The sequence below is a fragment of the Nicotiana tabacum genome, chromosome 17 (assembly GCF_000715075.1).
Source record: "Nicotiana tabacum cultivar K326 chromosome 17, ASM71507v2, whole genome shotgun sequence".
In the NCBI taxonomy this organism is placed as follows: Eukaryota; Viridiplantae; Streptophyta; class Magnoliopsida; order Solanales; family Solanaceae; genus Nicotiana; species Nicotiana tabacum.
The window spans coordinates 48,673,887-48,745,975 of record NC_134096.1 but is presented as its reverse complement, the minus strand read 5'-3'; the positions used below and the strand labels follow the sequence as shown (position 1 = coordinate 48,745,975).

At 38.9% G+C, this 72,089-nt stretch overlaps 1 protein-coding gene across 1 annotated transcript; it reads left to right on the top strand.

Annotated features, from left to right (window-relative positions):
* The first annotated feature begins 48,690 nt into the window (after window positions 1–48,690).
* On the top strand, window positions 48,691–58,523 carry LOC107802388 (phospholipase D delta). Its single transcript, XM_016625871.2, has 10 exons — window positions 48,691–49,861; window positions 50,556–50,672; window positions 50,901–51,095; window positions 53,719–54,021; window positions 54,105–54,173; window positions 54,289–54,436; window positions 54,948–55,096; window positions 55,646–55,792; window positions 57,055–57,255; window positions 57,940–58,523. The coding sequence occupies exons 1-10, from the start codon at window positions 48,929–48,931 to the stop codon at window positions 58,234–58,236; spliced, it is 2,559 nt and encodes an 852-aa protein (XP_016481357.2). The 5' UTR covers window positions 48,691–48,928; the 3' UTR covers window positions 58,237–58,523.
* Window positions 58,524–72,089: the final 13,566 nt, after the last annotated feature.

The window sequence follows — 72,089 nt, the reverse complement described above, 5'->3', positions numbered from 1 at the left end:
ATACTTAGCCTTGAAATGATGATAAAAATAACGAAGAACAATGATTTGGGAGCAGAACTTCCGGGCACAACAATGATGAAATCAAGGAACAAGAAAGTAAAATTGTATAATGCTTTTTATTGATTATAGCGTATATTTGCCAGAAAATTCGTATCCTTTACAATGATAATAAAGTTCACTATTTATAGTTGCACCTAGAGAACAAGGTCCTAGGATCATGCTCTTCTTTAATATCAATTATGAGGGCCATTGAAAAAGGTGTAACGGTGAGCATCAATTCTTAACGGGCAACACACTAAATGATGTGGAATATTCTCCATTAAATGCTACCGGACGGAGAGTATGTATTGCATCTTTATGAGCGTTATTCTTTCGGGTGACAGACGGGACAATTGCCTTCGATTTTAGCCATCCCCCGTCTTAGGTTCCATGTGTCCCTCTTTTTGGACGACCACATAGTATAGCATATTTTACCCTATACAAATATTAAATCACTCAAAGAATATTTCCATATGAGTCTTTTTAAATTGTGAAACTTGTATTCTTGAAAATAAGTGCTTACTATATAGACAAATATAATCTAATGGTATAATTTTTTTTATATTGAATATAAGTGAAACTCATACTTGTTGAATAGTAATTATTTGTAGAGATTTTTACTTATCTATACTACTTTTGAAACTTATTCACCATCACTATTGAAGTTTTTAATTTAATTGCAAGTTGATATATACAATTTACCACTTATATATAAATTAATATTAAATGAGTATTCATTTATATTAGGAATTGAATGGGGAATTCATCTCTCCTATCTCTCTCTCTCTCTCTCTATATATATATATATATATATATATATATATATATATGTATTTTTATTTTATTCCTCAACCTCATTTTTCTTCATTTGAATTAAAATTGTCAATCAATAAACTTTGAAGGTGTTCGACGCTCCACCATTGACAGCCATTAAAAAGCTTAAAAGCTTTGAATTCGAATTTGAATTTAGGATTGTATGTACATATATCATACCCACAGAGACTTGTGATTAACTATTTACTAAATTAAACTATGACAATTAACCTATTCAAGCGATTTTCCAAATATTATTAACTACAACTAATCTAGAGTTGAAAACTAAGAAATTACAGAAAAAAAGTGGGCAATATTAGAGACGAATTCAATGAGAGACGATATTTTAGAGTTATGGGTTAGCTAACAATCCTATTGAGTTTTTCACTTAAATTATCTAATCAATTTATCTGGTTTATTGATTGACAAGGTTAATATTGCTCGTAGTCTTCTCCTAAAGTACTAATCGACTATTCAAGCTAACTTAACGCCTATATTCATATGAAATTAGTATTAACAAGAACGCATTAGAAATTCCTGTATAATAACCAAGCAAGACGATTATATATATTCCTATCCTAACTGCAAATCTGTTCCCGATGCTCGAGTTCAAGATCTTGCTATATTCAATCTTATATGCAATCTAAAATTCCCTCTCCCGAGTTCAATCCTAGATTCGTAGATAGTATTCAATTGGTGATTAAGCGCAAGATTGAATAAGTAAACCAATATGATAAAATAATAAGAACAATTCAAGTTTCAAACTACAACGTTCATGTAGAACTAATAAACTATGAAATTAAAGGAAGAGAAGAGAATAAAAACTAGTTAGAAGCCTCCTCCAAGCGTGGTCCTCCCCCACGTGAATGATCCTTCCAAGTATGTTCGATCCCCCCTCCCAAAATAGGTTTAGAATCCTGTTTGTACATGTTGGGGGCGTGTAGGTATGAGATCACCAAATCCCAACCGAATTAGGACAAAATACGCTCTTTGGCGTCGCGCTTTATGCCTGGCACGGAACTGGACAACAAACTTTTTGGTCTTCTGTAATTAGCGTTTTGGTTGGTGCCTAGCGCCAACCTGGACACCAAACTCGTATTTCCTCCAAATTCTTCCATTTTTACTTCAATTCGCATACAAACTTCCCAAATCACTTCCAATTGTCTCCTACACATATAAATAACAAAAATTTATCTCAACTCATTGAAATTACACATTAGAACAATAAAAAATAGAGCAAAATGTGAGGCGATTCATATACAAAAATGCATGTTTTTGGCCGAACATCAACACCCCACACTTAGACTCTTGCTCGTCCTCGAGCAACCTAAAATTTACTACCTAAACCACACAACTCGAAATACCACATCATGATGGAGAATATAACCATTAAGCACAATATACTTATGTCTATGGTTGATAGCAACAATTAAGGTAGAGCATATGTAATCACATACAGTTCCCCTTTACTTATAACATTCTTCAAAGGAATTATTCACCACTAAGACAACATGCTCGTAACAATCCTAACCTAAAAAACCGACTCAATATCACAATGAACTCATGGCTTGAACACCCAACATCATAGAGAAGTCTAATAACGTTACATATCCCTCGTAAAACAATGTGCCCTCACAACAAGAACAATAGAGTAAGTTGAATCCACACATTCAAATCTTAGGATCAAATATAACTTAAGGACTCACATCTATCAAAGAAAATCTCACTCTCACAAAGAAGTCACATGCATGCAAAAGGTGCCATAGGCTTGCCCATAATGTAAATCTCCACTAATGTATGCTCACTCGATCTAAAATCAATTAGGACTTTATATGGTTGTAATGTGGGCTAAGTGACAGGTATGATATTTTTAGGAATAATGGTTCACCCTCCTAAGCACTTTAACACATCACATAATTAACCTTAAGCACATGTTCTTCAATCCACTTTAATTTCACAAACAAGATCACCCCCTAAAATTATTCCCTCTTTCTTTAAGCATTACTTTAATTCATACCTCACTAGCAAGAACAAGACAACAATTCATTCATCTCTATTTTTCCTTCTCTTTTTCAGATTTTTCATTCTTTTTTTTCTTCTTTTTTCTCAATTTTCGTTAATGGTGTATTATTCTACAAAACAAGTGCACATTTCATTCTTTCATGGGTTCCACTTGAAATCCACCCCACACTTAGTCTTTGCTTCTCCTAGCGCTCATTGTACAATTAAAGTGCCTTAAGAGGTACACGATCAAACAAATGTCAATTAAGAATAAAAAGGGTATAGGCTCGTATTGTGGATGCCAAGTAAAAGGTCTATAGGCTCAATAGGGTTTACTAGGGATCAATTTTTATTTGTGATAAGCATTAAGCTCAAAAAGATCAAAGAAAGCCTAAAATCATTTTTCAAACCGAGCATCACCTAAAATTCCGCTCCAACTCACATACCGGGCAAGTTCGAGACTCAATCACAATAACATGGACTATACAAAAATCTCACGTCACACATGGCACATGACTCACTAAGGATGGTCTCATTCCGACTCTCAAACAATGCAAGTATTCACAGGGCCACAAGGTATTAAGCATTAAACACAAAGTGAACAACAAGTAAAAGAGATATAGGCGTCACCAAACATGCTATCCAATTTCATCAAGGCATCATAAACAATTTCAGAACATAGGGAAGATACTCCACATGCCAAAACTTAAATATGCTACTATCAAATAAGTCAAGGGAGCCTAAGTTCATCAATCTTCCACATTTTATTTCCTAAATTCTAATCTACTCAACAAAAAATACTACTACCCGGTTTAAACTACATCCCATGGAAAAGAACCGATGCACAAAGAAAAACCAAGGGAAATTATTATCTGACTAAACTAACTAGAAATAAAAAGAAAATAGTTTTGGATTTTTTTATCAGACCTTAATCCCTCAAGAAATCTGTCCACGAAATCCATCGTCGGAAAAAGTCCGAACTTTTTCTGATTTTTCTTCCTCAGTTTTCATTTTTTTATATGTTTTTTTATTTACAAATATCACTACACTAAGAAAGAATAATACAATTAAGCTAGGATAGCACATAAAATTACCTAGACAATCTCCTCACCTCATATTTAAAATTGTGCAATGTTCTCAATGCACACTGTAAATAACAAGAGGGTAAAAGAGACTCCCTAGGAGGCCAAAGGCCGAAGAATTAGCAGCTCACGGGATACTCAGACTTCTCCCAGGTATGATTCTTTGTGCGGGCACCCCATACTTAGTTTCAACCACCTGCTCTCTTTTGCATACTTCCTATTAGCTTTGACCCCGTGCTCATACTCCTACAAAATACAAAAATAACACTACACAGATAACACAATAAAAAAATAAACAAAAGTAAAAAGAAAAAAAATAGAATTGGGTTGCCTTCCAAAAAGCGCTTGATTTAACGTCGCGGTACGTTGCCATCACTTTTCCTTCCACTTTGAGGATATGAATTGCGCCCCTAATTTTGCATCAATCTTTCTGTTACGTTCCTGGGGCGGTGGTGTAAAAATAAAGGAACCAAGCAATAGATATCGCATCTTGCACTTCTTGTCCTTTAAGTGAGGGGTGTTATTTTGTCTCTTTGGTATCACAAATTTCAGAATGTATGCACTTTGTTCCTCATCCATTGACTCATCCATATACTCGAATGAATCAATTCTCGTGTCACCAACCAAGCACAATGTTAAAAAGTGCTTAGAATGAGGTCCAATACGCTCAAACTCTAAAAACGCTTTACTTTTAACATCCTCGCTTTTGCACATTTCCTTAACATTGGCATCATTAATAATATTTTTGTGTTGAAATTCCTCTTTCTGCTCCACAAGTTGGCCAGCATCCACAATGTTTGGTTGTAGGGCATCAGACGCCTCAACCTTTTTATTCAATTTAGTCTGCAGGTCATGGATATCTTAGCCAAATTGGCTCAGTTCTTCCTTCTATCAGTTGTTCTATCATATTTGAAAGACCTTCATGAAGAAACTCATGAGATTTTATCAGTTGAGCTTGTTCCTCTAGCCAAGATTGGCTCACTATATTTGCTTCTTCAAAATTATCTTCCGTGGGAACTTGCTCTCTTTAGCCACTTTGTCTGCCTCGGCCTTCATTCTCATGATTGTTGCACTAATTCTTTGTATAGCCTTTTGATTTTTCATCTTGTTGCTCGGCTACTTGCCTCATCATGTCCATAATATGGGCAACGCGCTCTACATCATCCACTTAATTGCTCATATCAAACTCATAAACATTATTAGAAATATCATAATAAAGGTTCAGAGAAGGGTAAAAAGAACTAGGACAACCATCCCAATAACCATCATGACAACCACACACATTACAAAAATTACACTCATAAGACTGAGATTCATAATTTTACACCAGTGTGGCCCTCCACAATATGGACAGGGATCACTAAAATAAGAATAACCAATATTCGATCAATTCTCATTCCAAGATGCCATGTAAAAAAATATAATACTAACTATACTAAACTAAAATTAAAAACACGAATAGAAAAAAAAGTAAAAGTCTAATCTAGCAAAACAATCAATTTTAAAGTCCCCGGCAACGGCCCCAAAAACTTGTTACTCCCAAAGGCACACGCACACACACGTATACATGGTTGTACAAGTAATATAGGATTGTAAGTCCAGATATCGTACCCACGGGGGCTTGTGATTAACTATTTACTAAATTAAACTATGACAATTAACCTATTCAAGCGATTTTTCAAATATTATTAGCTACAACTAATCTAGAGTTGAAAACTAAAATATTACAGAAAATTAGTGGGCAATATTAGAGACGAATTCAATGAGAGACGATATTCTAGAGCTATGGGTTAGATAACAATCCCGTTGAGTTTTCCATTTTAATTGTTTAATCAATTTATCAGGTTTATTGATTGACAAGATTAATATTGCTCGTAGACTTCTCCCGAAGTACTACTCGCCTATTCAAGCTAACCTAACGCCTATATTCCTATGGAATTAGGATTAACAAGAACGTATTAGAAATTCCTGTATAATAACCAAGCAAGGCGATTAGGTATATTCCTATCCTAACTGCAAATCCGTTCCCGATGCTCGAGTTCAAGATCTTGCCCTATTCAATCTTATATGCAATCTAAAATTCTCTCTCCCGAGTTCATTCCTACATTCGTAGATAATATTCAATTGGTGATGAAACAATCAAATAATTAAGCGCAAGATTGAATAAATAAACTAATATGATAAAATAATAAGAATAATTTAAGCTTCAAACTACAACGTTCATGTAGAACTAATAAACTATGAAATTAAAGGAAGAGAAAAGAAGAAAAACTAGTTAGAAGACTCCTCCAAGCGTGGTCCGTGTTCTCCCACGCGAATTCTCCTTCCAAGTATGTTCAGTCCCCCCCCCCCCCCAAAAAAAAATAGGTTTAGAACTCCTTTTATACATGTTGGGGGCGTGTAGGGTTGAAATCGCCAAGTCTCAACAGAATTAGGACAAAATCCGCCCTTTGGCGTCGCGCTTCACGCCTGCAGCGAAACTGGACAACAAACTTTTTGGTCTTCATTAATTGGCGTTTTGGTTAGGGCCTGGCGCCAACCTGGACACCAAACTCGTGCTTCCTCCAAATTCTTCCGTTTTTACTTCAATTCGCATGTAAACTTTCTAAATCACTTCCAATTGACCCATACACATATAGATAACAAAAACTTATGTTAACTCATTGAAATTACACATTAAAACAACAAAAAATAGAGCAAAATGTGAGGCGATTCATATACAAAAATACATACTTTTGGCCGAACATCAATAACCATTAAAAAGCTTTGAAGCTTTGAATTCGAATTCAAATTTTCAAAAAATATTATTTGTGTGGATTGGATGTTGTTGCAAACAATTGAGAATATTTTTTGGAGTTTATATCTCAATTTTGAGGGTGTTTGGTGAAGATAAGAGTTGATTTTGGCTGGATTTCAAATTAGAAGAAGAAGAAGAAGAAGACATGACATACAATATACATGCAAAATTGTATTAAAGTTATATTATAGTTATTTAAGTTGTATTCTATTGTAGTTATATTTTTTTATTTGAATGTTGTATGAAAGTTGGAAATTAGTAGTATACTGTATGACTCATTGTGTGTGAAATTTGTATTTAAGTTATAAATATAATTTTTTCACATAAAGTTGCTGATATGTATCAAAATTGTATTAAGAGAGAAAGTTTTGATTGAAAATTCAGATAGGAAGAAGAACACATCACATACAAAATATATACAAACCATATACATACAAAAGATATTGTATAAAATTTATATGAAAATTGCCTTTTAAGTTGTATGTTGTTGTAGTTGTATTTAATTGGGTAAAAATAATTTATAAAAGTTGTAGATAAATTATAAATAAGTTGTATACTGTATAATTAGTTGTATAAAATTTATTTTTAGTTTGTATGTTGTTGTAAATGTATTAAATTTGTATCAAATTTATACGAAATTTATTTTTAATTTGTATTCTGTTGTACCATACATTATTCTTTTCTTACTTGATTTGTTAAAGAAAGAAAAGTAGATAATGAATTCTAAATCGACTCATGTGTACTGATTCACGTTTGTTTGAACTGAAAAACTTTAATATTGTTGGGAACTGAAAGATTTGAATGGATAAATTTTGAATTTCACATTAAAAACGCCATCGTCGAGTTTCTACTGTTCTTGTTGCTGCTATATCGATGGAGGTGGAGAAGAGAGAGTGGTACATTGTGAGTTATGCATTGACGAGTGTTTTCAATTGCGTATCTTAAGCTACATAGTGTGAGCTTATCGCCGAGAGCTTATTTCATTCCAAATAGATATATGTGACATCTAAAGTCCTCTATATCTCCATTGATCCATATGTATGCACTCAAATTAAGGGAGTTTTAGGAGAGAGGCGACATAAAATAGAAAAAGAGGGAAGGAGAGACAAGAAAAGGGTGTAACTGAATTTTCTAATTTAAGGTACTAATAATGAATTGTCTATAAATTATAAATAAAATACAATTATAGCGGGTAATTTGAAACTTTAGAGAATTTTAGATAAGTTTGAAATTTGAATTATGGTAAATGAACGAAAAATCCCTTATTTGTAACTTTAACTTCCAAATATTATGTATGCATCACTTTAATCTAATGGGATAAGAAATATTATATGCTATTAAAGCTTAACCCCCCCCCCTCCCCCCCAAAAAAAATAATACTACATTGTTTTAATTTGTGTGTCTTACCCTTTTTTTAGTATATGTTAAAAAATATCCTCTTTTCATATTTGGTAACTTTTTAGTTTTACTATTTTCGTATTGGAATGACATGACATGTAATATCATAAGATTCAATGGCTATTTATAATATACTAGATGGTTATGGCCCGTAAGCACGGGCCCAATATTGTCAGTATTAAAATTAACAGCTTAAAATAATTTATATTCATATCCGAACAAAATATGCACTCGTGCCTATTGTGTGGCTGCCAAATAATACATTCTTCACATCCACGAACCTTCATATCATCGATGCATTTAGAATCAAAATCAAGTTGTACACAAGTTACGAAATATTATAAGTAGCACATTGTTTACTGCCGGAAGGCTGGAATGCCAACATGCGTCTATTATATTAAATTTACCCGATAGTCTCCATTTTGGGAACATCCGGTGCCAAAGTCACTGAATGGGTAAGTCGCCAATCCCTGGACTATGTAATGTGCTTTATCTGCTAGGTTACAGGCGGACATTTTACCAGAGATTTCTAATCTACCCTTGTGTGATTCCTATTGAAGCATATACTCGGGGGTGGGTGCAGGGCGGACAATTTTAAAGCGGACCCCCCATTCATTAGATAGAGAAGATCACCAAGATTTCGCGATCCGCTGCCGAATTTATTCCAATTCCAAGAGCTCGGATCGAATCGGTAAATATCAATAGCGATTCGATCCGAGCTCTCTTATTGAGAATGCTCATTCAATGAGAATTCTCAATATTATGCCTTGAAGAGGACTCAAACCTCCACGCTATTTAGCACGAGATTTTGAGTCTCGCGTGTCTACCATTTCACCACCAAGGCATCTTGAACGTGAATCGTATTGAACTTACTATTACATATACACTTTTTAGATATATATACACTATTTACATATTCAGAAAATTTGATGCTTGATGCATTGATGATGTTGTGGTTAGTCGTCCTTTTTTCATATTTCGCACCTGTAGAATTGTGAAGTGATGAGAATTGTCAGGTGTCAATGTCCATATAATATATGTGTGTAAAAGTTTATAGGAGGAAAGAAAGAACAAGAAAAGAATAGGACAATATTGATGCCCATGTTCTTTAAATTTCCTTAAGACATGTCAGTTCTAAATTCTTGAACACAGAAGTATACAATATGGGCAATCAAGGAGAAGAGGCTTATTCATTTGGATCACCATGACAACCTAATACTATATTTGAAACTTATAAACACAACTGACGCATAGATGGATATCAAAAATTGCTTTTCTTGAAAGAAGATGGAATACTGAAGCTACTTGCAATTGAGTTCTGGATAGGATGAGAAGTCCAAAACTATTAGCAAAGTATGCCTGGCTTCTAGGCTTTAACTTCAAATATAAATGCATTTATACTTCCTCAAGTAACGTTGGTTATCACCAATGCCATATATCTTTTATTGCCAATAGAACTTCAATGTACTGGTTGGACATATATGTATGCAAGTTTAATTCTATAACCATAATTTTCAAGAATTTCAAGAAAAATCATATTCATATATAATCATAATTTTCAAGAATTTCAAGAAACATCATACTCACAATGAAAAAAGAAAAGGGCTACAAATTCCGCTAATATGGATAGTTTAACAAAGGCATCACCCAATACAAAACCTTAATAAAAATTTATCTGGAGCATTTGATGTACATTATGCGTATACTCTTTCCTCTTTCTTATTAAAGGCCAGATAAAAAGGACAATTTTAAGTTACCAACTTCTTTCTCCAAATAGTTTCTTCCTCCTAATTGTACCATTCAAAGTATTTCTCAAATAAACTTTTCCATGGTTTACCGTGGATAAACAATATTCTTAGTTAATTTCTTCAACTTATGCTTCAAGTGGTGTACCATGACCATCCCATCATTTTTCCTTGAAAACATTAGTGGTAAGAAAAAGGATCTAGCTGATTAAGTTAATGTATCAACTCAAATGACACATAACTCATTCACATGTGCAGATAATATGTTTGCAAAAAGATCTAGCTGATTAAGTTAATACATCAACTCAACTGACACATAACTCATTCATATATGCAGCTAATATGTTTGCTCACAATTTAAAAAGAATCTAGGTGATTATGTTAAAGTATCAATTCATTTGGCGCATAAATCATTGGTATTTGCAGATACCGTGTTTATTTATAGTTTAAAAGATTATAGAGCATAAACAAAGCAGTCAATTACAGAGAAAAAGAATGATAGTTTGGCATACCTTTATATATATCCTCAAAAGAGTTCGAACCATCTTGGACCTGCAAAAGACGACCTTCGTGAGGAATTAAAATATACAATCCACCCTCTAATAATGAATCTTTTGGTAGATAAAGAAATGTATACATTATCCGAGATATTTCAATTTATAGAGTTCTCTAACATACTAACCTTATATTACCTTTTAAGAATTTTATTTATAGTATAATGATAAACATTTGAATATTAGTGGCCTTAATTCTCTTTTCATTTCCTCAAAAGAGAAATAGATAGAGAAATATCGAAGGTAAATTAGTGCACCTAGTAAGTTTGAAGAAATTAATGATAAAGTGAGAACATGCTTCAACAAGAAATAAGCAAATATACAATTTGGTGCACAAACATCAACATATTAAAAATATCGAAAAAGAAATTCCTAAAACAAACTCTAGTTTTCATCACCCTCCAACCGCGGACCCCCCTCTAGGGCTGGCAAGTGGGTCGGTCCCGGACCTAAACGAGTCAAGTGGGCCGGTCCAAGCGGTCTCGGGCCCGGTTTCGGGCTCGATCCCAAATTAAACGGGCCAAACAATCCCGGGCTAAACAGGTTTTTTGTAGGGATCGAGACCGTTTGGTCAAGGGCTAAACGGTCTCGGCCCGCTAGCTAAACGGGCTAAGTGAGCCCAACATATATATATATATTTTAAAACAATTAAATAGATATTAGAGACAAAAGGATGTTAAAAAAAATATTTAAGGCAATGCTTTATAAATTTTATTATAGAATTGTAACCTAAATTTTATTTAACATCCTAAATTTTAATATTCAATATTTAATATCGAATATATATAGTATATAAGATGTATATATAATATATCGATATAAGATGTATATATATATATATATATATATATATATATATATATAAAAGCTATATTCGATAAGCTATATATACATCTTATATACTATATATAAGATGTATATATAGTATAGTATAGTATATATATTAAATGTATAAAAAGTTTGGGATTAAAACAAAGTTGGGGAGGTTAAATGGCTATTTTATAAATAAAATAATAATAATAATTTGTTTTTTCTTTTTTATTTATAAAAATAGCCGTTGGGATCGTTTGGCCCGCTAAGGGACCGGTCCGGTCCCGGGTCGGTCCCTGGCGGGCTAAATGGTCCCGGGCCTAGCGGGCCCAAATCATAGGACCGGCCCACTAAAACCGGGTCAAACGATCCTGGCCCATTTAGTCCGTTTGGCCCACGGTACTGAGAAAATATATTGCAGCAACATATATTTACTGAATGTACTGAGAAAATATATTGCAACAACATATAGTAGTTTGACATATAGCAGAATTGGTGGATTGATCAAAATCTAGAATTCTAGATTAGTCCACTCTCTTAAAGGAGGTAAATCTAATTGGATTATATTCGTAAGTGCTTTATGCAGCTATCCATTAGGAGATGCTAATATATTAAGCATAATTTTTTCAACAATTAACATTAATTTTCCCCTGACTTCGTAATATCAAAATACAGGATATGTATTTTAGTGAGAATACCTACATTAGAAGAAATGAAGATGAGAAATAATCACAAAATTTATGTAATAGATAAACCTACTTCAAGTTACCATTAATCTCTATCGTGCAACCTTGAATTTCATAAAAATCCTCTTAAACGAAACAAACGCAACTACAAAATTTAAGCAAAAGACCAAAATAACAAAATCTTAAAATGAAAAAGTGACAGTGTAAGTCAGAACGTCAACCTTACCCTTTGTTAGGCTTCTATATTGTGCAGCGAGTGCTTAGAGCCATCGTGTCATGACCAAAATACCTAACCCGTCGTGATGGTGCCTATCGTAGAACTAGGCAAGCCGACATTCTTAATATGCTTTCAATATATGACAGAAATGAGCTAAAACAATTAAATTAACCGGAGGTTTACATTATAACGAGGTTAAACCCAAAACACAAGTGCGGAATAATAGCCCGACATCGGAGTGTCACTAAGTCATGAGCATCTAACAACCAATCAAGAAACAGAGTCTACTACAGTCTGTGCCAAATGCCAATACAAGAGAGAAAAGATAATAAGAAAGGAGAAACAAGGACTGCGGACGCCGGCAACTACCTCGTAAGTCTCCAATAATCAGCTCGCACACGAACTCAGTGACCTCCAGAGCCGTACACACAAGGATCAGCACATGAATTGCAGGGTGTGGCATGAGTACAACCAACTCAGCAAGTAACAAAATTAAATAAGGAAGTGAGAAGCAGTGGCGAGCTATAAAAATACAGATCATTTCAAAAGTTTTCAGTAAAGAGTGAGCATGCTTTCAAATTCGGTGATATAAGTCAAATCAATTCGAGCTCAAGTAAAACAGATATGAATCTTCCAGAAATTTCACAACAACAACAAATAACAACATAAGTGCAACAATAAATAAAAGCAAGTACAGCCTCTCAAGGCAGCAGTCACTCAACTCATCTCAACAACTCATACTCTCGGCTCTTAGCCCTCAATACACACTCTCAATAGGTATCTACGCTCACTGGGGGTGTACAAACTCCATAGGGGCTCATTTTAGCCCAAGCGTTATATCGGTGTGGTGTGCAGCCCGACCCAATCATATAAGTAGCCATAAGGCTCGTTGCAGCATATAACCCGATCCACGATCCATAAATAGCCATAAAGCTTGTTGCGGCGTGCAACCCGATCCATATACCCTCACATAACTCACAGCCCGGCACTCAGGCCCTATCTCAGTCACTAACCTCTCCAGCCCCTCGGGCTCATATAATATCATAATAATCAGCCGAAACAGAGAATACAACAAGTATCAACAAGAAATGAGAGGGAACAGAGATATATCACATAAGTAAGACTGTGATTGAGTACAAGACAATAATTAGCAGTCAATTTAATAAGTATACGACCGTTGCGGGTCCCAATAATGATATCATATGGCCTAAGCATGATTTCTAACATGAAAGGCAATCAATTGCTCAAAGACAAGGAAACATACGTAATAACAATGGCTATTCGACTTTACAGTCTCACGTGACGGACCAAGTCATAATACCTCATGGTGCACGCTCACACGCCCGTTATCTAGCATGCGTGTCACCTCCAAACACTCACATCATACCAATTCTCGGGGTTTTATACACTCAAAATAAGATTTAAGACTTCTACTTACCTCAACTGCGTAGAAATCCTACTCCGAAATGCCCCTGCCTATCGAGTCAATCCCCAAACGCTTTGAATCTAGCCATAAGCAGTATCATATAATTAATATAAGCTAAAAGAATCAATCCCATAAGAAAAACACGGAATTATAAGCCAAAATCCGAAATAGGTTCAACCGCCCCCCGGGCCCACATCTCGAAATCCGACAAAAGTCACAAACTATGAACACCCATCCACTCACGAGTCCAACCATACAAGAATTACTCGAATCCAACCTCAAATCACCTTCCAAAACTCGAAATTTTAGCCTATGAAGTTTCTACCATTTCCCCCCAAATTTACAACTCAAATCTCTAATAAGATGATGAAATATAGTCCAATCCTAGTTAGAATCACTCACCCCAACAATATTCTTGAAGTAACCTGAAAACATCGCCTCACACCGAGCTCTCAAAGTCCCAAAATCGAAATGGGAATCAAACCCTCGAAGTTCCATTTTCTGCCATGTTCTTCCGCACCTGCGGACCTTCTGTCGGATCTGCGATGCCGCACCTGCGAAATTACCCTCGCAGGTGCGGAAATGACTAAAAGGGTTTGGTCTGCATCTGCGAGTGAGTGGTCGCACCTGCGGACACAAGTCCGCTTCTGCGATCCTCCCCTCCATCTCACTTTCCGCATTTGCGAAGCTTCAGGCGCATCTGCGGGCTCGCAGATACGGAAATACCCTCGCACCTGCGATCCTTGACCATCTCCTCAACTCCCGCTTCTGCGCTCATTCCTACGCATGTGCGAGTACGCACATGCAGCTTCCTCACTGCAGGTGCAAAACTACCAGATATCAGAAGGCTTCAGCAATTTCATAAGTCCAAAACTCTATCCGTTAAGCATCCGAAACACACTCGAGGCCCCCGGGACCTCCACCAAATATACCAACAAGTCATATAACCCCATCCGAACTTAGTCGAACCTTTAAATCACTCAAAACAACAACAAAACACTAATTACACCCGGATTCAAGCCTAAAGAACTTCTAAACTTTCAAATTCCACAAACGACGCCAAAACCTATCAAACCACGTCCGATTAACCTCAAATTTTGTACACAAGTCATATTATATTACAGACCTACTCCAACTTCCTGAATCAGAATCCAACCCCGATATCAAAAAGTCACCCCCGGTCAAACTTCCAAAAAATTCGAGTTTCGCCATTTCAAGCCTAAATTAGCTACATGCCTCAAATTCACAGTTGGGATACGTTCCTAAGTCCGAAATTACCCAACGGAGATAACGAAACCGACGGAACTCCATTCCGGAGTCGTCTTCACACACTTTCGACTACGGTCAAAATCCTGAGACTTAAGCTTCTGTTTGAGGGACTAAGTGTCCCAAAATACTCTGAACCCAAAAACAAGACCTCTCGGCAAGTCACATAAACATAAACAGATACAGGGAAAATATTAAATAGAGGATCGGGGCTAATACACTGAAAAAGACCGGCCGGGTCGTTACATCCTCCCCCTCTTAAAATAATCGTTCATCCTCGAACAAGCATAGAGACATACCTGAAATGGTGAAAAGATGAGGATAACGGCTACACATATCCTGCTCGGTCTCCCAAGTCGCCTCCTCGACCGACTGACCCCTCCACTGAACATTCACAAAAGAAATATACTTCAACCTCAGCTTTTGAACTTGCCTATCTAAGATCGCCACCGGTCCTTAACATAAGATAAATCCCTGTCCAACTGGACTGAGCTAAAATCCAATACGTGAGACGGATCGCCGTGATACTTGAGCATAGAAACATGGAATAATGGATGAACTACTGCTATGCTGGGAGCCAAGGCAAGCTCATAAGCAACCTCCCCAACATGTCGCAATACCTCAAATAGACCAATAAACCTCGAGCTCAGCTTGCCCTTCTTTCCGAACCTCATAACACCCTTCATGGGTGACACCCGGAGCAAGACCCGCTCTCCAACTATGAATGCAACATCGCAAACCTTCCGATACACATAGCTCTTCTATCTGGATTGGGCTGTGCGTAGTCTATCCTGAATCACCCTAACCCTTTCCAGAGCATCCTGAACCAAGTCTGTACTCAATAATCTAGCCTCGCCCGGCTCGAACCAACCCACTAGAGACATACACCGCCTACCATACAGAGCTTTATATGGTGCCATCTAGATGCTCGACTGATAATTGTTGTTGTAAGCAAACTCCGCTAGTGGTAAGAACTGATCACACGAACCCCCAAACTCCATCACACACACACGGAGCATATACTCTAATATCTTAATATTACGTTCGGACTGTCCGTCCGTCTGAGGGTGAAATGTTGTGCTTAACTCCACTTGAGTACCCAAATCATGTTGTACGACCCTACAGAACCGTGATGTAAACCGAGTACCCCGTTCAGAAATGATAGATACCGGTACATCATGAAGCCTGACGATCTCGCGAATATACACTCGAGCAAGTTGCTCGGAAGAATAAGTAGTCATCATAGGAATGAAATGAGTTGACTTAGTTAGACGGTCCATAATCACCCAAACGGCATCAAACTTTCACTGAGTCCGTGGAAGCCCAACAACGAAATCCATAGTGATCTGCTCCCATTTCCACTCTGAAATCTCTAACTTTTGAAGCAACCCACCTGGTCGCTGATGCTCATACTTCACTTGCTGGGAGTTTAGGCACCGAGCTACATACTCTACTATGTACTTCTTCATTCTCCTCCACCAGTATTGCTGTCTCAAGTCTTGATATATCTTTGCGGCACTAAGATGAATAGAATATCGTGAATTGTGAGCCTCTTGGAGAATCAACTCACGCAAACCATCTACATTGGGCACACAAAGCTTTCCCTACATCCTCAATGCACCATCATCCCCAATAGTGACCTCCCTAGCATCACCGTGCTGGGCCATGTCCTTAAGGGGCAGATATGGGTCATCATGCTGACGCTCCCTGATACGATCATAAAGAGAAGACCGAGAGACCACACAAGCCAATACTTGACTCGACTCAGAAATATCCAATCTAACAAACTGGCTGGCTAAGGCCTGAACATCTTATGCTAATGGCCTCTATTCTGCTGGAAGATATGCTAAGTTCCCCAAACTCTCCACCCGGCGACTCAAGGCATAGGCCACCACATTAGCCTTCCCGAGATGGTACAACATGGTCATATCATAGTCTTTAAGAATCTCCAACCACCTCCGTTGATGCAAGTTAAGATACTTCTGTTTGAACAGATGTTGTAAACTTTGATGATCAGTGTAAATCTCACAATGGACACCGTACAAGTAGTACCGCCAAATTTTCAAGGTGTGAACGATAACTGCTAACTCAAGGTCGTGGACAGTATAGTTCTTCTCATGGTTTTCAACTAGCATGAAGTATAAGCAATCACTCTACCCTCCTGCATCAAAACACACTAAATACCGATCTGCGAGGCATCACAATACACTGTGTAGGAACTAGAAGCTGATGGCAGAACTAGAACTGGAGTCGTGGTCAAAGAAGTCTTGAGCTTATGAAAGCTCTTCTAGCACTCATCTGACCACCTGAAAAGAGCACCATTTTGGGTTAATTTGGTCAAGGGCGATGCAATAAATGAAAAACCCTTCACAAAACCACGGTAATAGCCCACCAAACCAAGAATGCTCCGAATATACGTGGCTAAGGATGGTCTGGACCAACTCTACATCGCCTCTATCTTCTTCGGATCCACCTGAATACCCTCGTTGGACACCACGTGCCCCAAGAACGCCATCGAACCGAGCCAAAACTCACACTTGGAGAACTTTTCATAAAGCTTCTCCTCCCTCAATCTCTGTAACACAATCCTCAGATGCTGGGCGTGCTCCTCCTGGCTACGAGAGTGCACCAGGATATCATCAATGAATATAATAACGAACGAGTCAAGATATGTCCGAAACACACTGTTCATCAAATGCATGAACGTTGTTGGGGCATTGGTCAGCCCAAAATACATCGCAAGGAACTCATAATGGCCATATCGGGTCTTAAAAGTAGTCTTAAGAATATTCGAGTCCCGAATCTTCAGCTGGTGATACCCTGACCTCAAATAAATCTTGGAGGACACCATCGCTCCCTAAAACTGGTTAAACAAATCATTAATACGCGGCAAAGGATACTTGTTCTCTATTGTGACCTTGTTCAACTGCCTGAAATCAACGCACATTATCATAGTACCATCCTTCTTCTTTACAAATAGAACTGGTGCACCCCAAGGTGACATGCTAGGCCGAATAAACCCCTTATCAAGGAGTTCCTGAAGCTGCTCCTTCAACTCCTTCAACTCAGTCGGTGCCATACTTTATGGTGGAATATAAATGGGCTGAGTGCCCGGCAGCAAATCAATATCCCTGTTGGGTGGCATGCCCGACAGGTCTGCAGGAAACACATCCGAGAAATCTCGCACCAACGGAACATAATCAATAGCAGGGGCTTCTGCACTAACATCCCTCACAAAGGCTAGATAAGATAGACAAATTTTCTCAACCATCCGATGAGCTTTCAAGTATGAAATCACTCTACTGGGAACATAGTCTATAGAGCCGCTACACGCAATCCTCGGCAACCCCGGCATCGCCAACGTCACATTCTTAGCGGGATAATCTAGAACAACATGACACCGAGACAACCAATCCATACCCAAAATCACATCAAAATCGACCATACTAAGCAACAAAAGATCTACCCTGGTCTCTAGACTCCCAATAGTCACCACACACGACCGATATACACGGTCCACAATGATAGTATCACCCACTGGAGTGGATACATGAACAGATGAAACTAGAGACTCACGGGGCATAACCAGATAATGAGCGAAAGACGAGGACACATATGAATAAGTGGAACCAGGGTCAAATAATACAGAGGCATCTCTATAGCGAACTGAGACAATACCTGTAATCACAGCATTCGAAGCAATGACATGTGGTATGGCAGGAAGAGCATAGAAACGGGCCTAACCGCCCCTGATCGGCCTCTCCCTCTCGGGCGACCCCTAGATGATTGGGCTCCTCCCCGAGCTGACTGAGCGGGTGGTGAAGAAACTAGTGCCGATGTCGTAGACTGGCTCCTCTGCTGAGCTGAACCTCCCGTAAGGCGAGGACAATGCCTCCTGATGTGGCCAAACTCTCCACACTCATAGTAACTCCCCAGTGATGGTGATGGAGACTGAAGGGAGCCCCGAGCACTAGGATAACTGGTAGAAGGACCTGTCATAGATGTGCCCTGACTCGATGAAGCATGGGAAGAACTCTGAGCTGAGAGGGCAGTGAGAGATAAATGGCCTTGCTGATAATTGTGTGAACTATGGCCAGATGATGCACCACGGTGAACTAGGCGAGTCGTGTTAGCATGTCTAAAAGGATGAACCCTACCATGGTAGAACTTCCCCCAGAAGGAACACCGCTAAATCCACCACGTCCACGAGGCCTCTTGGCTACCCTCTCAACCCTCTCCTAACTGCGAACTATCTCAATATTACACGCAATGTCGACAACCTTATCAAAAGTAGCAACATACACTCTCTCTCTGGTCATAAGCAATCGCAGCTGAAATGTGAGGCCATCTATAAACCTCCCGATCCTCTCCCTGTATGTGGGAACCAACCAGATAGTATGGCGGGCCAACTCTGAGAATCACATCTCATACTACATCACAGATATATCACCCTGATGAAGCTGCTCGAACTGCCTGCGCATCTCCTCTCTGCGGGACTGTGGCACGAACTTCTCCAGGAATAGACCGGAGAATTGCTGAAATATAAGGGGTGCTGCGCCGACCGGCCTACGCCTATCGTAAGCCTCCCACCAACTAAATGCAGCCCTAGAGAACTGAAACGTAGTGAACGAGATCCTGCTGGCCTTTAAAATACCTTTTGTACGGAGTATCCTCTCACACCTTTACAAGAAGCCCTGTGCATCCTCTCCCTCGGTACCACTGAAAGATGGAGGTTGGAGTCTCCCAAACCTCTCCAATCGACGTTGCTCATCATCATGCATGACAGGAACCATAGAGTCTTGAGAAGTTGCAACCGGCTGGGCTGGTGGTGCCCCCAGTGTTTGGAATACCTGTACCACCTACTCTGGTGTGTGGGCGGCGGGAGTCTGAGCACCTCCCCCAGCTTGAGAAGTGGCTGCTGCGGCCGGAACAGAGATCGCCTGAGCAAGACTGGTACACGCGGTAAGAATCTGAAAGGCTTCCTGAAGTCCCGGAACCATAATAGGCATAGGTGGTGCCTGAGCTGGTCCCGCTGGTACATCCACAACTAGGACCTGGTCCTGATCTGAGGGAACTGTTGGATCTACAGGTACTAACCTCGCTGTTGTGCGGGCTGCACCTTGGCCTTTACCGCAACCTCGGCCTCTTGCGGCTCTGACTGGTGGTACTATTTGTTGTCCATCATGCCCTATAGTTATGCATCCTCACTATCTGAGAGAATATTAGAACAACAAAAATTTAGTTACCAGAATCAAAAGATTTGCACGACAAGAATTCAAGAATGTGAAGTTTTCTAATGGTTCGGTAGCCTCTCGAAGATAAGTACAAACGTCTCCATACCGATCCGCAAGACTCTACTAAACCTGCTCATGACTCGTGAGACCTATGTAACCTAGGCTCTGATACTAACTTGTCACGACCCAAATACCTAACTCGTCGTGATGGCGCCTATCGTGGAACTAGGCAAGCCGACATTCTCAATATGCTTTCAATATATGATAGAAATGAGCTAAAGCAATTAAATTAACTACAGGTTTACATAATAATGGGGTTAAACTCAAAACACAAGTGCGGAATAATAGCCCGACATCGGGGTGTCACTAAGTCATCAGCATCTAACAACCAATCTAGAGACATAGTCTACTACAGTATGTGCCAAATACCAATACAAGAGAGAAAAGATAATAAGAAAGGAGAAACAAGGACTACAGACGCCGGCAGCTATCTCGTAAGTCTCCGATAATCAGCTCGCACACGAACTCAGCGACCGCCAGAACCGTACACACCCGGATTTACACATGAAGTGCAGAGTGTAGCATGAGTACAACCAACTAAGCAAGTAACAAAATTAAATAAGGAACTGAGAAGCAGTGACGAGCTATAAAAATATAGATCATTTCAAACGTTTTCAGTAAAGAGTGAACATGCTTTCAAATCCGGTGGTATAAGTCAAATCAGTTCGATCTCAAGTAAAACATATATGAATCTTCAAGAAATTTCACAACAAAAACATATAACAACATAAGTGTAACAATAAATCAAAGCAAGTATAGCCTCTCAAGGCAGCAGTCACTCAACGCATCTCAACAGCTCATACTCTCAGCTCTCAGCCCTCAATACACACTCTCAATAGGTACATGCGCTCACTGGGGGTGTACAAACTTCAGAGGGGCTCCTTTCAGCCCAAGCATTATATCAGTGTGGTGTGCAGACCGATCCAATCATATAAGTAGTCATAAGGCTCGTTTCGGCATACAACCTGATCCACGATCCATAAATAGCCATAAAGCTTGTTGCGGCGTGCAACCCGATCCATATACCCTCACATAACTCACAGCTCGGCACTTAGGCCCTATCTCAGTCACTAACCTCTCCATCTCCTCGGGCTCACAGAATATCATAATAATCAGCCGAAATAGAGAATATAACAAGTATCAACAAGAAATGAGAGGGAATAGAGATATATCACATAAGTAAGACTGTGATTGAGTACAAGACAACAATTATCAGTCAATTCAACAAGTATACGATCGCTGCGGTCCCAACATTGATATCATATGGCCTAAGCATGGTTTCTAACATGAAAGGCAGTCAATTGCTCAAAGACAAGAAAAAATAAGTAGTAACAATAGCTATTCGACTTTACAGTCTCACGTGACGGACCAAGTCATAATCCCTCACAGTGCACACTCACACGCCCATCACCTAGCATGTGCGTCACCTCCAAACACTCACATCTTACTCCGAAATGCCCTTACCTCTCGAGTCAATCCCCAAACGCTCTGAATCTAGTCACAAGCAGTAAGATATAATTAATATAAGCTAAAATAATCAATCCCACAAGAAAAACACATAATTATAAGCCAAAATCTGAAATAGGCTCAAACCGGCCCCTGTGCCCACATCTCGAAATCCGACAAAAGTCACAAAATATGAACACTCATCCACTCACGAGTCTAACCATACAAGAATTACTCGAATTCAACCTCAAATCACCTTCCAAAACTCAAAAATATAGCCTATGAAGTTTCTACCATTTCCCCCCAAATTTCAACTCAAATCCCTAATAATATGATGAAAATAGCAATATATTCATGAAATATAGTCCAATCCGAGTTAGAATCACTTACCCAAATAAATCTTCTTTATGAAACATCGAAAATTGCCTCACACCAAGCTATCAAAGTCCCGAAATCGAAATGGGAATCAAACCCTCGAAGTTCCATTTTCTTCCCAGTTCTTCCACACCTGCGGACCTTCTGTCGCATTTGTGATGCTGCACCTACAAAATTACCCTCGCAGGTGCGGAAATGACTAAAAGGGCTGGGTCTGCATCTGCGAGTAAGTGGTTGCACCTACGGACTAAAGTCTGCTTCTGCAATCCTCCCCTCCATTTCATTTTCCTCATCTACGGAGCTTCAAGCGCGTCTGTGGGCTCGTAGATGCGGAAACACCCTCGCACCTGTGACCCCTGACCATCTCCTCAACTCCCACTTTTGTGCTCCTTCCTCCGCACCTGCGGCCTCCCCACTGCAGGTGCGAAACTACCTGATATCAGAAGGCTTCAGCCATTTCATAAGTCCAAAACTCAATCCGTTAAGCATCTGAAACACACCCGAGGCCCTGGGGACTTCAAACAAACATACCAACAAGTCATATAACCCCATGCGAACTTAGTAGAACCATAGAATCACTCAAAACAAAAACAAAACAATAATTACTCCCGGAATCAAGCCTAAAGAACTTCTAAACTTTCAAATTCCACAAACAACATCGAAATCTACCAAACCTCGTCCGATTGACCTCAAACTTTGCACACAAGTCATATTCAACATTACGGACCTACTCCAACATCCAGAATCAGAATCCGACCCCGATATCAAAACGTCAACTCCCCGATCAAACTTCCTAAAAATTCAACTTTCGCCATTTTAAGCCTAAATTAGCTACAGACCTCAAATTCACAGTCCGTACACGCCCCTAAGACCAAAATCACCCATCGGAACTCCATTCCGGAGTCGTCTTCACACACTTCCGACTACGGTCAAAATCCTGAGACTTATGTTTCCATTTTAGGTACTAAGTTTCCCAAAACACTCCAAAACAAAAAACAAGACCTTTCGGCAAGTCACATAAGCAGAAATGGATACGGGAAAAACAGTAAATAGGGGATCAGGGCTAATACACTCAAAACGGCCAGCCGAGTTGTTACACATCGGAGGTGACTGTTCCATTGTAGAGATACAAATTATCCTTTAACATGTAAAAGTGCTAAAGTCAAAATGGCTACTCAATGAATAAAGAGAAACTGCATGATACATATGTTGAGGATTTATACATGGCAACTTCTTTATTGGTTGTTTTTTTAGTTCAGATTGAACCAGGAATTAGGATACTCTAACGAATCATACAATTTCCGCTAATTATACTCATCTATATAGAATGTTATAGCGACAGTGCAATAGTAGCATTGTCACAGAAAAGCCATCTTTTAATTCAACTCTGTTCGCTCATTGTTGCATTAAAAGGGATTTTTTTTGTCCAACGACATCAATCTATATAATTTACAGTGCCTAGCCCTTCTGTTAGCAGCTTTTTTCAATTTGATTATTTTTATGATTGCAAGAGAGAATTAGTAAATATGAAGGGGACTGGAAGAAATTGACGGGTGATGAAAATGGAGAATTACGTTTTCCATCTGTCACGATCCAATTTCACATATAGGTCGTGATGGAGACCAACACCACGGCTAGGCAAGCCAACTAGTGATTTAAACACATATTCAATTCTTTAAAAATTAACCGAGTAATTAAACTCTACTTACTTGCAAGAAATAAGACAATATGAAAAGCTCTGGTAAATGAAAAACCAAGAAAATAATTAAATCCAAAAATTCTACTAATATGTGCCAAGACCTGGTGTCAGAAGTGTATGAGCATCTAGTAGATTATACAAAATTTCTAAATATAGTCTGAAATAAATAGACAGAATACAAATACAAGGAGAGGCACTAGCTGTTGCAGGATAACTCAGATGCGCTCTGGTAGGTCCAACTATAGTACCGATCTCAGGTCCTGCACAAAAGGTGTAGCAAGTGTAACATGAGTACATACACAACGTGTACCCTGTAAGTATCAAGTCTAATCTCGAAGAAGTAGTGACGAGAGGTCGACTTTGACACTTACTATGTGTCAATAATATTATAAGAGAAATATTTAATAAGCATGATTTATGTGAACAACAATAATTCCCTTAACAACAGAAATAATTAATTCGTTAAATTTCAATAATTTTTAATTTATCAATTAGCTTCAAAAGCTGCAATTAAAATATCAAGGTATCGTGTAATTATTATTATTAGGCACGATTTCTGCCGAGGTCGTACGACCCGATCCAGAGTGTCGTGTACACTCCCGAGGGACGTGCGACTCAATTCATAGATGCATATATACTACCGAGGCATTCGGCCCGCTCCACAAGGTACCTGCCATAGATGCGCCCATAGATGCGCCCAAATGTTCTGCACCTGCGGTTGCTGGCCAGCCTCCTCTCCTTTGCACCTGTGACTTGTGGCTCGCACATGCGGCCCTTTTTCTAGCGTGAGACCTCAACCAAATATACCAACACGTCCCAAAACACATTACAAACTTAGTCGATCCTTTAAATCATATCAAACAATGTTAAACACACGAATCACCCTCCAATTCAAACTTAGTGAACTTTGAAGCTTCAATTTCTACAATTGATGCCGAAACCTATCAAATCACGTCCGATTGACCTCAGATTTCGCACACCAATCACATTTGACATTACAGACCTATTCCAACTTTCAGAATCGGAATCGGAATCCGACCCCGATATCACAAAGTCCACTCCTAGCCAAACTTCTCAGAAACTTTCGTATTTCTAACTTTCGCCAAATGACCTACTGACCTCCAAATCCACTTTCGGACACACTCCCAATACCAGAATTACCGTATAGAACTATTCCCAGACTCAGAATCTCAAACGGACATCGATAACATTAAAATACACCGCAACCTAAGTTTTATGAAACGCTCCCAGGTCATCCAAAATCCGATCCGAACTTACACCCAAGTCCAAAAATATCATACGAACTTGTTGGAACCTTCAAATCCCGATTCCGAAGTCGTTTACTCAAAAATCACAACTTAGTCAATTCCTCCAACTTAAGGCTTCCGAAATTAGAATTTTCTTTCCAAATCCACCCCGAACTTCCCGAAATTAAATTCCGACCACGTGTGCAAGTCATAGTACCTGAAGTGAAGCTTCTCAGGGCCTCAAACTTTTGAACGACGCTCTAGAGCTCAAAACGATCGGCCGGGTCGTTACATTCTCTCCCACTTAAACATACGTTCATCCTCAAACGTGCTAAGAACTGCTCTGGAGTTGCCCGAAATCACTGTTCAACAATTCATGCACCTATCTATGCTACCACAACCCAGCTGAGCACATTAGCTCGAGCCAATATGAATATTTTCCCTTTTATTTAGTCGATTAAGCCTTAGAGCCAAATTCCAACATCCGAAATTCTCTACTCGGACTGTTTCCAACATACGAACACCATTTCAATCACTACACGATGTACCAATACATGATTGCATACCCTTACTGAATGTTTTTTTACCATGCACCACGTAACGCATTTGCCCAAGGCAATCTTTCCAAAGCACAACAGCTAAAATTTCCATTGACCCGAAGCCCGTAGTGTACCTCATGGCCAATTAAGCCTTGCTTTAACTCTCGCAATACTTCCACGACAGAGAGGATGTGTAGAACTCATAACCATCTGCCGAATTAAAATTTATTGAGTCTCTCCTCCCGACAAGAACTATTACCTCATTCTGGACTGAATAATAATATTTAATCTTCAATATGCTTCATATAAATCTGATCGCACTGATCCCAGGTCCAATAATCTAGTCTCACCTAGTACAAGAAGCTCAGGCAATAAGCCACCTCAGACACTTCCAAAGGTCTCATATGATGCCACAATGTGCCCACAAGCTACAAAGTCGAATGTGATACATAAGGAAACGAACTCTGGAAAGAACTACTCAACCCACGTAACTAATTTAAACAAGCGAAAAGATGTTATGAACCTTCCTCGGAAAATGAGAAGCAAAACACACAATAATATATATGGGGAAACTATACTCAATATCACACTGTTGCGGCGTACAACCCGATCCACACATAATACCCGTGACGGCGTGCCACCCGATCCAAACAATATATCTATGGCGGCGTTCCACCCAATCTAACCATATACCCATGGCGACGTGCCACCCCATCCATACATAATAATCTAAGAAAAACACACATCGAGCCGTAACGCTTATACTCACGAAATGCCCGAATATCAACCATAAGCACGCCAAGTGCATAATACAAATCCTGGGGAGACGGGTAGCGTCATACGCTATAAAACTCAAGCACAACTAAGGTGCGATATATGATCTGTATCTCGAGAGCCATCCTGCTCACATAATACCACAAACTATACGGGATCTCAATACGAGTGTGAATAATCAAACCATCTCACAACCCACATGGCACAATAGAGTATTTCATGAAATAGCTAACGACAGAAATAACATCCAAGGCCCAAAGACCCCTCCGAAAATAACGCTATGCTGAGATGAACACTTCCGGCCTGATATAGAGCCCACATTCACATCTAGATCCATCCACGGACCTCAAACCGATTTTGATCATACCATGCTTGGCTAAATAGCCTCTCAAGGACCCACAATGATCTATTCACGACACATAAGAACAACCGTCAAATCCGAAACGAACTCACATGGTCCATAGCCCAAGGAATAGAATGCCTCTCAGGCATAAACTCTCGCACTTGCGATATTACACTGACCTCCATATTCGATCTCAATCTTTAACAATCAAGTGACTGACATGTTACACTTATACAAATCTCCCCGTGGGGAATGCTCCCACGACCATTCCGCTCAGGTAGCAAGGTATGCACATCCATACCACCAACCGTTCTAATTCTGTAGAGTGAGTCAAAAATCTTCAAGTCAATACACAAAGCCTCTCCCACATGACACCGATCTCAGATGACGCTAAAGATAATACTAGCTTACTCTAAACATCTGAATTCTTCCCTTCTCATCCGAGCTCTTGACATTCTTGTCGACACTGAACCGCAACCTTGATCCTCAACTTCCAATTCCCATATCGGTCACTGCACCTAACATGCCAATGCGCGAGAATACAGGAATTCTATCATAACTCCTGAACCACTAATAGAATAAACACTCTAGCATATAGAAACCTTTCACTTAACTCATTTCAATAGAACCATTGCAACACGTGAATGAATTCCCATATCCACAGAAAAATACAAACTTCAAGTTGTGGTCTAAACCACCAAAATCCTTCCGGGATCCATCTACGCATAACAAGCCATAATACTCGAATACCTCCAAATAAAATCAATTACGGCAGCCGTCAAGCCTCTCACGTACCGCCACAAATCACATGTATAACTCAACATGCTGAAGGAACTGATCATTGCCACCATCATGCTAGTTCAGACATTGCTAACCGATCCGACTTCCCCTAATTTACTACGGACTTACCTTAGGAATAATAATAATAACTCCTTTTAAAACATAACGACCCCAAATCTGCACTCATCCCGAGTGACCTTATTTCACGAGACCATGCTGTCTCAAAACCCACAGACCATCACATACTTTCCTTGTGCGCATATTCACATCTTCAACGGGTTCACCCATTCTGATAATTCTTCCATGACTCCGAAGTTATGTTCTCCCATTCCTTCGATGCTGCACCACAGACTGTAAATAACATAGAACACTCCAAGCCCCTTTTTCATAATCCACTGCCAAAGCTCGATACTTAACCATACCACAGACTCGAAATCCTTAGGCACCACACTTTAATTTTTGAACCTATTAGGACCATTGTTGAGAGTCACCCACTCTGACTTGTCCCCGAATTTAATCAAACTCCAAGGCCCTGCTAGCACATGAACACCCTCTCAAAGAAGTAACCGGCTGAATTTCTTTCCTTATATATCACATCCACATGAAGCATAGACTCTGAGTCTTCCCAAAACCTGAATATGAACCGATAAGGCCAAAGATAGCACGCATTCCTCAAATCCTTTGCTCAAATTACCACTGATGTTTTCTTTCCTTAGTCATAATAACCCACCAATACACCGATAACCAGAAACCGCACGAGTTGACAACTACACAATCCAATCATAGACGGTAGGGCTCTCCCACTTAGCTTGAAGCTACAATTACATAACTCTAGGACCCGTCGAGGTTCCTTATTCCCCATCGACACCAGCTAAAAGTCCAACAACGCATTCCAAAATTGAAGTCATGTTGCATCCAAATAAAATCCATGGTCCTAGTCACTGCCTATCACGATTCCCAAATTGCTCTAACCTTCCCTCAAGGCGTGTGGCTATCCTACCACAAAACCCATATGTTACTCTGCCACTCTCCCACTTTAGTCAAACCCTCCCCTTTAAGTAACTCCTTGACTTCTACTTTTCACACTTGACCTCCTAACAATTCAACCACCGCAAGATACCTCCCATATGTCCTTCCTCGTCCTTCGCTGCCCAATTGTTGCTCCAAACCCGAATCCATATTTGTAACATCTGAACACATGAGTCGCCACCAATTCTAAACCCCTAAGAAGACCATATTTCTCAAGCCATCAATACTAGAAGTACCAATTAGATTCCAAAATCGCTACACTCTGTTATCTCTGACAACCGTATCTCAGGCACCATTTCATAACACTCTGCCCCGAAGGGAAATTGAAGAAGACCATAACATCGGCGAACCTTAACGCGTTCAACAAGGACGATGACACCACATAACAATTGAGAACTCTACAGCTCTCGAAAATACCAAACCTCGTTATTCCAGCAACCCAAATCAAAACATTCCTAGTCCAATTTCCTTTCCTCCGCCTGAAATAAAATGTTGAACTTCTGAATCATGTACTGAGAAAAACCTCTTTTCAAGTCAGTCACTGCCTCGTCACATAAACAAGCACCCTACCATTATACCAACATGGAGCAACAATAATGCACGAATCGCCATAACAATCAATGCCCAAATCTCAAAACCATAGGAATTACTGATGCTGAGCTGAAATGACAGGATTGCCTTTCGCAAGGTGATAGTAATAGCCTAATCAAATACGCAGACAGAAATATCCTACACCACCTATGTAGTACCATGACAAATCCTCGATTCCCAATCTATAACAAACGCTTTACGTCGCATAAGATTGAATAGGAAAGAAATAATGGTACAAGCCTCAAAAGAATCAATTCGCATGATGAGGAATCAAGAAGGGAAGTGCTCCTAATAGCCTTATAGCCTCTCGAAGATAAGTACAGACGTCTCTGTACCGATCTGCAAGACTCTACTAGACTCGCTCATGACTCGTGAGACCTAAGTGAACCTAGTGCTCTGATACCATGTTGTCACGACCCTAAATCCATTTAAAGGTCGTGATGGCGCCGGACACCGTTGTCAGGCAAGCCAAAAATAAATACTTAATTTGGTTCTTATTTTAATATTTATGAAATCATAGTTTCCTTCCATTAAATAGTAAAATATGTAATTCACAGTGTAAATAATAATATTCTTACCAATTTTAATACAGAACAACCCATAAGCACCCCAAAATCCGGTGTCATAAGTGCATGAGCATCAACTAGGAATGTAAAATAAAATACAACATCTGTCCGGAATACAAATTTGGATAGGAGAAATATAAATACTCTGATCAATGGTCCTTTTCACACAGGTGCGATTGCACCAGATATCAGCTGCCTCGGTATTTGTTCCAAGTCCAAACTCGATCCGTTAACCATCTGAGATCCACCCGAGGCCCTCAGGACCTCAACCAAATATACCAACACGTCCCAAAACACATCACAAACTTAGTCGAGCCTTTAAATCACATCAAATAACGCTAAAAACACGAATCACCCTCCAATTCAAACTTAGTGAACTTTGAAACTTCAACTTCTACAATCGATGCCGAAACCTATCAAATCACGTCCGATTGACCTCAAATTGCGCACACCAATGACATTCGACATTACGGACCTATTCCAACTTTCGAAATCGTAATCCGGCCCCGATATCACAAAGTCCATTCCCGATCAAACTTCTCAGAAACTTTCAAATTTCTGACTTTTGCCAAATGACCCCGAAATGACCTACAAACCTCCAAATCCATTTTCGGACGCGCTCCCAATACCAGAATCACTGTACAGAGTTATTCTCAGACTTGGAATCCCAAACGGACAATGATAACATTGAAATACACCTCAACCTAATTTTTATGAAATTTTCCAAAAATGCCAACTTCCATAATAGGCACTAAAACGCTCCCGGGTCATCCAAAAACCGATCCGGACATACGTCCAAGTCCAAAATCATCATACGAACTCGTTGGAGCCTTCAAATCCCGATTACGAGGTCGTTTACTCAAAAATCACACTTTAGTCAATTCCTCCAACTTAAGGCTTCCGAAATTAGAATTTTCTTTCCAAATCCACTCTGAACTTTCCAAAATTAAATTTCGACCACGCGTACAAGTCATAATACATGAAGTGAAGCTTCTTAGGGCCTCAAACTACTAAACGACGTGCTAGAGCTCTAATGACCGGTCGGGTCGTTACACGATCCCACTTATCTCCAAAGTCAACCACACATGCCTTGAGCATATCCTCCAAAATCTGAACTGTCCACTCCGACTCCCCGTTGGTCTGCGGATGAAAGGTTGTTCTAAGCTCTACACGGGTCCCCAATTCACTCTGTACTGCTTTACCAAAATGTGAAGTAAACTAAGGGCTTCTATCTGATATGATAGAAATTGGCACACCGTGCAACCAAACTATCTTCTGAATATAAATCTAGGCCAACCTCTATCAAGTATATGTTGTCACAACTGGAATGAAGTGTGCCAACTTGGTCAACCTGTCGACAATGACCCAAACTGCATCAAACTTCCGCAAGGTCCGCGGTGACCCAACTACAAAGTCCATAGTAATGCGTTCCCATTTCCACTCCGGTATAGTCATCTGCTGAAGTAGGCCACCTGGCCTCTGGTGTTCATAATTAACTTGCTGGCAATTTAGACACCTAGCTACATACTCAACTATGTCATTTTTCATTTTCCGCCATCAACAATATTGCCTTAGGTCACGATACATCTTCGTAGCACCTGAATGAATAGAATACCGAGAACTGTGTGCCTTTTCTAGGATCTTCTCCCTCAGTCCATCCACATTAGGAACACATAGACGATCCTGGAGTCGCAGAACACCATCTCCGCCTATAGTAACCTCCTTGGCACCACCTCGCAGTATCATTTCTCGAAGAATCAATAAGTGGGGATGATTATACTAGCCAGCCTTGTCCTGCTCAAATAGTGAAGATTGGGCTACAACACACGCAAGAACTCGACTGCGCTCTGAAATATCTAATCTTACCAGTCTGTTAGCCAAGGACTGAATATCCAAAGCTAATGGCCTTTCTTCTACTGCAATAAAAGCCAAACTACCCATACTCTTCTCCTTTCGACTTAAGGCGTCTGCAAATACATTTGATTTGCCCGGATGATACAGGATAGTGATATCATAATCTTTCAGTAAATCCATCCATATGCGCTACCTCATATTTAGATCCCTCTGCTTGAACAAATGTTGTAAACTGTGATGATCGGTGTAAAATTCACAAGACACCCCATAAAGATAATGCCTCCAAATCTTAATAGCGTGAACAATCGTAGCTAACTTCAAATCATATACCGGGTAATTCTTCTCATCAGGTTTCAGCTGGCGTGAAGCATATGCAATAACTCGCCCCTCCTGCATTAATACAAAACCCAAACAAATGCGTGAAGCATCACAATACACTGTATACATTCCTGAACCGGAAGGCAACACTAACATCGGTGTTATAGTCAATGTTGTCTCGAGCTTTTGAAAGCTCCCCTCACAATCATCGGACCATTGGAACAGAGCACCCTTCTGGGTTAATTTGATCAAAGGTGTTGCAATAGATGAAAATCACTCCACGAACCGACGATAATAACCTGCTAACCCCAGGAAACTCCTGATCTCAGTCATCGAAGTGGGACGACGCCAATTCTGAACTGTCTCGATCTTTTTGGGATCAACTTTAATAGCCTCGCCCGATACAATATGCCCCAAAAATACTACATAATCTACCCAAAACTCATATTTAGAGAACTTAGCATATAGCGTTTGTTCCCGCAATGTCTGAAGCACCAATCTCATATGTTGCTCGTGCTTCTAAATACCCTTTTCATCATATCAAAATGTCATCAATGAAGACAATTACAAACAAATCAATGTATGGACTGAATACCTTGTTCATCAGATCCATAAACACCGCCAGGGCGTTAGTCAAACCGAAAGACATCACCAGAAACTCATAATGACCATATCTAGTCCGGAAAGCATTCTTCGGAACATCCGAATCCCGAATCTTAAACTGATGGTACCCCGACCTCAAGTCGATCTTAGAGAACACCTTAGTACCCTACAACTGGTCAAATAGATCATCAATATGCGGCAACAGGTACTTGTTCTTAATAGTGACTTTATTCAATTGGCGATAATCAATACACATTCTCATTGTTTCATCCTTCTTCTTCACAAATAATACCGGTGCACCCTAAGGCGATACACTCGGTCTGACGAACCCTTTGGCTAGTAACTCCTCAAGATGTTCTTTCAAATCCTTCAATTCTTTCGGAGCCATGCGATATACGGTGGGATAGATATAGGCTGGGTATCTAGAGCCAAGGCAATACAGAAATCAATATCACGATCTGGTGGAATGCTTGGAAGATCTGAAGGAAATACACCAGAAAACTCTCGGACTACAGGTACTGCATCAATCATTAGAGTCTCTGCAGTAGTATCCCGAACATAGGCTAGTTAAGCCAAACAACCCTTCTCCACCATGTATCGAGCCTTCAGAAAATAAATAACTCGATTAGATGCACTAACAGGCGAACCCTTCCACTCTAACCTAGGCAATGCTGAAATAGCCAAGGTAATAGTTTTGGCATGGCAATCTAGGATGGCATGATATGGAGATAACCAGTCCATGCCCAGGATGATTTCAAAGTCGGTCATCTCAAGCAGCAGAAGATCTGCTCTAGTTTCATAACCACAGAATGTAATAATGCAGGACCGGTAGATCTGATCCACAACAACAGAATCACCCTCATGAGTGGACACATAAACATGAGTACCCAAGGACTCACGAGAAACACCTAGGAAGTTAGAAAATAGATATGACACATATGAATATGTAGGCCCTAGATCAAATAATATAGAGGTATCTTTACCGTAAACATAAATGATACCTGTGATCACGACATCTGAGGCTTATGCATCTGGTCTGGCCGAAAAAGCATAGAACGAAGCTAGAGCGCCACCTGACTGGCCTCCAACTGGATGGACTCCACCTCTAAGACGGATGACTGGTGGAGCAACTGGTGCGGTAATCATAGGTTGCTGACCCTACTACACTGGTCTACCCCGAAGCCTGGGTAGAATCTCTACAAGTGACTAAAATCCCCGCACTCGTAATAACTTCTCGGTGCGATGGGCTACTGATTAGAAATCTGGCCCTGGAGACCTGAATACCCACTAGAAGAAACCTAAATAGCTGGTGGATAATAAGAACTCTCTGGCATAGTACTAAAATAAGGTCGCACAAGAGCACCTCGAGGAGGCGGTGGTGCTGGATATGGGGGCATATTGGATTGCCCTCTCACGAACTGACCTATACCCCCAGAAGGAGCACCTCTGAACTCTCCAAAATATATAAACCGATTGTCTGTCATAACCTGCTCTCGGATACGCTGACGCACACCCTCAATTCTTCGGGAGATCTCTACAACTAGCTCATAAGAAGTACCCATTTCAGCCGCTCGGGCCATAATGTCCTGAATGCTAGTATGCAAATCCGCAACAAACCTCTGTACTCTCCCTGCATCAGTAGGGATTATCATAAGTGCATGGCGAGATAACTCAAAGAACCTCGCCTCATAATCGGTCACTGACATTTGGCCCTGCTGGAGCTGCTCGAACTGAAATCGCAACTCTTCCCTCTGGAGGGTGGAATATACCTATCCAGGAAGATACGAGTGAACCTGTCCCAAGTCATGGGAGGAGAATCTGCCGGTATACTAAGAAGATAAGACTTCAACCACCTACGGGCCCTGCCCTCCAGCTGAAAAGTAGCAAAGTTTACCCCATAAGACTCCAATATCCTCATATTGTGCAGTCTATCCTTGGACCGATCAATGAAGTCCTGGGGATCCTCATGTCGCTCTCCCCCAAAGACAGGAGGATGTAGCCTAGTACATATGTCCAATAGCTTTTGCGGCACGACGGTTGCAGCTAGTCTGGGCTCAGGTATAGCTGCTGCCACTGGTTGGGCTCCACCCATGGGTAATGCACCCTGGGTCTGATATATAGCAGCTGCCTACCCATGAGCCTGTGTGGTAGGAGTTTGTTCTCCCCCTCCTGCCTGAGATGTGGTTGGGTCTGCCGGAAATAAACCGGTCTAAGTCATAGTGTCCAGAACCACAGCATACGGCCCATGACCTCATGGAATCTCGGTGCAGACGTGAAATCCACCGGAGTTGGCTCTGCTGCGGGCATCTAACCCTACTCCTCGATAATAGGAACCACTGGTGGTATAACTGGGATAACTCTGGGACATCCTCATCCCCTACCACGGGCTGGAGCCCTCCCTTGGCCTCTAGCAATAGGGGGAGTAGCTCTTCCCTAGTCTGGAACCTCATTAGAGCGCGTTCTCACCATCTGTGAGAGAATAAGAGAAAGATATTTAGTACAACATCAATTGCACGATGGAAGATGAAGAAAGGTAGTTTCCTAACACCCTATAGCCTCTGGCAGATAAGTGCAGGCGTCTCCATACCGATCCGCAAGACTCTATTAGACCTGCTCATAAATTGTGAGACCTACGCGAACCTATTGTTTTGATACCATGTTATCACGACCCAATTTTACCTATAGGTCGTGATGGCGCCCAACACCACGGCTAGGCAAGCCAACTAGTGATTTAAACACATATTCAATTCTTTAAAAATTAACCATGTAATTAAACTCTTCTTACTTGCAAGAATTAAGACAATATGAAAAGATCTGGTAAATTAAAAACCATGAAAATAATTAAATCCAAAAATTCTACTAGTGTGTGCCAAGACTTGGTGTCAGAAGTGTATGAGCATCTAGTAGATTATACAAAATTTCTAAATATTGTCTGAAATAAATAGACAAAATAAAAATACAAGGAGAGGCACTAGCTGCTGCAGGATGACTCAGTTGCCTAGTACAACTATAGCACTGGTCTCAGGTCCGGCACAAAAAGTGCAGCAAGTATAGCATGAGTACGTAAACAACGTGTACCCAGTAAGTATCAAGCCTAATCTCGAAGAAGTAGTGACGAGAGGTCGACTTTGACACTCACTATGGGTCAATAATATTACAATAGAAATATTTAATAAGCATGATTTATGTGAACAACAATAATTCTCTTAACAATAGAAATAATTAATTCCTTAAATTTCAATAATTTCCAATTTATCAATTAGCTTCACAAGTTGCAATTAAAATATCAAGGTATCGTGTAATTATTATTATTAGGCACGATTTCTGCCGAGGTCATACGACCCAATCCAGAGTATTGTGTACATTGCCGAGGGACGTGCGGCGCGATCCATAGATGCATCTATACTGCTGAGGCATTCGGCCCGCTCCACAAGAAAGTAGGACATTTTCTTATGAATCTCCGGAATGAGAAGTTATTATAATTATAACACATAAAGATGTATAATTTCTATTAACAATTAATTAATTTATACAAAAAATCAAGTATATGAAATTTCAATCTTTTACTACTTCCCTTAACAATTTACAATATAATCCCAATATTTCAATTAAATAGAGGATGCAATTATTACAAGTATTTCATGATTTGAGTCCTAAACTACCCAGACATAGCATAATTAGTAGCTACGCATGGACTCTCGTCACCTCGGACGTACGTAACTCCCACAATTAGAAATAATTATTATTTTAAAATCACATATGGGATAAATTCCCTCTTACAAGGTTAGACAAGAAACTTACCTTGTCTCAAAGTCTATTTCCCGACCAAAATGTCGCGTCAAAACCTCAATTCGATTTCGAAAAATCCGAAACTATCCAAAAGTTATATAAAATAATAAATACATGTTCAATAATTCAAAATTAGACTATTAAATAAATTGCCCTATCCAAAATGGTAATATTCCTAAAATTAACCCCTGGCCAACGTGCCCGAATTCCGAATATTTTCGGAGGAAATCGTTACCCATAATCTCAAGAACTAAAATATACAATTTCCATCCAATTCCATAACCATTTTCATGGCTAAAATCTCATTTTTATAAAAGAAATTAGGTTTTTCATCTAAACCCTTGATTTCCAAGATTTATCGGTTATAATCCACCCATAATCTATGTATTTAACTCAAAGTGTGTAGAACTAACTTACCTTCAAGTTGCTAGTTGGAATCCCCTCCCAAAAAGCTCCAAAATCGCCCAAAAATGGAGGAATTACGGGCTAAAATGGTTGAGACTCGTCCTTTTAAAACGTTCTGCCCAACAGTAATTTCGCACATGAGGAGGGCTAGCAGCACCTGCGGCTTCGCACCTGCGGAAAATTGCCTCGCAGGTGCGAGTTTCCCTCTCCTGGCCAAGCTTTGCATATGCGCCCTACGGATCGCACCTGCGCGACCGCATCTGCACCCCCAAACCCTCGCACCTGCGGAACTGTCTGCTTCTGCGCGCTCGCAGGTGCGCCCAAAAACCTCGCTTCTGCGGCATGTGGCATGCCCTCACCTTTCCTCTTATGCGAGCAAAAAAATGTCACACATGTGCGTCTCGCACTTGCGACTGCCCAAGTGCAGGTGCGATTGCAACAGAAGCTGGAAACTTCAGTTGTTGCTCCAAATTCAAAAATTGGTCTGAGCCTCGTCCGGTTGACACCCGAGGTCCCCGGGGCCCCGCCCGAACTTACCAACAAGTTTGAAATCATAACACGGAATCACTCGAACCCTCGGAATATGTAAAACAACATCAAAACTAAGAATCATACCCCCAAACCAAATTGATTCAACTTAGAAATTTTAAATTCTTCAAACTTACTCCGAACGCGCTGGAACATACTAAAATTACTCGGAATGACACGAAATTTTACGTGCAAGCCTTAAATCACCATATGGAACTATTCCCATGCTAGGAATTCCAAACGGACTTTAATTACTCCAAAACCAACTCTAAACCAAATTTAAAGAACCTTAAACCTTTAAATAGTAAATTTTCACTACTAAGCGTTGAAACGCTCCCGGTTGTCCAAAACCCGATTCAACTATACGCCCAATTCCAAAATCATCATACGAACCTATTGGAACCGTTAAATCCCAATTCCTGGGTCGTTTTCTAAAAATGTTGACCGAAGTCAAACTTGGCCTTTTAAAGCCAAACTAAAGAATTAAGTGTTCCGATTTCAACTCGAACACTTCCAAATTCCGAACCAACCGTCCCACAAGTCATAAATTAGTAAAAGCACATACGAAGAGTTTTATTTAGGGAAACGGGGTTCTAACAGTCAAATGACCGGTTGGGTCGTTACACCATCATACTATCATCAGTGTGTGATGAGAATGCAAATCGCAAGTATAAGAACATGTCCAATGAATGGAAGTAGAAATAAGTGAGAGAGGCATGAGTGGTTGAATCTGTCTTCCACTTAAACAACAATACAAGTAACAGTTGAGAAAAGTTTTGAATGTTGAATCTGATTTAGGATCACATGTCCATGGGATCATCTCTAAAAGATAGTATGATTTTTGTTGATAGGTATTCTGAAATGCATTTTGATTTTCTATTTTCCTTAAGTTTCTTCTGAATAAGAGAACTTACAATATGCTTTGGTACAACATTTTGGTTTGATTTTCTCTATTTTCAGCTTCTTAGGCGAAAATGAAAAGTTAGAAGTGAGCTTCGAATAAACCATGACTTAAAAAAAATAGAAAGAGAAATCGTATCAAAGCAACAAATGAAATTTTTCAACCCAAAATTTTTATTTTTCCCTCCCTATATAAACATAATAATGTCACCATAGAACAACAAAAACAACCAAAAATTCATCCATTATATTAAAAATTATTAAGAAATGTCGAAAAGGCAAAGAAAATGAAGAATAGAGAGAGGATTGAGAGACAATCATACATGAAATTGCAAGAGACGGAAGAAAAAATGGAGAGAGATAAAAGTATTCTTGAAAGTATGAATATCTGAAAAGGGTACTTCTCTACTCTCTTGGAATAGAAGAGATGGTTCTAGACCAACTTTAGTGTGTGGAAGGGAACACAACACATTATGGCAGAGCAAAATTACATTTATGCCCTTGGCCGACATCACTTGCCTCTTCTATATAATAGAAATTATACGAAACTTTTTAATTAAAATCATAAGATTCAAAAATCTATTAAATATTCTCAAATTTAATTAGGGTGCCCAATCAAACTAAGATATAAAAGGGAATGGGTTCCCGTCAAAGGATGCAAGATGAAGAAAGGACGCGCAAGATAGGCACTACCCCTATCACACTATACCTTCAACTGGACTCATGCGATAACTTTAAGCTCCAAGTCACTGCCATGGTGGAGATCAACCAAACAATTAACACTCATCATAATCTTGAAAGCTGACGAAATTATAACAGAAGATGTTGAGGACTGTGGGTCCCATGCATTTTAAGTGTATAGTTAGTTAGATAGTTAGTTATAACTACTTAGTGAATAGTTAGATAGTTAGTTAGTTGTTATAAGCGGTCACTACAAATATAATCCGGTCTAAAAGTCTGAATTCGAATCCCACATAGAACTAAGGTTTAGCTACAATTATTGACTATCACTAAGAAGGCAAGCTCGAACAATTACTAAGTTATAAATATTAATATTCTTATACCTAATTAACTAATAAATTAAACTAGTTGATTAACAACTAAAGATAATAAGAGTTGGAGAATAGATTAAGGAGGTCTAGAGTTATGATTTTCCCAATTGTCGGAATCCTTCCCGCTACGTCTTCTATAATTTCGCCTAAGTATTCTCTACCGATCGTGAGTACTTCGGGTGTCGTAATTCTCTCTCTCGTGCAACTACCATAATTTACTAGACATATTCTCTAGAACTACGCTAGCTGCCACTAACTCACCGCTCACTACGATCGCACCAAGGTTTCATTATATCTAATCCCACCTTTAAACCCTCCGTATTGATCTCTCACATATGTTCAGAGTGATGTTGTTCAACACTACCTAAATGTGTACTCTCTCTCGAGAAATATACACACTAAATAGGAACCGTCAATTTATGGCCATTCAAACAAAAGCAATAAACACGTAGTTGAACAAGTAGAGAAATCCAACGATTCAATTACATAAAAACGTAATAAGAAGTCATCATACAAAAGGTTCCATCAAAATCCTAGATAACAAATTAGCTATTCATACTAGTATGCAAAAGTACAATACTAGAATTCATAACCAATAATGGGAATAGGAAGAAGGAAGTTAAAAACTCGTAGAAGAATTCTTCGCCTTGCTCCTAGCGTGTTCTTGCCTCCTTAAGTCGAATCCTCTCTCCAAAAAAGTCTTCCTTAGGTCGAATTTGCTCTAAAACATCCTCACCTTCTTTTAGACATGTTTAGGGAGTATTTATAGGCTAGGGTTGAAGTCCTTAAGTCCAAATCCGGGTTGGAGACTTTTAACCCGCGACTTCTAATTACCGGGTTATTGACCTCGCAAAGCTAGGCTTATAGCGTGGTCAACCTGGTTATAGACCTCGTGAAGCCTGGTCTGTAGCGCGATCAACCTGGCTATAGACCTCGTGAAGCCTGGTCTGTAGTGCGATCAAGCTGGCTATAGACCTCACGAAGCCTGGTCTGTAGCACGGTTTGGGTACTTGGCATTTTATGCTCTTTTCTTGTATTTTTGTCCTCTTTTTGTGCAACCTTCACTCGGCTTTGGCTTCCGAAGCTCCTACACATAAAACAACATAATTTAGCTCAAACATCGCACAATTAACCACTAAACTAACAACATATAAGGCGAGTAATGTACTAAAAGTATAGCATTTTGGCCTAACATCAGTACCCCACACTTAAACGTTGATCGTCCTCGAGTCAGCCACCAATTCCTAGAGCATCTTATTTTCGTTTAGCACATCCGAAGCACACCATACCTATGACTATGGTTGATAGAAATAATTAAACTTTAGCATATGCCTTCAACAAACACTTCCCTTTACTCTATGTCATACTTCAGAAATTTATTCAACAACAAGACAACATGCTTATAACAATCATAGCCTCACAAACCGACTCAATATCACAATGCATTCATGGCTTGAACACTTAGCATCATAGAGATATCTAATAACATCACCTATCCCTTGCGAAATCATGTGCACTCACAACAAGAACAAAAGAGTAAGTTGACTCCACACATTCGAATCAAATGCTCAAATATATTTTAAGGACTCACATATATCAATGAAATTCCTCACTCTCACAAAGAAGTCACATGCTTGCACAAAGTACCATAGGCTTGCCCATTATGTAAACCTCTACTAATGTAGGTTTGCTCAATCTAAAATCAATTAGGACTTTTTCATAGTTGTAATGTAGACTATGGGATGGGTAGGATAAATTTAGGAATAGTGACTAACCCTCTTAAGCACTTTAACACATCACAAACTTAACTTTAAGCGCATTTTTCTTCAATACAACTTTACTTTCACAAACAATATCACCCCCGAAAATATTTTCTCTTTCTTTAAGCACTACTTTAATTCATATCCACTATCAAAGACAAGATATTCTTATTTTCTTTTGCTAAATATTTTTTTTTCTTTTCAACAATACTTTTTTTTCTTCCTGCTAGTGGTGTATTCCTTACAATACAAGTGCGCATTTCTTTCTTTCATTGGTTCCACTCAAAACCAACCAAGTTTCTTACTTCTTCTAGCGCTCATTTTACAATCAAAGTGTTTTAAGAGGTAAAAGGATAAAAACAATTACAATTAAGAACAAAGGGGTATAGACTTGTAATGTGGTTGCCAAATAAAAGTTTATAGGCTCAAAAGGGTTGACTAGGAATAATTTTTATTTGTGGTAAGCATTAAGCTCAAACAAATCAAAGAAAGCCTAAAATTATTTTTTAAACCGAGCAAAACCTAAAATTTTGCTTCAACTCACATGCCGGAAAAGTTCTAGACTCTAATGCAATGACACAGACTATACAATTTCTCACCACACATGGCACATGACTCAATAAGGACGGTATCATTCTGGTTCTCAAACAATTACAAGTATTCACTGAGCTATAAAATATTAAGCATTAAACACAAAGTGAACACGAGCCAAGAAAATGAGACATAGGCGTCAATAGACATGCTATCTAACTCAATAAGGCATCATAAGCAATTTCAAACTATAGAGAAGGTAATACACATGCTAGAGCCTAAATATGCTACTATCAAACAAGTAAAAGGCGCCTAGAAATCTCATCTTCCTTCTTTTTCCCCCTAAATCTTATTCTACTCTAAAAATAAAAAACTATGACCCAATTCAAACTACATACCATGGAAAAGAACCGAGACACAACGAAAAATTACGGAGGATTATTACTACCTACAAAAATAAAAGAAATATTTTTGGAATTTTCTATTTTTTAATTTCTTTTTGTGTTTTTTGTTTGACTTTAAACCCTCAAGAAAACTGTCTAATAGATCCATCGTCGGGAAAAGTCCAATCTTTTCTATTTTTCTAAAATAAAATAAAAAATTCAATTAAACTAACACAACTAAAATAGGATAGAAAGTCACCTAGACAATATCCTCACCCCACACTTAAAATTGTGCATTGTCCCCAATGCATACCTTTAAATACAAGATGGTAAAAGAAACTCCCTAGTAGGCCAAAGGCCGAAGCATTAGCAGTTCATGGGGTACTCACACTTCTCCCATACTTGGTTCTTTGTGTGGGCACCCACACTTAGTTCTAACCATCTCACTTGATTTTGCTTTCTTCCAATGTCCTTGCTTCCCATGCTCCTAGAGAAATAAAAAATAACACTACAAGAATAATACAATAATAAAAAAAAGAATAATTAAAAAAGTAAATCTAGGTTGCCTCCCAACAACGCTTGATTTAACGTCGCGGCACGATGCGAATCACTTTTTGCCTCCATTTTAAACTTATGAATTGGACCCCAGGTTTTGATTCTGCTCAATGATCATGATCTTGGGGCGATACAAATTGTTGAGAGTCAAAAATTAAGTGATTCTTTATGCACTTTTTGGCTTTCAACCGAGGAGTGTCACCTTGCCTAGAAGACCTTGAAAATCAGAATATATGGCTCATCCACCTCTTCCTTTGACTCTTGCATTGGTTCATACAGATTAATTTCCATACCTCATTCCGAACACAATGTCGAAAAATGATTGGAATGAGGACCAATGCGCTCAAAATGAAAATTCAACTTGTTATCGACCTCCTCTTCTTGCCACAAACTAGAATATATTAAATTTGTATCTGTAAGGTCTTCAATTGACTCAAGTACCACTTCTTCAACATCGACATCATCAAATTCTAGTTGGTTGGTTTGGTCATATTCTACTCTTAATTCCTTCATTATAATGACAATTTCTGCAGCCAATTCATGCTCTTCTTGGCTACTATTCAAAATGTAAGCTTGTTGCCCTTTATAAGGTTCAATTAGTTTATTTCCTTGAGCCTCCAAATTGTGAATAGTGCCTCTTGCCTTTGTATCTGCAGTGATTTTTCATCATATTGTTCCACAAGGCACTTCAACTTATCTTTAATCTCCTTCAGGTCAGCTTCCCTAGGTTCTTTGTTCCTATTAACTTTACATGAAAATGTAGAACCATCATAATAAGGGGTTGGGGGAGGATAAGAAATATAAGCACAATCATAAAAGTGACCATCTTGACTACCACAAACATCACATATATTTCACACATAAGATTGAGTTGGTGCACATAACTCGCTCTCAGGAATATTTTGATAATTTTGCCATGGGTGGTTTCCTCCACAATATGCATAAGGAGGATCAACGGGTGATTTTTTTCACAATATATATGAGGATAAATAGTAGAATTACCAACACCTAAACTCCCATAATTCCAAGATGTCATGTTTCTCAAATCAACAAGTAGAATAAAATAAAAATAAAAAAATAAAACAAAACAAAACAAAACAAAATAAAATAAAGTTCAAACTTGAAACCTAGCAATATGTATACATACAGCTACACCGTTAGTTCCCCGGCAACGGTGCCAAAATTTGATCACGCCCAACTCTAGTCCTAAAAAGGATAAGCGGTCGCTGCAAATATAGTCTGATCTAAAAGTCTGAAGTCGAAACCCACAGAGAACTAAGTTTTAGCTACAACTGTTGACTATCACTAAGAAGACAAGCTCGAACAATTCCTAAATTATAAATATTAAGATTCTTATATCTAATTAACTATTAAATTAAACTAGTAGATTAACAAATAAAGATAATAAGGGTTGAAGAATAGATTAAAGAGGCCTAGAGTTATGATTTTCCTAATTGTCGAAATTCTTCCCACTATGTCTTCTATAATTTAGCCTAAGTATTCTCTACCGATCGTGTGTACTTCGGGTGTCATAATTCTCTCTCGAGCAACTACCATAATTTACTAGACATATTCTCTAGAACTACACTAGCTGGCACTAACTCACCGCTCACTACGATCACACCAATATTTCGTTATATCTAATCCCGCCTTTAAACCCTCTGTATTGATCTTTCACATATGTTCGGAGTGATGTTGTTCAACACTACCTAAGTGTGTACTCTCTCTCGAGAAATATACACACTAAATAGGCACCGTCAATTGATGGCCATTCAAACAAAAGTAATAAACACGTAGTTGAACAAGTAGAGAAATCCAACGATTCAATTACATAAAAACGTAATAAGAATTCATCATACAAAAGGTTCCATCAAAATTCTAGATAACAAATTAGCTATTCATAATAGTATGCAAAAGTACAAAACTAGAATTTATAACCAATAATGGAAATAGGAAGAAGGAAGTGAAAAACTCGTAGAAGAATTCTTCGCCTTGCTCTAGCGTGTTCTTGCATCCTTAAGTCGAATCCTCTCTCCAAAAATGTCTTCCTTAGGTCGAATTTGCTCTAAAAACGTCCTCTCCTTCTCTTAGACATGTTTAGGGAGTATTTATAGGTTAGGGTTGAAGTCCTTGAGTCCAAATCCGGATTGGAGACTTTTAACCCGCGACTGTTAATTACCAAGCTATAGACCTTGCGAAGCCAGGCTTATAGCGCGGTTAATCTAGCTATAGACCTCGCGAAGCCTGGTCTGTAGCACGATTTGGGTACTTGGCATTTTTATGCTCTTTTCTTGCATTTTCGTCCTCTTTTTGTGCAACCTTCACTCGGCTTTGTCTTCCGATGCTCCTACACATAAAACAACATAATTTAGCTCAAACGTCATATAATTAACCACTAAACTAACAGCATGTAAGGCGAGTAATGTACTAAAAGTATAGCATTTTGGCCTAACATCAAGTACACAGTACATAAAAGTATGGATATATATAATCCTAATAAAATATAAATACTAGCAAAACGTCCTGTCCTCCAAGATTTTCTTACTCCGGGACACTACCCACTCCAAAGACGAATGTGCTGAAAGAACCGTGAAGTTTCTTGTCTCGTATAGTTTGGAAGATCACGTTGCCAAAAAGTAACAACTACCAAATAGGGTGACATACTAATAGATAAACGTAGAACATACGATCGGGTTAAGTGTAATTATAACTTTGATTTTAATGAATTCTAGTTGGTACTCCTTCCTTCTTAAGCAAAAATCTCGAGTTCAAGCACTGAATATTTATATAGTCATCTTTGTTAAGGAGCGATTTATCCGCAATGGGTGAAATTTTTTGACGAATTCGAATTTAGTCGAGCCTCAATGTATATACTAAACACCGATTAGAAAAATGAATTATCCTTAATCCCCACGATTCAAGCCGCGGATACTCTGGCTCTCGTATTGCATTTTAATTTGTGCACAAATTACTGATCAACTTGGACAAGGCGACCAAGCAATCAGTGCCTTCCCCTCGAATTAAGGTAGTTAAATGATTCCTTGCAAGACTTATTTTGAGTGTTGAAAAGAGCATATTCATGTGATCCCTACACCTTTTGCCTTCAAAGTTTTTCTCAAATAATTAAAGCACTTGATTCTTTCTTAGAATGAGTAATATTTCTACCCCTTGTATTTGACTAATCATCAAATTGTTCGCATAGCACCTAGTGCTTCGAAAATGTCATGTGGTTTTTGAGATATATATGGTTGCTTTTATTATTGTTTTTCTAAGCAAAGAGTGACATATATGCTTAAAGTTTAAATTTTCTTTTCCTTTTTTGAGTTTCACTATTCAATATTTGAAATTAACCTAATTAGAATTGGTGGAGAGAGTAAGCCCATTAAAGGAGTATAATGCTCCATAATTAAAGCACTTTTTACTTGATAATATGTATTTGGGACAAAAAAACTCACGCAGGACTTCCCGTATTATTTTTAGAATATACTACTATTGAAATGAAGCAAATAACCAATTTTTACATAATTCTTAGATCTTTGAATGTCGTTTCTAAAAGATAATTTCACTTTGAAGTTCGACCTTAGAAAAATTGAACAATTAATACGTAAAACTTTAATCGAATTAATGAGTACTGGATATATAATACCGTTTTGTAGTACGGCTGCAAAACTTAGAAAAGATGTCCATAGCTCAAAAATAATCTTCTATACTGTGTGGCTAACTTGCATTTATGTTTGGGTGCTTGGTATGAATTACACTTTGAGATAATTTGCTTAAAAGTAATTATTGAGTAAATGGTGTTTTATAACCCTTTGATTTCATGCTTTTTTTTCTTAGCAATCGCATGAAAATACTAATAGGAGTATCATTATGTCACCACTTTGATTATCACAACACATAATACTTTATAATTATCACAATCTATTTTGAACATTGGAATTCAATTAAACTTATCTAATGTGTATGCTTTGTACTTTTAAAATCCTTTTGGGATTTCAGAGAATAATCTTTAGTACGATCAAAACTCTCTAACACGTAAGTGAAGGATAGCTGCAACCTCGACCCAATTTTTATTTTTTCTCTGTAATAGTTTAGGTATCGAAATCGTTTTCATCATCTACATAGTAACATAGACGAGGCAAATTGTTGTTTTTCCCCCCTTCCTTTTTGGGCTATGAACATGGGCGGACCCATACGAGGTCAAGGGAGTTCATATGAACATGTACTTTCGTCGAAAAATAATATTATTTATATAGGTATATTTTATCTTTTTCCAAAAGATATTGTGTTATAAATAAAGTTTGAACTCGCTCAAACTTAAAATAAGTGTCCAGCGCCCACTTTATGGATTCAAATGTTCTAAAGGATCCTGAGATGGAAACCACGTGGCAATATATGTAGTACTATTTTTTTTCCCCATTGAGACGTAACAATGCGAATCCTTTTCTTTTTTTTAAGATTAGGAAAGTTTTTTTTTTAATTTTATTTACATATATACAGTTTGTGATTAGATTTTTATTATTGATTTAGAATTATTATATTTTACAATTGGTGACTTTCAGTAAATGAATTGACTGCTTTCTTAGTTAATTAGTTTATGTTGAGCCATTAGAATTATATTTCATTTACTTTTGTTCTCAACTTCCCATCAATTTGTATTTATATATTATTCTTAGTGACTTAATTTTTTTTTTGCTAATTAATCTAAGTTTCTGTTTAATTACACCGAAAGTTTCATGATGTTAGTTAAATTTGAGTGTATATTAATTTTTGTTTGCGATGCCAATTTAAATTTTAAGTTTAAACATATTTATTCAATTATTGTTTTAATTCGAATGTTAATTTGATAATTCAGTTTTAAAATTTAATAAAGAGATTTTACTCTCCAATCTTTCAAATTGTCTCAATCAAGTTTATCGTCTCAAATTGCTCCTCTTATGGAATTTTTTTTGAAATAATTCGAAGAATAACCTCTTTCCTCTAAAAGCAAAGGCAAGGAGTAAATTTGAATTTGTCGAAAGCGGGAATCAAAAATGACTTAGATTTCTCCATTGATGAAACTCTCTGAGCTTTAGAGAGAAGGTTCCAGAAGAGAGAGCAATTGGGGAAAATGAATCTATATTATATTCATTTCTGTGAAAATGTGTGTATATACACGGGAGTAAAGGGTAAAGAGAAAAAGGCTAAGTGTCTAACTATCAAATTGCCACTAACTACTAACTCCACTACACTTTTTAGTGCTACACAGCTAATACACATAAATATAATCATTCACAATAGAATTCTTAAAAAAAAAAAAAAAAATAGAAACGGAACAATCATCAAGTGAGCGTGATGAGAATAGAAGAACGTACCTTCAAAGACGTCCTTACCAACCCTAAAATCATATATTTCTGCAAAGAAAATTTTCGGGCTTAATACATCGTTTTAATCCTAAATGATCTTAATAATGTATTTTAATTTTTATTAATTTTGTTGAGTTCTTTGTAATTTACTTTTTCACATATTGAACCCGCTTGGGTGGAGCTAGTGTGTAGGTTATGTGATCGGTTTCATCTACAACTTGTTTGGATGGTCGTTGCATATTGTATTGTATCATATTGTTACTTTAAATACGATGTTTGTTTTGGTTGTTACTTAAATTTTATTATATCGTATCGTTAAATATGTCGTTACATAACGACGAAATGTGTCACTTTATGTAACGACCGATTTGGTGTGGTTGCGTCATTATCTTGTCTTTTTCTCTCATCTCACCTTTCACTACTATTAAATAATTTTATTTTATCATTTACCCTACCTTTTTATATAATAAATTTACCCCTATCATAATTTTTTTAAATATTATTACAAATTTATTTTTCGTATTGCCGGTGCATGACATCATGAAACAACGGCAAACAATCTATCCAAATGATACGATGTGTAACAACCGTCCAAACAAGCTGTAAAGTAAAACTCGATGTTGTATTACCACGTTGAAATCATGAGAAATGTTTCATTGTAACGGAAAGAGGACCAGCAATCATTCACTGCTAAGTGCTAACGTTGTATTCGCAGGCATGTTGCTACATTTCGTACACCTTTAATTTCTCGTCTAGTCACCCAATCACGTGAACCTTTGCACATTGCCTTACTTTTTTGGTTAGACTTTAATCTTGTATAGATTTTTCGTCGTCAAATTAAGTTCACCTACCATGAAATAATCATCACATGATATTATGTAGTACTCCATTTCACTAACTTAAATTATGAATCTGTCGATCTCCATTGTGATGTTTTGTATGAATTCACTTAATTAATTATAACTTAAATTATGAATATGTACTCTATTAATTACTGATGCAGGTTTTTACTTCCAAGTGTTCCTAAACATGTCTCAATCCAAATTATACCTAATTAACAACTAAGTATAATGTATTAGGAGGAAACTTGTTTTCATCAGAATAATTATAATATATCAATATATGTAGTACAATGTTTAAAACACTGTTTAGAGTACAAATACGCAAGACCAACCCTCCGTGCATGGTAGCTCGATCGGAGACGTAGAATCTCAGCAAACAGTCACTATATATCACTTTACCAAACGTGCCACTATCCTATACTTCTCCACAAAACCAAATTCTAAGAATATCTCTTTTCTTCTCCCAATCTTTTCACTCCTACTAACATGATCTTTATGCTATAAATTGTATTCTGCTATCCAAACGGATTGGCAAATTCTATCGCAATGTCCGAACCTAAAAAGCTCATATTACATGGAGATTTGGAACTCCACATTATCCAAGCCCGTCATTTACCCAACATGGACATTACCTCTGCCCGTCTTCGCCGCTGCTTCACTCTCGGTGGCATCTGCCGTAAACCACCTGATTCCACCGACGACGGCAGCCCTACGTCACCATCGGATAAGAAAAATCAGCACCGGAAAATCATCACGAGTGACCCATACGTCACCGTTTCAGCTCCACAAACCGCATTAGCCCGTACTCGGGTCATACCCAACTCCCAGTACCCGGTTTGGGACGAGCATTTTCGGATCCCATTGGCCCATCCAATGGACTACTTGGAGTTTCGGGTCAAAGATGATGACTTGTTCGGGGCCGAAATTATGGGTAAAGTGAAAATTCCAGTAGAAAATATCGCCGCCGGTGACGTCATCTCCGGTTGGTTTCCCATTATTGGGCCTTCCGGTAAACCTCCAAAGCCTAATTCAGCCCTTAAGGTCCACATGAAATTTTTCCCTTATGATACAAACTCATTATACACACGTGGCCTTGCTTCTGATCCTCAGCATTTAGGTGTGAGAAATACATATTTTCCATTAAGAAAAGGAAGTTCAGTAAAACTATATCAAGATGCACACGTAAGCAATAATGTGAAGTTCCCAGATATTAAATTGGAAAAAGGAACAAATTTTGAGCACAACAAATGTTGGGAAGATATATGCTATGCAATTTCTGAGGCTCATCACTTGATTTACATTGTTGGTTGGTCTGTTTATCATAAGATTAAGTTAATTAGAGAACCCACAAGGCCATTGCCACGTGGCGGTGATCTGACACTTGGTGAATTGCTTAAATACAAGTCTCAAGAAGGTGTAAGAGTTCTGCTGTTAGTTTGGGATGATAAAACTTCGCATGATAAGTTCTTTATTAACACGGTATGTATTGTTGAATACTATTCTGATTCCTTTGTTAAATTATAATGTGGTTTCTTTTGATAAAGCATATTCTAATGTGGCATTAATGCATACTTTATTATGTTCTTGTTTATTAAAGAAGGTGTTAAGATAGTGGTTGCACGTGACTATCTTTTCTTTTTATGTCTTTCTTGGCAATTATAATCTAGCTTGACTTTTGCTAGTTGCTGATATTCTTCATTCCTTGCTTAAACTCCACTGACCATGCTAGTCTTATTTAAGTTTTGCTAGTTGCTGTTATTTTATTTCGAAATCTATGTATATCTTTGCTTAAAATCTCCAATGGCTATGTTTTTTGCATACCGCTCATTAGCATTTTGAATGCAACTTAGCCTTGTCTCCTCAAGTCATGCATGGTCAGTTTTTGGAAAAAGGTTTCAGCTAGTATAAGGACATAGTTATTCCCAATTTGTGAATAGAAATCTTTCTACGCAATTTTAGATATGAACTGAACTACATCTGTTATTTGTCCAACCTGAGCTCAATGTACAGTATAATCTCTTTCGTCGTTTAACCAATTGTTTTTGTCTTTACTTTCTAAGATGGTGCATGCCTCAGTCCCCTGTTGTTTTTTTTCTAAGATGGTGCATGCCATCAGTTGTACTTCTTGTTTTAAACCCCCCCTTACAATAATTTGAGATGGCATTGGTTGCAGGCAGGAGTAATGGGAACTCACGATGAGGAGACCAAGAAGTTCTTTAAGCATTCCTCTGTGATTTGTGTTCTGTCATCACGTTATGCTAGTAGTAAGCTCAGCATTATGAAGCAACAGGTAACTCTCTTATAAGTGTTCTCATCAGTTTGCTAGAGAAATGAAAGAAGAGGTAAAAAGGTTTAGCAGGAAAAGATGATCTTAGTTGCTGTGCATATCAAATGTCATTGATAGCATGAATATTCCCTATTAGAAATCTATTTTTGCTTTGAATTAAAACCACTTCCTCACTTTTTGGCCTTTATCTCCCCTTTGTTGATGGTTTGCACATTTAATTGTTGCTTCCAGGTTGTTGGAACCATGTTCACGCATCACCAGAAGTGCATTCTTGTAGATACACAGGCTCCTGGCAATAATAGAAAAATTACAGCCTTCTTAGGAGGTCTTGATCTCTGTGATGGTCGCTATGATACACCTGAACATCGCTTATTCCGTGATCTTGATACTGTTTTCAAAGATGATTTTCATCAGCCTCAATTTCCTGTGAGTAGTTTGTTGTTCCAAATATTTTTTTGATAATTTTAATACCTGTAAACTATCATTAGGTGTGGTTCTTATTGGTTAGTTGGGGAAAAGTCTAGTATACTTTATGCTAGTTGGACTACACGGGTTATTGCAGCAGATTGAGTATGATAACTAATAGAGACCAAATCATGTGAAAAGAATGATTTCGATGGTTGTGTTAGTTTATATACCTTATACAACAACAACTACTACAACGCCTCAATACCAAGCAAGTTGGGGAAGCTATATACCTTATAAAATATCGAAAAGTCTGTTTCCAGCATATGAAGTTTAACCCATCTGTTAATGCTTTTAGAAAATCTGCTTGTAGATATTTTAGCAGTTGTTATTGCCACATGACTAAAAATTCAACAAGCAAAGGGCAACCTGTAGTTCAAAGTATTCAAGTTCTGAACCCTGTTTGATTAGTTTGGGCTTAAAAGCATGTGCGCAACTTCTGTAACTGCTGGAAAAGTTTTACTCAAGAGTTTGCTAAGCTCGCTATGTTGCTTAAATTAAATTTGCTTCTGTTCCCGAAGTTTAGAGTCTGTTTCCTTGCTGGAGTTGACGCATGAAGAGGTTCCTGCCTTGTTAATTTCACTAGCTTTAACTCTGTTTCCCAACAGGATTAGCAATCTAAAAGTGTTTGTTTATTTCAGATGCCAAGTGGGGAAATGTAGTTAGAAAAATTAAGTTCTAGTAAAGCATTAGGAGCTATGTTTTATGCCTGAAACAACCATTCCTTTGGGCATCGTTTTAGTTACTTATCATTCTTTTGGGTGAAGATTTCAGATATAATTTCTATATATGTATGTAGATACAAGCATTCTGGTTTGATCATGATTCTCTATGTAGGGAACACGGTCAGTTTGAAAACAAATCTATAATTTAATTTTATTCTGAAATACCACAAGAATAATGTCTCTCTGCTTATTATTTGAAGTGTCGGAACTATTTGGAGACCTTAACTTTTTCTGCAAAATGAAGATTTTACCTACAAGATACTGTTCTCTAATCTTTTTAGCTGTCAGTCTCTTGCAATTGTTTTGCCATCTATTATGGGAAAGTGCTCACACTTTGATGAAGGGAAAGAAAAAAGATGCTAATGCTAATAGAGACTAGGTGGCTTGCCAACAAAAAGGATAAAAACTTATATCTGAACTGACACTTATATCCCTTATTCCGGTAAAAACTTGTACTTTCCTATTTTGTTCTTTTAATATCGTTATCATTTATTCGCTTCGATGTTGATGCAAATTAATTTGGAACTTGTACATTATAGACTGTTTGTTGTATAGTATTTGTCATCTGCCTTAATTTAAACAGAAACACCTAATATAAAACATGCAATTATTACTATGTCAAATTTGTTACTTTCAGATGATACTTTTATTGAAAATAAATCTTAGTACTAAAATAGGTTTGAAAATATAATAAACAAGAATTATAAGCAAAATAAATTAATTTAATGCATAAATGGTGAGATAAGAACTTTTTCTAGTGTATTAGACTTAAATCTCTCAAGTACTTTTATGGAAGTTCAATGTTTGAGTAATATTCATTTACAATCCAAGGATTATGATTTACAGGGGCGGCCCAAGAAGATTGGTGGCCTAAAGCCAATTTTTAATTTGGGGCCTTTCAGAAGGAAAACAAATTTATCATAACATCGATGATTCATTCCGATGTTCCTACACATAGAACAACATAATTTAACGCAATTGTCGCACAATAACTTACTTAAACCAACAAAATATAGGGCGAGTAATGTGCTAAAAGTATAAAATTTTGGCCTAACATCAGTTGTTAATAGTTTCTTTTATAAATAATTTAGTCTCTCCTAAGATATTGTTGATCTTAGATAATAAAACCAAATTCATATAGATATCTCACTAATGATGTCACTCGGAAAATTTAAATAATGAAAAGTTTTATATTTGCGACAAGGGTTTAGGGGAGTGATTCTCTTTCTGTATATTTTGCTCAAACAGTTACATCACTACTAAATTAAAAGTTATCTTGAATTTTTATAAAATATTTTATTTTTTATTTTAACATACCCAATATATTTAGACTCTACCTCTAAAGATTGTTGTGAGATGTATTTGATCCAACTTACCTTAATTAAATATACTGGGTTCGAGTCATGTGGTTAAAAAAAATCCTGTTAAAACGTGTTCTCTCTTTTACTAGGTATTACGCGGTACAAATTTAGATTAGTCGGGATCTCAATACAAATACGAGTAGAAAAATAAAAGAAAAATTTGGAGCCCTCAAAATTTGGGGCCTAAAGCCTTTGCTTTAGTGGCTTTACTGTTGGGCCGGCCCTGATGATTTAGTACATTGAACATTCAATTGTCAGTCGTGAAAAAGGTTATCTAAAAGTCCCCAAGTTACTTCGAATAAGGGTTGTTATGTTTGATTTAAACCATGGATGGTGAAACTCTGCAGTGTATCATATAATTATTTCCAGCCACATGTTTACGTGATTTTATGTCTTTTCTACATTGAAATTTCCTTCTATTTCTTTATTTCTTTTGATCATGGCTTTCTAGTTGATTATGTTTTGATAATTTTCATTTATTTGTACCACATTTACTAGCCAGGGACCAAGGCCCCGAGGGAGCCATGGCATGATTTGCACTGCAGAGTTGATGGACCTGCTGCATATGATGTGCTTATAAACTTTGCTCAGCGATGGAGGAGAGCAACAAAGTGGAGGGAGTTCGCTTTTTTTAAGAAAACAATGTCCCGTTGGAATGACGATGCAATGTTAAAAATTGAGCGTATCTCATGGATACTCAGCCCTGCTTTTGCTGTTTTCAAAGAAGGGACTGAGATTCCAGCAGATGATCCAAAACTATATGTATCTGGGGAAGATCGCCACGATAATTGGCACGTACAGGTAGATTTTTCTTGTCATCCGGAGATGTTCAACAGAATTTGTTAAATCCCTTTTAACGCTCTTCCTCATTTCTTATATTGCAGATCTTTCGTTCCATTGATTCAGGTTCAGTGCAAGGTTTTCCCAAGAGTATTGATGTTGCTAAGGCACAGGTACAGATACCATAGCTTTTTTGTCATAATCCTTTCAAAGTTCCGCGGAAGTAGCTGTACTGTATATGGAACACTTTTCACTATTCACAATTTCTGTTCATTATGTCTTTGGCAGAACCTTATCAGCTCAAAAGATCTGGTAGTAGACAAAAGCATTGAATCAGCATACATCCAGGCGATAAGATCTGCTCAACATTACATATATATTGAAAATCAGTATTTTCTTGGGTCATCATATGCTTGGCCGTCGTACAAAGATGCAGGTATTATATTTTCTTGCTATATTATCGAACAGAAATATACAAGACATGACACTATGTTATCACCAAAGAATCAAAAGGTTATGATTCCCAACATAGAAATGTGCTTTTATATTCACAACTTCCTCATGAAATAGATGATCCAAAATTTACATCTCCATTTTTAATGCATTTGACTAATAGGTAGACTCTACCAGGTTCAATATTTTACCACATCCAAATCCTAGAAAACGTATGCCAAAGGTTTTAAGATGGGTAAAGTAAAAATCTGAAATTCCAATTGTTCTCTAATTATTATCTTCATGTGTTTCCTTTAAGCAAACTCTTGAAAGTGTTACATTTCTTCCTGAAAGCAATATTTTATAGAACTTACTCGCCAGTTTTCTAGGATAATCCAGTTATAATTGAGCTCAGACAAATTCTTGCTTTTGTTCTACTTAAATAAACCACCTGGAAGCATTCATCTTCTTCCTTGCCCAATTCCAATTCATGTTCATTTATCAATTTTGTTCAGGAGCTGATCATCTGGTACCCATGGAGTTGGCACTGAAAATTGCAAGTAAAATTAGAGCCAGAGAACGCTTTTGTGTATACGTTGTTTTGCCCATGTGGCCCGAGGGGGATCCCAAGTCAGTTACTGTGCAAGAAATTCTATACTGGCAGGTAATCTGTTTCCTGAATCATCATGATTTGTATTTTGGATTTCATAAACGTAGTTTCATATAACATTAATAATGTGACACTGGGCACCTTCAGCGGCAAACATCAAGGGCATTTCTAGAATAATAGCGATGCCAGCTATTACGGTACTTTTATCTGAATATCATAATTGCATTAGTTATTCTGTAGATTAACATAAATGGGAATGGAAGTAGCTTCCTATTATAAACATTCTCATTCCTCATAAATTGGTATTTTATTTCTTTAATATGTAGGGACACAAAACACAACGAAATCAGATTTTTATAAAGGATGTTGGTGGAAAAATGGTTTGTGTATTTGAGGAACCTGGCAGAATGAATGAGAGGAGAACTTTGATAATGAACGCTAACTTATCCCTAAAATATTTTCATGGTGTCTCTAGCTTGTTCTTATTACTCTATGTCAGATTTGATTATTTAGTATTTTATGCTATCAAAATGTGATCTGATGCAAGAATCTAAGAATAATAATCAGATGCACTTTACTGAAATTTGTGTATGCTTTCAACAGAGCCAGACAATGCAGATGATGTATCAAGTTATTGCAAGGGAGCTCAAGTCAATGCAGCTTGTAGACTCACATCCATTAGATTATTTAAATTTTTACTGCCTTGGAAATCGTGAGGCGAATGGTCAATTCGCTAATGATGCTGATAAGGTAATGTCCAAGTGTGCACATAAACACTACATGCACTAACAGTTAAGTGAAAGGTCATTGTTAGATTAACAAGTTTGTGATCTCCACTCATAAATATACCTTGTCTGCTAGCTGGTGTTTGTCTGAATCTTATCACTTCTAATCTGAGCTATATTATACTTTTAGCCCTTAGTATGTCCAAATAAGGGAATATGTAGAGAATGGATAAATGTCTTCTTCACACATGGCGTCACATTTCTTAATCTACCTTCCTTTCATGTCACTTTGTTTAGTATCTATCCACTTGCTCTCTCTATTTTCCCCAAATGCATGCACTTAAATCAGAATACATCATCTACACTATCCATTACTGCTACTGTCCATAGTATGCTTTACTTGTTTCAATCTCTTCAAGGTTGTTCAATGGAGTTGTCACATAATTGTTAAAATGAATAAAGAATTTCCCTACTCTTTGAACAATTGGAAAAAGTGCTGTACCTTGTACGTACTCCCACGCTTTTGCTTCTCCTTCTAAGTCTTCCTGTTATTCCTCCGATAGAGCTACCCTTGCCATACCCTTGGGAGTATTTTTTTTCTGTCCCTTTTTGGTAATAGTATGTTTCAACGTTTTGCACTTAGATACCGTACATGCATTGATATTAGTCTTTTTGTTATGGGCAGCGAATATTAGGCCCAAACGGTGCTTTGTGACCTATTTCTTGAGATAAGTTCACTATCATGGGGCTTCTAGAGGAATTGTTTTTCTTAAAACTAAGTTACTAAATGCTAAAATGGAGCTGAGAGCTGTACAAAACGTGACGTGCAAAACCTCAATTTCCTTGCTATTCATGTAAGGAACTGAACTTCATGAATCGTTGGGCAATCCTAAACCAAGAAGCTAACGAAAAGATACATTTGAATTTGACACTTAGTACAGTTATAATTTTGCCTTGAAATTTTGGCTATATGGGCCAAAGAATCCATGAAGGACTTATTTTATAAGTTAGAGCATTCGTTCCTCTTCTCTTCAAGTGTTGAAGTAGTTCCCTAGTTGTCCTTCACGCAGTCCACGTCAGCTCAAAGGTGGTCAAAATCCGGTTTCATAATTGTCTAGTAATTTTACAATTTCAAATCTTCAGCCTCCATTTCACATAATAAGCATCTGGGAAATGCAACATCTATTTGGTTATCGTGTTTCATGAATTATTTTGATGCTGTCTCGATTCGATGAAACTGGCAAAATTTTGTTAAGGCGTGTTTTTTAAACTTTTCCATGCAACCAGGTCTCGGATTCATATAAATTTCAACGTTTCATGATATACGTGCATGCCAAAGGAATGATAGTGGATGATGAATATGTTATACTGGGTTCTGCCAACATAAATCAACGATCTTTAGCCGGATCGAAAGACACCGAGATAGCTATGGGTGCCTATCAACCACATCACTCTTGGGCAAAGAAGCAGCAGCATCCACGAGGACAGGTTTGAATGTTTGATTGTTTTCCCTTGCCAAGATCTTTATTTTAATTTATCATTTGAAGTTACAGACTTAGAAAAGTTGTCTTTGGATGAGATTACAGACATGGGAAGGGACCCAAAGAGTTTAAGTTTAATTATCTTAATATGTTATCTGAAATTAGTGGCTTTGTCTGTGTTCACAAAGCTAAATCTACCTCCTCTATCAATTTATATTTATATTTAATAACTACTCTGTTTTTTTTTTAAGAAAAGGAAGAAGATTAGAAGAACAAAAAAAAGATCTTTGTTGACACGGTTGCTACCTAAAAATTCCAACTTCAAATCCATTTCAGTTGCTTTATCTCTATTAACAGGGTTGAATTATAGTGATTTCTCTTGGCTCTCAGCTGTAACTTTTATTTTGTTGCTTAACTCAACAATTATCCTAACTTAAAAGTCTTCCACAAAAAGCCTTTTATCGAACTTCATCACGCCTTTTCTATTATACATTATGAGACTTATGATTCAATCCAAATATCAACACCGTTTATCAAGTTGCTTAAGTGGATATGTAATATTTGTAAAATCACATGCAAATTCAAAAGAATATGCTACGTTTTCATTTATAAATCCAGTTCTGAGAAGAAGTTGATTAAAACTCTGATGTTTAAGTGAATCATTTATTTTTCATCTTGTCTCAATCTCCAGGTCTATGGATATAGAATGTCTCTGTGGGCAGAGCACCTTGGAATGTTAGAAGATAGTTTCAAAGTACCAGAAGCATTAGAATGTGTAAAGAGGGTGAATGAGGTTGCTGAAGATAACTGGAAGAGATATACTGCTGAAAATTTTACTGAATTGCAAGGACATCTTCTGAAGTATCCCATACAAGTGGATGCTGATGGCAAAGTTGGTCCATTACCTGAATATGAATGTTTCCCAGATGTTGGTGGTAAAATATTAGGAAATCCTTCCCCTACTATCCCAGATGTGTTGACCACCTGATTCTTTAGGAAAGTTCATAGTCTCTTTGAGAAAGTACGATTAAATTGGAATGATACAAAGAAGATTAGCATACGCCCCCAATGCAAGGATACCGAGCTCATGCTCCCGGGTCTATGGCAACACAAACATGGTGCATGTATAGCTGTGATATATTGTATTCTCATTCATATCTGTTTATGTTGTACATCAGCAGGTAGATTTAGGAGTATTTGATGCCTGTAAACAGTTCCTGGATATTACTTACTAAAAAAATGTATATCTGATTGGTACTGGATTCTTTTAACAAACGAGAGGGTATTGTGTTGGATAAAGAGTGTTCCTATGGTCTTGTGTATAAGGGAAAATGGCCAAATATACCCCTTTACTTTGTTATATTGTTTACATCTATCCTCCGTTATACTATCGGACCACATCTACCCTTACCGTTAACCAAACTTTTTAAAAATAACCTCCACCTAATGGAAAGTCACCAGATTAAAAAGAATGACCCTTTTTAAAAAAAAGTCTCATAACTCATAGCCCGTTAAGCCCCTTTTATTGAGTGCACTTCTTCCTCACAAACTAGTCATCTCCTTCGTAGTTACTTGTTGAACTCGAGAAGTGATAGACATAAAAATCACCAACATCCATATATTCATTTCTATATTGAGTTCCAATTCTTTTAGTATCATTATCGTATGCTTATTATATTCTACCTTTTCTGATTTTGTTTTTTGGCTTCTCTCTTTGTTTTTTCTATCATGTCGAATTGCACCGAGTATTCATCATAATTTTCTTTCCACCATGACTTAAAAATATTTATAACATCTTATTAGGTTGACAGCTCTGAAGTCTTAAGGAAACTACCAAAATATTTCTTCCTCCAACAGTGAGTCTTTGTTGATGAGTATTTACGGACCATGATTTTCTTATTCTGCTTTAAGAACTTGGGCAACAAATAATTATCGTCAAATCACGCCTTAAGAACTAAAGTTAGATTTCAAGTTATGGGATAGGATACTCATAGCTCTTAGTAACAACTGAACTTATAATTGTATGGGCAAAAAACTTCATGTCATGCGCTTGACTTGATCAACGGATATAAGAGCCTTCGAAGGCTGCAATGTCTTGGCATTACGACATATCAAAAGGTCGAGATCATATAAAGAAGACAAATCGTCGTCGAGGTGGCTCAATAGAAGATGAGGACGAACATTTGTCCTCAGTGTACAAGAACGGCTAGTTTAATGATTTAGATTCTCTAGAGAATATCCTGGCAAATATGCTTCTCTGTTGTACTATTTAGGGTTTTGTGGCTCATGTATCCTTATAAATAGGAATAGATGTAATTCTATAAAGGGGATCGAATATTTTTGTAAAGAACAACATTGATATTCTCTATGAAGATTCTCTCTTTATTGAATACATACAAAGTTTGTTGTTATACTTCTTTTCCACTATCTTTCTCTCTTGATCCAATAAGAATCGAATTATTCAATTACTTATCATCATCCATCATTGTCAGAAAGCTCAGTGGAAAATTTCACTCTTGTCGGGTGAACCTTGTTCCATTTATTACTTAAATGTCATTTATTGTCATTTATTGCTATCTTCCACGTTCTTAAGCCATTATTGCTCTAGGACATTCTTATCTAACAACACACGTTTAATACTCCTCCTGAAAATATTAGATCTGCTACTTGGACGTTAATATTGACTTACATTAACCCCTTTTTCCTATAAATCTAATTGTATAAAAATCTAGATCTAAATCTTAGGTCATACAGTTTAGCGCCGTCTATGGGGATTTCTCAGTCAAACTTTTAGTATTCATCTAGATCTACAACATTTGTGACTTGTTAACCTAACGTGCCTTTGAGTTATCCTTTCTCTCTGTATATACAAGGATTCCATGGCAGGTAACCAAGGAAACGGAACAAAAGCTACAGACAACATCCCGCTCAATCTTATGAGTGCCATCGACGGAGTATATGACACCCAAGATGACGAGGTGACCCCCACGACATCCCCTAGATTAGGGAAGTCGCTTATACCTTCTGCAGCACAACCAAAACCGACTGGAAAAAAGGGCTTCCACGTCCGCGGGAGAGACGGCACCACCCGCTATGAAAAATCTCCTCGAAGCTTTGCTAACCGACACTCTAGTCAGCGTAATGAGCAAACAAGCCCCATGCACGACTATGGAAACCACAAGAACCCATGTAGCACAACACATGAATGAACGAGACGACCGACCAAACCCTCCTACTTCAGGTAACGCTCATACAATGGTTGACAATGCAAGTGACAACCGTCGCCGTATTAAAGATAATGGAGGAAATGGAAAATGAGAACAAGGTGCTCAAGGAACAAATGAAGGAGCACCAGGAACGGGTAGACAAGATATCAGGTGCCCCTAAATTGTTACCAAAAAGAGACGTCGATAGGTTCGTGAAACAGCCATACAGGGAGGAAGCGACTCCTCATACCATACCAAAAACTTTCAAGATGCCCATACCTACGAATCTACGACTGATCCCGAAGACCATGTAACTAGTATGTCACCGCCGTAAAAGGCAACGAGTTCACCAAAGAGCATGTGTCCTCCATCTTATTGGAAAATTTCAATGAGACCCTCACAGGAGGAGTGTTGACATGGTATTCGCAGCTTCCAGCCTACTCCATAGAAATATTCGAAGAGATGGCAGACAAGTTCGTGACAGAACATATTGGAACCAAGAAAGACGAAACGAAAGTGAATGATATCTTCGCCATCAGACAATCCCCAGAAAAAGGACTAAGGGAGTTTATAGAACGATTCAACAGGGTGAGGATGACTTTACCAAACGTGTCTGAAGGAATAGCCGTGGCAGCCTTTCAAAATGGGCTGAACAGAGAAGTCTCAAAGGCGACCAGAAAGCTACTAAGCCGATTGATGAAGTACCTGTCGGCTACTTGGGACGAGATCCACAATGCTTACTGTGTCGAGGTCAGGGCAGATGACGAAGACCTCAATGGGCCAACCCGATGACTCACCTCAGTACAATCTGAACCCCGGAAGGAACACAGAAACAACACGAGGAGAGACCCTCCGGTACCGCAATCAGGCAGAGATCGACATCAACCTTACATTAGGGAACCCGTCCCCAACTTCCGCCGTGAAGATGACCCTTCTAGGACGAGATCATACATCCACAGAAATGATCGAGGTATGCCCCCTACTATCTGCTCATAACATTTTTGTATCACCTACAGAGGTGGTCTACGCACTTGAGAAGCTCGGAACAATGGTGAAGTGGCCACCAAAGATGAGGTCCAACCTAAGCACCAAGAAGTCTGATGCCTTCTGCGAGTTCCACCTAGAACGTGGACACAAAACGGAAGACTGCCACACACTTAGATTAGAGGTAGCGTACCTGCTACAGTAAGGGCACCTCAAAGAATTACTCAGCGACAAAGGCAGGAACACCTTAGCAAGGGATCGAGAACGCACATGCCCACCAAAACCACCTTTGCCCGCTCGCACCATCAATATGATTATTGGCGGCAGTGATGACGCCTCGATTAATGATATCAAGTTCACTTCCACTTACAAACTCAAGAGATCAATCACCCACGAACGACATGACGACCTCAAAGAAATTATCATCTTCGATGAGTCAGATGCCGACGGTTTGACTTTCCCTCACAATGATACATTTGTCATTACTTTACGGATTCTTGATACTGATGTTAAGAGAATTATGTTAGACGATGGAAGCTGAGCGTGCATCATCCATCCCCGAGTCCTCGTACAGATACGACTTGAGGATAAGATAGTGTCGCACTGCATTACACTAACCATTTTAACAATGCAGTTAAATGAACTTCAGGAGATATCACAATCCCGGTACTCGCCGGTGGGGTGACGCTGGAGACCACATTCTATATCATGGATCAGGATATCGCATACAACGCAATCATAGGTCGACCATGGATACACCTCATGAGGGAAATCCCCTCCAGCCTGTACCAAGTGATCAAGTTCCCGACCCCCTGGGGAATATTTAGCATACGAGGGGAACAATGCACATCCCGAGAATTTTATCGGATCTCCTTCGACGGTACAACAACCCAACAAAAGAAAGAAAAGGAAAAAGAAGCATAGCACTCAGCAGGGTCGAAGTCCCTACAGGTTGAGGCCAAAGACACCATTATGGACCGAGAAACAGTTGAAGGTGCAGGATTGATCATAGAGGACCTCAATCCCATCCAGCTATACCCCAACGACCCCAACAAAAAGGCCTACATCTGGTGTAAACTCCAAAACCCAGATAAATTTAGTTAATTCTTAATTAGTTAACGCAGACTTGTTTGCTTTTAGCCATGCAGATATGCCCGGCATCCCCAAAGAGATAGCCACGCACAAACTAAATGTCGACCCCTACTACCTCCAAGTAAGGCAGGTCCGACAAAATTTCAACCCCACCATCAACGAGGTCGTCCACGAGAAGGTAGAGAAACTATTGGCCAATGGCTCTATTAGGGAGTCGAAGTACCCCAAGTAGATTGCCAACGTGGTAATGGTCAAAAAGAAGAACGGGAAATAGAGGATGTATCTGGACTTCACTGATCTGAACAAAGCCTACCCAAAGGATTCGTTCCCATTGCCACACATCGACCAACTCATCAATGCGACAACATGACATGAGCTGTTAAGTTTTCTAGATGCCTACTCATGCTACAAATAGATACTCATCGAGGAAGATAACCAAGAGAAAACTACGTTCATCACTCACAGGAACGTACTGCTACATGGTTATGCCATTCGGGTTGGAGAACGCGTTATCTACCTATCAAAGGCTGGTCACAAATATGTTCAAAAACTAGCTCGGCAAAGCCATGAAGGTATACATCGATGACATGTTGGTTAAATCCTCGAGGTTTGAGGATCATATCGACCATTTAAAGGAAATATTCGAAATATTGAGGAAGTATGGGATGAAACTAAACCCCCGAGAAATGCGCATTTGGGTTAACTTAGGGTAAGTATTTGGGCTTCTTGGTATCACAGTGCAGAGTCGAGGTCAACCCAGATCAGATTAAGGCTATCGACGGGATATCGGAACATCTAACCACTAAGAAACAAGTCCAGAGACTGACATGTCAAATTTTTGCCATGTCCAGATTCATCTCGAGGTCGTCTCACAGATGCAACAGGTTCTTCAAAGTACTAAAAAAGGACAATGGTCTCGAATGGACGTCTGAATGCATACAAGCGCTGAAGGAACTCAAGAAATACCTATCTCAAAGCCCGAGCCCAGGGAACGCCTCCTCGTCTACCTCGCTATTTCAGAAGTAGCGGTAAGTGAAGTCCTAGTTCGAGAAGTCAAAGGTACGCAAACTCCAATATATTATATCAATAAAACACTTACGGACGCCGAGATGAGGTATCCTCACCTCGAGAAACTGGCCCATGGCCCTCGTCGTAGCTTCACGAAATCTTAGGTCGTACTTCCAGTGCCACCCTATATCGGTCATCACCACGTTTCCTTTAAGAAGAATATTGCACAAAACCGAGTTGTCGGGGAGGCTGGCCAAGTGGGCGATCGAACTAAGTGAGCACGACATCACTTATCAGCCTCGCACAATAATAAAATCACAAGTGCTCGCCAAATTTGTCGCGGAATTCAGTGTCAAAGTGATGTTCGAAGCTGAGAGGGAAGCCACTCAAGTTTCTCACCTAATACAAGACCTCTAGGTCTTACACACTGATGGCACGTCCAACGCATGCGGGTGCAGACTGGGACTCGTGCTCGAAGTTCCCACCGGTGAAGTCGTTTGCCAATCCATAAGGTGCCCATATATGACTAACAATGAGGCCGAGTATGATGTCGTAATTGCAGGATTGAGACTACCACTCAAATATGGGCCGAGACGTCTCAATCTACGCTGTGATTCTCAGCTCGTCATAAACCAAGTTACCAGGACTTTCCAGATCAATGAACAAAGGTTGTAGAGATACCAAACCGGGATATGAAAACTGCTACCCCAATTTGATGAGTGTCAGCTCGACCAGATTCCACGAACTCAGAACGTCGAGGCAGACGGTCTCGCCAAATTGGCCGCTGTAACAAAAAACATAATTCCTGGGATAAGAGCGTGGTGCATCTCCTCAGCTCGGCACTAGACCACATTGAGGTAAAATCTGTAAACCTAACTTGGGACTGGTGTAATTGTATTATAAACTATTTGCAGGACGGTACCCTCCCAAATGACAAAAAGGAAGCTAGGAAGTTTAGAATGCAAGCCGCCAGGTACAATCTCATTTACAACGACTTGAATAAGAGAACGTATGGCGGCCCCTTAGCAAAATATTTGGGCCCGAATCAAATCCAACGTATTCTTAAGGAAGTCCACGAAAGCCACTATGGAAGTCATTCCAGCGATCGGGCCACATCTACCCTTACCATTAACCAAACTTTTAAAAATAACCTCCACCTAACGGAAAAGCACCAGATTAAAAAAAGTGACCCTTTTTAAAAAGCAGTCATTAACGCATAACCTGTTAAGACCCTTATATTTAGTGCATTGATCCCTCACTAATTAGTCATCCATCTCCTTCGTAGTTACTTGTTGAATTCCAGAAGTGATAGACGTAACAATCACCAACAACCATATATTTATTTCTATATTGAGTTTCAATTCTTTTAATATTGTATGCTTATTATATTCTACCTTTTCTAATTTTGTTTTCTGGCTTCTCCTTTATTTTTTCTACCATGTCGAATTATACTGAGTATTCACCATAATTTTCTTTCCACCATGACTTAAAAATGTTTATAACATCTTATTAGGTTGACAACTATGAAGTCTTAAGACAGCTACCAAGGTATTTCTTCCTCCGACAATAAGTCTTTGTTGATGAGTATTCACGGGCCATGATTTTCTTATTCTGCTTTAAGAACTTGGGCAACAAATAATTATCGCCAAATCACGCCTTAAGAACCAAAGTTAGATTTCAAGTTATGGGATAGGATTCTCATAGCTCTTAGTAACAATTGTACTTATAATTGTATGGGCAAAAACCTTCATGTCGTGCGCTTGACCTCGTCAACAGATATAAGAGCCTTCGAAGGTTGCAATGTCTTGGAATTACGACATATCAAAAGGTCGAGATCATATAAAGAAGATAAATTGCCGTCGAGGTGGCTCAATAGAAGATGAGGACGAACACTTGTCCTCGGTGTGCAATAATGGCTAGTTTAAAGATTTAGATTCTCTAGAGAATATCCTAGCGAATATTCTCTTCTGTTGTACTATTTAGGGTTTTGTGGCCCATGTACCCTTATAAATAGGAAGGGATGTAATTCTAGAAAGGGGATCGAATATTTTTGTAAAGAAAAACATTGATATTCTGTGTGAAGATTCTCTCTTTATTGAATTCATACAATGTTTGCCGTTATACTTCTTTTCCACTATCTTTCTCTCCTAATCCAATAAGAATCAAAATATTCAATTGCTTATCATCATGCATCATTGTCAGAAAGCTCAGTGGAAAATCTCACTCTTGTCGAGTGAACCTTGTTCCATTTATTATTTAAATATCATTAATTGTCATTTATTGCTATCTTTCATGTTCTTAAGCCATTATTGCTCCATTATTGCTTTAGGACATTCTTATCTAAACACACATGTTTAATACTCCTCATAAAAATATTACATATGCTACTTGGACGTTAATATTGACTTACATTAACCCATTTGTTTCTATAAATCTAATTGTATAGAAACCTATATCTAAATCTTGGGTCATACAGTTTGGCACCGTCTATGGGGATTTCTTAGTCAAATTTTTAGTTTTCATCCAGATCTATAACATTCGTGACTTATTAAACTAACATGCCTTTGAGTTATCCTTTCTTTCTGTGTATACAAGGATTCCATGGCAGGTATCCAAGGAAAGCTACGGACAATATCCCGCTCAATATTATAAGTGCCATCGACGGAGTATATGACACCCAAGATGAGGAGGTGACCCCCATGGCATCCCCCAGATTAGGGAAGTCTCCTATACCTTCTGCAGCACAACCAAAACTGACTGGAAAGAGGGCTTTATGTCCGCGGGAGAGGGGGCATCACCCTCTATGAAAAAGCACCTCGAAGCTTGGCTAACCGACACTCTAGTCAGTGTAATGAGCAAGCAATCCCCATGCACGGCTATGGAAACCACAAGAACCCATGCAGCACAACACATGAACGAACGAGATGACCGACTAAACCCTCCTACTTCAGGTAACACTCATATAATTGTTGACAATGCAGGTAACAACCATCTCCATGTTAAAGATAATGGAGGAAATGGAAAATGAGAATAAGACGCTCAAGGAATAGATGAAGGAGCACCAGGAATGGGTAGAAAAGATACCAGGTGCCCCCAAATTGTTACCAAAAAGAGACACCGACAAGTTCGTGAAACAACCATACAGGGAGGAAGCGGCTCCTGATTCCATACCAAAAACTTTCAAGATGCCCCCATACCTTCGAATTTACAATGGAACGACTGATCCCGAAGACCATGTAACCCAGTATGTCACCGCCGTAAAAGGCAACGAGCTCACCAAAGAGCATGTATCCTCCATCTTGTTGAAAATATTTGGTGATACACTCACATGAGGGGTGTTGACATGGTATTCACAGCTGCCAACCTACTCCATAGAAACATTCGAAGAGATGGCAAAAAAGTTTGTGACGGCACATGCTGGGGCCAAGAAAGCTGAAACGAGGGTGAATGATATCTTCGCCATCAGACAATCCCCAGAAAAAGGACCGAGGGACTTCCTCGCCCGATTCAACAAGACGAGGATGACTTTAACAAACGTGTCTGAAGGAATAACCGTGGCAGCCTTTCAAAATGGGTTGAACAAAGAAGGTGCTCATAACGTTTTTGTATCCCCTACTAAGATGCTCATAATGTTTTTGTATCACCTACAGAGGTGGTCTACGCACTTGAGAAGCTCGGAACAAAGGTCAAGTGGCCACCAAATATGAGGTCCAATCTAAGCACTAGGAAGTCTGATGCCTTCTGCGAGTTCCACCAATAACATGGACACAAAATGAAAGACTGCCACACACTTAGATTAGAAGTAGAGAACCTGCTACAGCAAGGGCACCTCAAAGAATTACTCAGCGACATAGGCAGGAACACCTTAGCAAGGGGTCGAGAACGCCCATGCCCACGAAAACCACCTTCTCCCGCTCGCACCATCAATATGATTATTGGCAGCAGTGATGACGCCTTCATCAACAACATCAAGTTCACCGCCACTCACAAACTCAAGAGATCAATCACCCACGAACGGTATGATGGCCTCGAAGAGATTATCATCTTCGATGAGTCAGATACCGACGGTTTGACTTTCTCTCACAATGATGCACTTGTCATTACTTTATAGATTCTTGATACTAATGTTAAGAGAATTATGGTAGACGATGGAAGCTGAGCGTGCATCATCCATCCCCGAGTCCTCGTACAGATGCGACTTAAGGATAAGATAGTGTCGCGCTGCATTACACTAACCGTTTTAACAATGCCATTGAACGAACTTCGGGAAAGATCACACTCCTGGTCCTCGCCGGTGGGGTGATGCTGGAGACCACATTCTATATCATGGATCAGGATACCGCATACAACGCCATCATAGGTCGACCATGGATACACCCCATGAGGGCAATTCCCTCCATCTTGTACCAAGTGATCAAAATCCCGACCCCCTGGGGAATATTCAGCATACGAGAGGAACAATGCACATCCCTGGAATGCTATCAGATCGCCTTGGACGGTACAACAACCCAACAAAAGAAAGAAAAGGAAAAAGAAGCATAACAATCAGCAGGATCGAGGTCCCTACATGTCGAGGCCAAAGACACCATTATGGGCCTAGAGAGGACCTCAATCTCGTCCATCTAGACCACAACGACCCCAACAAAAAGGCCTACATCGGCTACAAACTCCAAAACCCAGATAAATTTAGTCAATTCTTAATTAGTTACCGCAGACATGTTTGCTTTTAGCCATGCATATATGCATGACATCCCCAAAGAGAGAGCCACGCATAAACTAAATGTCGACCCCTACTACCCCCAAGTAAGGCAGGTCTGAAAAAACTTCAACCCCACCATCAACGAGGTCGTCCACGAGAAGGTAGAGAAACTATTGGCCAATGGATCTATTAGAGAGTCGAAGTACCCCAAGTGGATTGCCAACGTGGTAATGGTCAAAAAGAAGAACGGGAAGTGGAGGATGTGTCTGGACTTCACCGATCTGAACAAAGCCTACCCAAAGGATTCATTTCCATTGCCACACATCGACCAACTCATCGACGTGACAACATGACATGAGCTGCTAAGTTTTCTAGATACCTACTCAGGATACAATCAGATACTCATAGAGGAATATGACGAAGAAAAAACTACGTTCATCACTCATAAAGGAATGTACTGCTACATGGTCATGCCATTCGTGTTGAAGAATGCGGGATCTACCTATCAAAAGCTGGTCACAAAGATGTTCAAAAACTAGCTCGGCAAAACCATGGACCATGGAGGTATACATCGACGACATGTTGGCTAAATCCTCGAGGTCCGAGGATCACATGGCCATTTAAAGGAGACATTCGAAATATTGAGGAAGTATGAGATGAAAATAAACCCCGAGAAATGTGCATTTGGGTTAAATTAGGGTATGTATTTGGGCTTCTTGTATCATAGCGCAGAGTCGAGGTCGACCCAGATCAGATTAAGGCTATCGACGGGATATCAGAACATCTAACCACTAAGAGACAAGTCCAGAGACTGACAGGTCAAATTGCCCCCATGTCTAGATTTATCTCAATGTCGTCTGACATATGCCACAGGTTCTTCAATGTACTCAAAAAGGAAAACGGTCTCGAATGGATGCTTGAATGCATACAAGCGCTGAAAGAACTCAAGAAATACCTATCATCACCACCCTTACTCTCAAAGCCCGAGCCCGGGGAACGTCTCCTCATCTACCTTGTTATTTCAGAAGTAGCGGTAATTGCACTCCTAGTTCGAGAAGATAAAGGTACGCAATCTCCAATTTATTATATCAATAAAACACTTATCGACGTCGAGATGAGATATCCTCACCTCGAGAAACTGGCCCTGGCCCTCGTCATAGCTTCACGAAAGATTAGGACATACTTCTAGTGCCACCCAATCTCGGTCATCACCATGTTTTCTTTTAGAAGAATATTGCACAAACTCGAGCTGTCGGGGAGGCTAGCCAAGTGGGGGATCGAACTAAGTGAGCACGACATCACTTCAGTGCCAAAGTGATGCTCGAGGCTGAGAGGGAATCCACTCAAGATTCTCACCTAATACAAGACCTCTAGGTCTTACACACTGATGGCTCGTCCAACGCTTGCGGGTCCGGACTGGGAATCGTGCTCGAAGTTCCAACCGGTGAAGTCGTTCGCCAATCCATAAGGTGCCCGGATATGGCTAACAATGAGGTTGGGTATTAGGCTGTAATTATAGAAATAAGACTAGAACTCAAATATGGGCTGAGACATCTAAAGCTACGCTACGATTCTCAGCTCGTCATAAACCAAGTTACCAGGATTTTCTAGAAAAATGAACAAAGGTTATAGAGATACCAAACCGAGATATGAAAACTACTACCCCAATTTGATGAGTGTCAGCTCGACCAGATTCTACGAACTCAGAATGTCAAGGCATACGGTCTCGCCAAATTGGCCGTCGTAACAAAAAACACAACTCCTAGGGATAAGAGTGTGGTGCATCTTCTCAGCTCGACACTAGACCACATTGAGGTAAAATTCATAAACCTAACCTGGGACTGGCACAATTGTATTATAAACTATTTGCAGGATGGTACCCTCCCAAATGATAAAAAGAAAGCTGGGAAGCTGAGAGTGCAAGCCACCAGGTACAGTCTCCTTTACAACGACTTGTATAAGAGAACGTATGGAAGACCCTTAGAAAAATGTTTGGGCCTGAATCAAACCCAACGCGCTCTTGATAAAGTCCACGAAAGCCATTGTGGCAGTCATTCCGGCGATCGAGTACTGGTCAGATACCACAAACGGGTGGGGGGTACTATTGGCCCACCATGAATAAAGACGCCCTGGAATTCGTGAAAAAATATGAACAGTGCCAGAGGTTTTCCCCTATAATTCACCAAGCAGGCGAACACCTCCATTCTGTCACCTCCCCATGTCCGTTAATTTATTGGGGAATGGACATTGTGGGATCGCTTCCGCCAGGATGAGGTAATGTTAAATTCCTTTTAGTTTTATCTGACTACTTCTCTAAATGGGTGGAAGTAGGCGCATTCGCCCAAATTTGCGAGCAAGAGGTAATCACTTTCATATGGAAGAACATTATTTGACGATTCGACCTTCCAAAGGAAATAAGCTACGACAACGGATCCCAGTTCACGGAAAGGAAACCGACTGAGTTTTTCGAAAAATGGCACATTAAAAGGATACTCTCAACCCCTTACCACCCATCTGGAAACGGACAAGCAGAGTCCTCCAACAAGTCAATCCTAAACATCATGAAGAAGAGACTCAAAGAGGCCAAGGGACTGTGGCCGGAAATACTCCTAGGAGTATTGTGGGCGCACAGGAGAACCCCAAAAATGAGAACAAGAGAAACACATTACTCCCTAGTCTATGGGATTGGAGCGGTCATACCAGTTGAAGTCAGAGAGCCCAGCTTAAGGTATACCAATAAAAACGGCAATGACAATGACGAAAACAGAAGGCAAGACCTTGACGACATCGAGGAGCAGCGAGATATGGTGTATATAAGAATGATCGCACATAAACAACAAGCAGGATGTTACTATAACAAAAAGGCCAAGGTACGGTTACTCCAGATCGGAGACAACATGCTCAAAGCCAAGACCCAAGCAGTAAGAGATCCATGAGAAGGAAAATTAGGAGCTAGTTGGGACGAACCGTACAAAATCGTAGGCAAGGAAGACAAGGGTTCACTCCAACTTGAGACATTGGAAGGAAAGCTCTTACCAAACAATTGGAACATCATCCACCTTAAATACTTCAACTTCTTAGAAACAGGGAATACCCCGTAAGTCACACTCTTTTTCCCTCACTTGAGTTTTATCCCAACATGATTTTCTCAAGGAGGTTTTTAACGAGGTGAAGGATGAGACATTCCGAGTTAGAGTACGTGAGAAAAAACATATTTTCATTGCCCGACTCCTCAAAAATCTCCAAGTTGAACAATGAAGGGACTAGATATACTGGGACTGGGACTGGAATGCCAGCCAACACCCAAAATTTGTAATTTTCTCCAAAATTACCTCAGGGCAAAATGATGTAATCGATGCAATGATGTTGAAATAAATGAGATACCCGTTCATTGAAACTGCTCTCCTGAAAAGGTACGTTTGACCAGCTCGAACAACACCTATCGGTCATCGGCCTCAACTTAACTCAAAGGGACGTTCGACCAGCTCGAACAACACCTATCGGCCCCCGGCCTTGACTTAACTCAAAGGTAAGTTCGACCAGCTCGAACAACACCTGCCCTCGGTCTCGACTTAACTCAAAGGTATGTTCGACTAGCTCAAACAACACCTATCGGCCCTCGTCCTCGACTTAACTTATACGTTCGACCACCTCGAACAACATCTATCGCCCCTCGGCCTCGACTTAACTTAAAGGTATATTTGACCAGCTCGAACAACACTTATCAGCCCTCTGCCTTGACTTAACTCAAAGGTACGTTCGAATATCTCGAACAAATTGGCCCTCAGCCTAGACCTAAGTTAAAGGTATGATCAACCAGATCGAAAAATACCTATCAGCCCTTGGCCACAT

Bases quoted from the DNA above. Each gene is read 5' to 3' on its own strand.
- LOC107802388 (XM_016625871.2), top strand. From the start codon at position 48,929: ATGTCCGAACCTAAAAAGCTCATATTACATGGAGATTTGGAACTCCAC. The intron at 54,022-54,104 runs GTAGATTTTTCT...CTTATATTGCAG, and splicing joins ACGATAATTGGCACGTACAG to ATCTTTCGTTCCATTGATTC. The intron at 57,256-57,939 runs GTTTGAATGTTT...CTCAATCTCCAG, and splicing joins AGCAGCATCCACGAGGACAG to GTCTATGGATATAGAATGTC.